At 37.1% G+C, this 72,089-nt stretch overlaps 1 protein-coding gene, 1 long non-coding RNA gene and 1 other non-coding gene across 4 annotated transcripts; 2 read left to right on the top strand and 1 right to left on the bottom strand.

The window, feature by feature from the left end:
• Window positions 1–27,338: 27,338 nt before the first annotated feature.
• Window positions 27,339–28,070, top strand: LOC145112425 (uncharacterized). Its single transcript, XM_079048589.1, has one exon. It carries the CDS (start codon window positions 27,339–27,341, stop codon window positions 28,068–28,070), a length of 732 nt encoding a protein of 243 aa, XP_078904715.1.
• A 6,999-nt stretch (window positions 28,071–35,069) lies between these two features.
• Window positions 35,070–35,176, top strand: LOC145118299 (small nucleolar RNA R71). The gene has a single exon (XR_013713257.1). It is a non-coding gene; the product is annotated as a small nucleolar RNA R71 (small nucleolar RNA).
• Window positions 35,177–36,804: 1,628 nt separating this feature from the next.
• On the bottom strand, window positions 36,805–50,916 carry LOC145116519 (uncharacterized). 2 transcript variants are annotated; one of them, XR_013712140.1, is made up of 3 exons: window positions 50,849–50,916; window positions 50,050–50,409; window positions 36,805–37,309 (listed from the first exon to the last, which is right to left on the bottom strand). It is a non-coding gene; the product is annotated as an uncharacterized LOC145116519 (long non-coding RNA). The 2 variants fall into 2 exon arrangements; XR_013712141.1 differs by having other exon boundaries at window positions 50,050–50,392.
• Between the last annotated feature and the right edge of the window lie 21,173 nt (window positions 50,917–72,089).

Here is a 72,089-nt window from a genome sequence, read left to right as displayed (position 1 = left end):
TTTAGATCAAATTCACAACAAATGAAACCTTTTGGACCAATGGTGCAACTCCAAAACATTTTAGACCAAACATCCAACTTATTATTTCAATACATAATTGTTTTTGAAAATAAGTTCATCTAACTAGTTTCTAGAGTCTCCTTTTATACTAGGGAGTATGTGGGAGCAAATCCACGTGTGTGTGTATATAACAACAACAGATTCCACATGCTATAAAGTGGATTTGAATTATGATATCAACTTTTGTAGGTTGATTAACTTTGTGACTTCCAAATTAAGGTTACAAACAAATCAAATATGTTTGTCTTTCTAATGTTCCATAACGAATGTTGTCATGAAGATAATTGACGACAATTATTTAAATTATTTTCCAAATGTTATTTCACTAGTATGCCTTTGAATATAGTGTTATTGTTTGTTGTCAATCTTGTTGTCGAAAGGGGAATTAAGCGAGTAGTCACATATCAATCTCCTACTTTGACTTGAAAATTAGTCTTGCCTTGGGAAAATCAGTCTGGTTCTAAAAGCACGAGAAAGACTGGGAGAAGATTATCTTTATTTGCATAGAGGTAAACAAGTTACTTATGATGAGCCTATATATATATATATATATATGATGTTGATAAATCAATAAATGATTGTCAAAAGTTGATGTTGATTGATGATTCAAATATAAGTTCACAAAGGGAATTGATGGAAAATTATGAAGATATATCGAACATCAACAAGGATAATTCTGATAGAGCATTTTGATAAGGATATTTTGGGGTTTTATTATTCTCATTTTGCATAAACTTAAACTTTGCTCATCACTTCCATTATTATTTGACAAAATTGCAAATTTGGTCCCCGTGGTTTGTCAAAAATTGGAACCCTTGGTCTAAAAAGTTTTAGAGTTGCACTGGTAGTCCAAAATAAGAATTTTATTGCAGGTTTGGTCTAAAACTATTTGTAAAAATATTTCAATTGACCAGATTTACCCTTTTAATTTTTTTAACCTAAACCCCCGCCCAACTCTCTCTCATCCCATTGGTTACGTCTGCACTAGAAAAAACCCATCAAAAAATTAGATCTTCAAAATAAATGAACAAGTTCTTTACAAAACAAAGTTGTTACAACACTACATCCCTCCCACTCTAATGATACTTATTCCTTTCTATCAAAGTTGTTATAACAGCACAAAAAGAGTTCCCAAATGTTTCATCTATAGCTGAACAAAAAGAGTTTCCTAGTGTTGCAATTCCTCATTTTTTGTCTCTATAACTGAACAAAAAGAGTTTTCCTAGTGTTTCAATTCTTCAAGTTGTTCATTCTTTTGTATCAATTTGGTATGTAAATGTTTCATCTGTTCTTGAAGGTCTATACATTCAACATCTCATATAGCATGTAATACAATTTCAAGTTGTGTAATCTCGCTTTCTTACAAATTAAACATGGTCTGGTGTTTTTGGAATTAATTAATGTTAAATCCTCCGATAGTCTCCTAGAAGTGCATCTTTCGTTCAACAGTTGTTTGTAGGATGACAAGCTTTTGTTCAACTTTCGTTAAGTGGCTACAAGTTCAACAGCGGCTTCAAATGATTTCACAACACGAACCCCCCACGAAAACCCTTGATTTCTCATCCGATATATCATTTTGTTGGCTGAATCTGTTTGATTCAACTTACAAAACTCCTTGATCACTGCATTTAGGGGAAGAGGGAGAAATAATAAGAAATCGTTGTTCATCTCACCCAACAGCCCCCTAAATGCTCCATTAATCAACCTTAGGGTTCCAATTCAAAGCCTAACCTTGTCATTGTTGGCACCAACACTTGCGGCAGAGCAATGCATCCCAATCCCTAAATCGTGTAGATGTGAAGTATTTCTTCTTGGTAGTGGTGTCAGAGACGTGGGAATCATTGGTGGTGGGGTAACTATTGAGAGTAGAGATGAAAATTTAATTTCTAGGTTTCCTATATCTAATTTGATGTTCTTGAGCCATTTGTTGATGAAGAACTCTTTCTCCTTTCTTTTTGTTCGGCGTGTTCATGATTGTTGGTAGTTTACACACCCACACACACAGAGAGTGAGAGAGAAAGAGATAGGGTGGGTGGGGTTAGGTGGTATTTTATTTTAGATTTTCTTTAATTGGTATAAATAAAACAAAATTAAAAAAATTAAAAGGGCAAATCCGTCATTTGAAATATTTTCAAACAGTTTTGAAGCAAACCTGCAATAATATTCTTATTTTAGACCGCCCGAAGAAACTCCATAACTTTTTGGACCAAATTACCAAGTTTTGACAAATCATAGGGACCATATTTACAATTTTGTCATTATTATTTCCTAGAACTATTTAAGATAAAACTGTAAAATTTGTCGTTGTGGTTCAGCAACAACCGTGGATAGGGTACAAAAAGTTTCTGACTTGAATGGAATGTCCAAAATCAAGAATTTTCCGTGATTTTGGTCCTAAAAAAGTTAAAATGTCTATTTTTCCCTTTTAGTTTTTTTTTTGTCTTTTCTTATTTTTACTTTGATACTTTTTAAGAATAATTAAAAAAAAAAAAAAAAAAAAAAAAAAAAAAAAACACCCCCTAAGCCCATTGTTCTTCCCCTTTGACTTTCTCTCTATCCTCTCTTTCTCTCTCCAATACACAACCTGCAACTCAAGAACAATTTCAGAAAATAAAATGTCTTGTATTTTTCGTTAGAATCCAGGCTCTCTGGCGAACACCAGAACTTCGATGACCACCGGAACTCCAACATCACCTCTGTAACCGTCTCCTCTCTCTTTCATCTGCAAAATCTTACTTCAACCTGAATCATCTACTGCGATCACTCTTGTGTCCCTCTCTCCTCACTCTCAATTTCTACATCAACATTTTCCTAATTCAACACTCGTATATACTGATGAACCATATATTCATCTGAGGATGAATCAAGAAATTGACACCTACAAATGATGAACACAAGACTCATGCATCTCTCTATCTCTCTCTAAATTTTAGGGATGAATAACACACATACACAGATACACACACTAACACTATACAATCAATTTGTAGGATTGGATCTTAAATTTACAAGCCTTATATTTGCAATATCCTTGGTAGTCAAGCCCATAATTTACAAGACTCGTGTTGAATCGATTCAAATCGATTCATCTGGGTTCAGCTGGACCTCTAACCTATGATTGAAGGGTCAGGTTTCCATGTCTCTCCTATATTCTTCTTAACCAAGACACCCATCTGGATTAATTAGATGAAACGATTCATGTGACATCCCCATTTTCACGGCCAGAAAAGACCGATTTTGTTTATGCTTTATAAAAATCAGAGTACCTCTTTTAATAAAAATGTTGCGGAATTTGTTCCCAGAAAACATGATAAATACGTTATCAAAGCATTTCCGAAGAAATGTATTTTTATTCCTTTTAAAACCTTGGGATGTCATCGTCAATACAGAAACATAAGCATAAACAGAACTTACATTCATTTACACTAGTGATCTACATCTCTTTTAAATCTCTCAGTGTAAAGTAGCTTCCTATCGACACATGTGATACACATAAGCTTGAGTGGGTCAGGTTGCGGAACCTGGTGAGTACATAGGGTTTTCAACCCACAATAATATAATTATTATGTTTAAACATCAAACAATCAACCCAATTACCCATCCCCATTATCTTCCTCACTCTTAAGGGTTTACCCTAAGAGTCATCTATCCTGCATTCATTCATTCTGAAGTCCCTTGCTTCCAGGGTTTATAAGACAGGCACTAAGTCCATAGTTGTCAATGCTTATTCGTAAAGCACTAAATCCATAGCTGCTAAAGTTCATTCATCGGGTACTAAATCCATAGCTACCAGTGTTCATCTAATAGGTACTAAGTCCATAGCTACCCACGTTTATATATCAGGTACTAAGTCCATAGCTACCAACGTTTATCTATCAGGTACTAAGTCCATAGCTACCAACGTTTATCTTTTAGGTACTAAGTCCATAGCTACCAGCGTTTATTCAATAGGCACTAAGTCCATAGTTGCCGATGTTATTTATTAGGCACTAAGTCTATAGATGCTAATGTTTACTCATATCATCTTTTATCTCTCATCATTCATCTACCCATGTCATACCCAACATATTTATAGATATAAAATACGTATACAGTTTAAATAATTTAAAACATGTATAAAAACGTTCATCCAGCATAGACAGCAAGTATTCAGACAATGTGCACACATAGCACGTAGTTTATGTAACATACTTCATATCTATGTGTAAGATGAAAGTAACTATGCACTCACCTGATAAGGTGGTGACTCGGTACTCGGACAACGCTTCGTTACTCTTAAAACAATTTTCCCTTGACAAAACGTAGTATCATTACCACTAGAGTTTAGTCTAAGGTTCGACGAGACTAATTAATAGTCTAGCTATTATTACTATTATATAAGCGTTAAACAATACTCTTCACCCACTATGTACAGACAGGGGCAGACATGGAACACCGGAGGGCAAGATCATTTTGGCATAAAGCACTTCTAAAATCCAGCAACCCAAGCGGCCCTCCAAACCAGATTCCCCGTACCGCGAGTGGTTAAAAAGATATTATAACGACACTTATATAACTCGTAATAATAGCCCAAATATTTATTATAAGGTCCTAATAACATTACTATATTTAAATAAAAACTATATTTAAAATAGCGTAGGCATATCTTACCTACGAAGGGGTTTGGGTAGAAGTCGGGCTCTGCAGGGGCAGAACTTCCGAGCCGAAAGCTCTTCTTCTCGGAGCCGTCGAGCGCTCCGGGGCTTTCTTCTAGCGCTATGGGAGTTTTGGGAGGTTTAGAGAGAGTGTAGAGAGAAGAAAGAATGGGAAAGGTGTGAAGAAAATGAGGGTGGAAGATCTTCTATTTATAGGGTGAAATATGGCTGAACTTGGTGCCACATGTCACCATCTGGTGGCAAGATTTGGGGAGAAAGCAATGGCCAAGATTGTGCCACGTCACCCATTTTCGTACAGCACATTTCCGACTTCTAAAATCCGTAACTTTCGCATACGAGCTCCATTTTTGACGTTCTTTATATCCACGCGTAGGTAAAAATAAGATCTACAACTTTCATTTTGACTCCGCCGGCTAATTCTCGACTGATCTTAAATTTAACAGTAGGAGGAGATTATACTGTTAAATGACCGCGAAAAATTCGTAACTCCTTCATACAGACTCCGCTTTTGTCTGTATTTTTATCGTTGAGTTCCTATTAATGAGATCTTCAACTCTCATTTAGGTTGCGTAGGCCAAAAACCGCTCGATCTAAAATTCGAGTTTCGGGTCGTGCACTACTATGCCAAATCTTAGAAAATTCATAACTTCCTCATACGAAGTCAGATTTGGGCATTCTTTTTATGGACGCTCTCGGTTTAACATATTCTACGACTTTTGTTTATATTAATTAGGCCAAAAAGTCCTCTATCGTAAATTCACTATTTACGTTTCTCGGTGCCGTGCCGGTTTTGCCGTAAAACTTCGACGGGCCATAACTTCTTCGTTATAACTCGGATTTCGGCGTTCTTTATATGTATGGAACCCTTGTAACATATACAAACATTTGGTTAAGATTACTCCTTCTAAATAATCTTTCATCAAAAACTCTCTTTTGATGCTTATTGTCTCTAAATTGACTAGCCCGAATCTGCGGGCATTACAATTATCTCCCCCTTAGGATGATTACGTCCCGGAATCATCAACGGAACAGGGCTTGTATAATGACTCCATACGTTATCTCTTCATCCTAGGTAATAACTGTAACTTCTATGTCGCTTCGAACGAGTATCTAACTCTTGGACTCCTTGACTGCAGGCGGTGCTTGATCTTGCACCTGTTGCCTATCTCACGCTAGACTCCAAATTATGACCTTCAAGTCACGGTCTCGATCCTTACTGGATACTCCTTATTCTTCTTAACAAATTTAAGATAAGTTATTTTGACTTCCACAATAGACCGATGGGTCACGTTCTAATGACCTCTCATCGTATGTTGCAACGCTTAGACTCAGGTCTTTTAGAGTCAAATTCCAGAACTGACTACTCCTTCCTTCATGTTCTAATGTGATATAATCACATTCTAGTATGTAGTATTGCTAGCTTTCAACTCCTTTAACAATTAGCGCGATACCTCTATTGATTGCTTCGATTATTATTCACTTCAATCTTCTGGATTAAGTCAGATGCTACATCGAACTTAGTTCTCTGATCCATGTAACATACTCGTCTTATTCGGACTCGATTTGATATGACCACTAGGGTCAGAATAACAACAATCTTCTTAGTCATTACCGAAACAATGGTAACGACATACTTGAATAAAACGAAATCAATTATTAGCTTCTTGGTAACCTTGTGACTTTCCCTGATCCAAGTGCGAGTCCTGTGCTTCCGGTAGTATAGGCCTCTAATACCATTCACACCTACTCATACTCGTCCCAAGTATTGTCTCACGGTTTTCCACGTCACCATACAAGAAAATCACACAACAGCTTAACACATCAGATAGCAAAATGAAGGTTTTATATTATTCCTTGAAACGATTACATAGGTGTTCAAGATCACCCTAGACTATGCCTCTAATAGGCTACACCATACGATACTATCTATATGGCTACTACATACCTTGATGAAGTACTCATCCTTGATTCCTCGCTTTGTGTTCTGCTTCTTCGAGGATTATGTGGAATGCTCTTGGCCTTGGTGGTGTGTTTGGCCTCGCTGCCTTGTTTTTCTTTGGGCAGTTTCTAGACATGTGCCCCTTGACTCCGCATCTGTAGCATACCTTATCATTTTGTGTACAATCGTTGGAATAGTGTTCGATCCTTCCATATCTGCAGCATGTTACTTCTCCATCGCATTTCCTGAAGTGCTTCTTCTTACACTTTTCACACCACTTGGCTCCATACTTTTGGTCTTCCAGGTTAGACTTCGAGAATTTTCCCCTCTTATCAGGTCTTGAGGATCCTTCAAACTTCCTCTTCTCGCCAAATTCAACTTTCTCCAGACCCTTTTCCTTTATTTGGGTCTCAACATTCCTGGCTGCTCTAACGGCTGTTTTCAAAGTAGTTGCCATTTTTACTATTGGGCCAAAGTCTGTGGGCAGCCCGTTAGCAAACCTATCTATCTTGGAGAGTTCAGTGGGCACCAAGTAGGGAAATAGCTTCATCCTCTCGGTGGGCAGCCCGTTAGCAAACCTATCTTTGAAATTGGATTAGTATGAACATTGCCACATATAAAAACAAGTTTATAAGGTCAAAAACAGCTTAGGGTAATGTTCCTAGTCCAATTCCAGCCAAAACAGTCGAATATATGCTGTCTGGGGGTCCAACTCGTCGAGTGCATGAACCAACTCGGCGAGTTGGGTGCATTTTGCCATGGACTCGTCGAGTCCCTTCATGGACTCGGCGAGTCTGCTGTTCAGACAGCAACAAAATTCGATTTTTCAGCCATTTTTGCAAGTATAACAAGAAAACAAGCCTAGGGTTTGATACCACTGATGGGTTTTGAGCATTCTAACACTCCTAAGTGTACATGCAACCCTAAATACCTTGGATCTATGTTTTCTCTATTATACATTCAATTATGAACTTTCCAAGGTATTACCCTATCTAGCATACAATACTTGATACTTGGGTAATCAAATGGATAGAATACATACCTTTGTTTGATGTAGCTTGTCTCCATGAAGCTTGAGTGCCTAGTGCCCCAAGTGTGACGCCTCAAATGGTTCACACAATACCAAATGCACATGGAATGACTTGAGAGAAATGGAACACTCCTTGAAATCGTCTAGCCCTCATATTCACACACTAGTGCACGATTTCTTGAGCCATGGGATTCTTTTATATGGTGGCTATTAGGGTTACACCATGTAACTCATAACTTTACCCATTCCTTATGCTCCATGGATTTTAACCTCCATGGAGTATCCATGGGTCACCCCATGGACTTAGTCCAACATAAGGAATCTTGGATCACAAGCCCACATATATAAGAATGAATGATTTACACAATCAACCCATATATTTAATTAGTCTCCTTTTGATCACTTAATTAATTCCAAATTAATTCTTGATCAATACTAATTAAATAACCTTATTAATATATTAGAACTTATAATATATTAACCAACCTTAAGTGTTATTTCTCTCATTATAGTCTATCCAAATGCATGATGCCATGCAACCCAAATGGACCATGCCGGTTCGGGTCAAGTCTTACCAATTATAGTTATGGACTTAGACATTAATCCAACAGTCTCCCACTTGGATAAGTCTAAAACTATTATTGCGTATGACTTCAGAAACCGATCAGCAATCGTAGCTCTCAAAAGCTTCTGTCGAACTCTGACCTTGTCGATGAACTCTGACCTTTGTCAATGACTTGTCCATTAGATAAGGGATCATATATTCCTCCATTCTAGATATCATATGGACTGAGACATGGATTAAAATCATTCTCTATGTCCATTTGTTGTTTCCCGATTTCTGATTTATGACGACTGACTGATTGAACAAATCAAATCAGTCCTGGCTTGGCCAAGCACTCACATGTGTCATCACTAAATCATCGAGGGGCCCACAGATATCGCTTTTATCCCGAAGGTAAAAAGGAATGGATAAACTTCGACTCATATGGCTTGTTCTACTACTTGTTGAAGCATACACAAAGGCACGTTTTATAACATCGAGTTACCGAATGCGTTTTCGTGCAATCAATGTACAACCAACTCATAGTAACAACTCATATCTCTAGGTTTGAAGAATGTAAGATATTATCGTCTCATGATCACTCGTGATAAAATCCATGAAGTGATTCAAATGAGCGTGGGTTGAATCCAATACTCAGAACTTATGAGCACTCATGAGTGTTGTAGCACCACTTTGTCCACCAACTTGGACCTCTACAAGCCAGCTCATGATAGTCTTGATTCATATCTACTTCCAACATATGACCGACGGTGGATGGTTTGAATAACTTAATCATTCAGGAAGAGCGACTTAGTTATTTTGGAAGTCAAAACATGCAAAGAGAAACACAAGAATAAATGAATCAAAATATGGTATCAAACCCTATGAATATAAATAAACACTTTTATTTATCACCATACTGATTACTGATTATTCATTGTTTCGGTTTTATCAACTTTATACTTGAATTAAAAACACTAGTTGTCCCATGCTCCAAGCATGTACACTATGTTTTTCTAAACAATAGCTTTGCCATATACCAAGTATGCACTCTATGTTTGTCTATGATCCTTACTTTGTGAAATAAACCAATTGAACATAATTTCAATGATTCTAATTTCACACTCCCAAATCCTTATCGAAAAATGTGAGAACTTCAAATTCCTATCATTTATCGAAATCTGTTTAGATTTTAAACTTATATGCACTGACCCTCCTGTAATGAATATGTACAAAGTCACAACGACTTGTCAACAATCATTATAAGGTATTCCAATGGAGTTCAACTCCATGGAAACTAAGTCTCATATTCAAAGTACATTGCTTTGAACATGCTTCTTGCATTAAGTTTTCTAATCTTACACAGATAACTTCCACCTATGGAGACAACTCCATATTCTCATTTTAACTATCACTTCTGAACAAGAGATGCCTCTTTTCAGAATATGTCAATATGGTCCTTCCAAAATTAGCATTATACTTCCAACTGTCCCTGAGCAACCAATCTTTGGTAAACCTCAGATTGTCCTCGACAATTGCTTAATCATTTTAGTCATATCCAATTCTAGACCTTTTCCCTTCTTAATGCCTCTGGGCATTTGGAAAATTTAGAAAGGACAAATATTATAGCACATGCAATCGATCCTGTACCCAAAGCAAATGGGACACGATTCATGATGTCTCACATAAAGACATGATTCTAGACCAGTCTTTTGCTACAATATTTTTATTTGCCATGTTTTCAAAATTTGACTATGAAGAGGGATGCCGTAATCATAATCGAATTTTGAGAACGCAATATATAGAATTTCCTTAAGTTGAACCAATCCAACATGAAATTCATATATATATTCTTGACTAAAGATGATTAAGGTCTCAATCTAAGCCTTTAGAACTAAAATGAAGTATATCCTCTCCCTTAATTATAGCAAAACAACTTTTTCAATCCCTGCAGCCTCACGAATTGAAACTTTTGTTTTCTATAATTAACATTGCTAACTTGCAACACTAACAATAATTATCATGCTCCCACTAACATGATGATTATTAGCATAACACTTATGCTCCCACTAGCTTTGACATGTACTCAGAAATCAGCTGGACTTCTAGAAATCAATACTTTATTGACTTTCTTACCAGAGTTCAGATTTCTGATACGAGATGCTTTGATAAAACTTTATCAAAATCATACACCTTTCCTTAGATAGCATGCATGTGTGTCTAAACAATTTCAGAACTATGAAAAGGGATGCCGTAATCATAGTCTCAATTGTTTAGACCTTTTGTCATCTGCTTCAAATCTACTTGATGGAAGTGTTTCCTCACCATAATTTTCATGAATCGGAGAGAAACCTTATGACCCTTATATTTTATGGTGTATGTGTTCTTATCCATGTGAATCTGTCAAAACCATAATCACAAGACACGGTTAATGACAAATCCAAACTCATATGGACTGAACTCAATCTGAATTTCTTGCCACCTGGCAGCTCAAGGGCCTGCCATTGCTTCAAAGTTGTTATGCAACCAATTGAGAACTTCCAGAACTCCTATGCAAAGACAACTTTAACTGGAATGGGCACAGAATATGTCAACACGATAGGTTATAAACCTCAAGTCGTGTGCTAGTGAAGAACCTCATGTTTTATTCTTGATTAGTTCTTGAGACTTTCAAGACTTTTAAGACTCCCACTGTCCTCTTGACATATAAGACTCACTTGCCAAATATTCAAGAGATAGTTTGGATTCTTTATCAAGACAAACACTTTACACAATTGGCCTTAGTTGGTCTTTGTTTTATCCAAAACATCACAACTTACCAATTTCAAATGTACAAGAGTAGGAAAGTTTTACTCTTACATTTGACAAGTGTTTTTAAACCTTTATTTAAGATATGTCACTCAACTTATAGTCTTGGAGTATGACTCTAAGAATTGTTTTGGAATGAAATATGACTCATCTTCTTGATTTAACCACTTCAACAATTCATAGCTCCGCTTCTTAGCTATCAGAATGCACTTAGAGGATGAATTGCGATAAGGTCTCTTAATCGTTAAGATGATCATATGATATGATACTAAAGTACTCTCCCATCTTTTCAGATTTGAGAAACTTTTATCCTTCTGCCTAATTTGATTCTTCTTATTCGCTCTGCCATACATTGGAACCTTTTCCAATGTCTAAGAATTACACTTAAGCTTGTAAGTATAACCATATTTACTGAGCTTTTAGTAAATTATGACGAATAGTCTTATCGATCTTTTGTGGTGGATTTGACCCGTGCACAAGAATGTGTACTCGATCCCTTAGTCCTTCACTTGACTCACATATACATGTGAACAAGGAACTAGTCTTAATTTTCCAAAGATGAAAAAATTCTCATTCATCATGCTATACAACTTGCATGATTCCAAGTTTCGGTCCAATTGAAACTTGGGTGATGAGGATCTTTCCTTATTTGGTAAATTTAGACATTACCACAAATGAAAGAATCAATTTCATATTTCCACTCTTGCTATTAATGGAATCATATAAGCAACATTTTTTTTCCCTCAAATGCCATTGTAAGGATATTTTAAAATAAATAAAATCAACATTTTTCCTTTTATTTTAAAAACTTTGCGGAAAAACTATCCTTACAATGCAAAAGAGCATGAAAACTTTGTTGTTATCTATTCCTAAGAAATATATCATAACTCCTAAGAAGTAGCTCAAGAATCCGATCTTCAAACTATGCGATAGAAATCCATCTACGCGATCAGATTCAGCATATTATTTCTTTAAGTTTCTTCACTTTTCTTTGATTCTTACAAACATCAACATGTGACCTAGTCACATCATGTATCAAGAATCTCAGTATAGAAACTTAGCAGAGTTAGATAGTGGATTTTACCTGAAGTAGGGTCAAACTTATTGACTTTAACATCCTTAGGTAAAATTGGCAGCTTCGCAACTAATGCCCCTTCCTTTGGCAATATAAACATATGGACCCTTTGGTAATGGTACCGGTACTATCACAGACTTAGCTTTTCTCTTTACCATTTGGTCAACCGAGTTGACTATGGCCGATCCCTTTCCATTGGGAAGAGAGAGCTTTACTGGATATCCAGTGTCTTCATTATCAATGTCCATAAAGTTTTAGGAAGTTGATCTTAGCAAATAGATAAGATCATTAAGGGTCTTGTCATAGTCTGTTTCATAGGAGTCCCAAAGGAACTCACTATGTGACTTAGAAAGTGATTGAACCACCAACTTTCTCAAGACTTTGACACCCAACTCTCCCGGCTTGTCAATATGTGACTTCATCTCCGAGATGTGATCACACCTAGACCTTGCCTTGCCAATAGGGCTTGAGTGACCTTGAACTTTGTGGGTTAGGGAGAATAATTGGAGGAGGAGGAGGAAGTGAAGTTCCAAGAGATTTGGGAAGATCATAGATGTCTGAGCTAGACATCTTTTGGGAGATATTCAAGATAGTTGATTCAAAGTCCTTAATATAACACCCAATATGAAATATTAAGGCTAGGACCCAACAAACTATTTCATAACTTGGAAGAGGGATGTCGTAATCCAAGCTATAAAATATTTGAAGGTAGGTAAATGTCGATTTAGCAATTTCCACCATGAAAAATGAAATATAATTAAGTTTTAATTGGATTTGAAACTCCTAGATCTTTTGAGATTCATTGAACTGTTCAATGGCATGTTTCAATCTCGGGTGTGCCCTTCAGGTTTTGTGACTAGGATGCCGAGGATCACAAAACAAGGTGTGAAGTAACCATGCAAATATACTTGGTACCCTTAATATTTACCCCTCAATCGATGTGCCGGTTAACCACACGAGCTCCACCGATACTATGATAAATATTAAGTTAGCCTTTGCCTACTTTGTTAAATCCATGTTAGTGTGCCGGTTAACCACACACGCTCCACTAACGGTTTATACAAAGTGCAAAGTGTAATTTCATGGATTAGCACCTTATTCACATTTTCCTAAGTAACTAAGATTGGGAATTTATAAGTGTTTAGTTACTTAGTATTTATCATTAATACTTTTAATGAAGGGAGAATTATAGTCCTTGTCCTACCTGTTCGGCTAACGACCCTCCACCAGTCAAGGAAGCGGTTGGTGAGAGTGGACACCCATTAAGCTGCCATTTTATAGGCAACAACCTTATACCCCCCTTATAGACCGGCTTCGTGAATGAGGCCTACTAATGGTAAGACTGACTTGCTCTTATACATATATATATATATATATATATATATATATATATTATTAACTTATAATATTATAAAGTATAAGGGTTGAATTTTAACTTTTAAAATTCTAAGGGCTTAACTTGGAATTAAAGTATTCATGAGAGAAACTTTACAAATTCCAAAACTTGAGGGCAAGTTTTGAAAATATTCAAAACCATTTAATTCCATAACTTATGTGTTTAAAGTAGTTTTAATTAAAAAACTCTTCAAGTTCCATAACTTGAGGACAAGTTATGGAAGACTTTAAACTATTAAAGAATGTAACTCTTCTTTAGTTTTGTAACTTATGGAACTAATTAAGGTTACACATTTATTACTTAATGAAGTGACTCTTGAACCTCCATAACTTGAGGACAAGTTATGGAGACATAAAACCATTTAATGAGGACAAGACTCTTCATTTTGTAACCTTTGCCAACTTTTATGAGTTTTAAGAAACTTTAATGTGACTTTTCATGTAACTTGAGGACAAGTTACACAAACACATTTTAGAATCATCTCTTAGATTAAAATGGATTGAAAACAACAATTTCTATTAATCTAAGCAACTCATATGAACTAGATAATTGGAATCAAACTTTTTCATGTAATTAGCATAACACTTAAACTAATACAAAACATGAATCTATTGACAATTATCTTTGAAATTGGATTAGTATGAACATTACCACATATAAAAACAAGTTTATAAGGTCAAAACAGCTTAGGGTAATGTTCCTAGTCCAGTTCCAGCCAAAACAGTCGAATATATGCTGTCTGGGGGTCCAACTCGTCGAGTGCATGAACCAACTCGGCGAGTTGGATGCATTTTGCCATGGACTCGTCGAGTCCCTTCATGGACTCGGCGAGTCTGCTGTTCAGACAGCAACAAAATTCGATTTTTCAGCCATTTTTGCAAGTATAACAAGAAAACAAGCCTAGGCTTTGATACCACTGATAGGTTTTGAGCATTCTAACACTCCTAAGCGTACATGCAACCCTAAATACCTTGGATCTATGTTTTCTCCATTATACATGCAATTATGAACTTTCCAAGGTATTACCCTATCTAGCATACAATACTTGATACTTGGGTAATCAAATGGATAGAATACATACCTTTGTTTGATGTAGCTTGTCTCCATGAAGCTTGAGTGCCTAGTGCCCCAAGTGTGACACCTAAAATGGTTCACACAACACCAAATGCACATGGAATGACTTGAGAGAAATGGAACACTCCTTGAAATCGTCTAGCCCTCATATTCACACACTAGTGCACGATTTCTTGAGCCATGGGATTCTTTTATATGGTGGCTATTAGGGTTACACCATGTAACTCATAACTTTACCCATTCCTTATGCTTTATGGATTTTAACCTCCATGGAGTATCCATGGGTCACCCCATGGACTTAGTCCAACATAAGGAATCTTGGATCACAAGCCCACATATATAAGAATTAATGATTTACACAATCAACTCAATATTTAATTAGTCTCCTTTTGATCACTTAATTAATTCCAAATTAATTCTTGATCAATACTAATTAAATAACCTTATTAATATATTAGAACTTATAATATATTAACCAACCTTAAGTGTTATTTCTCTCATTATAGTCTATCCAAATGCATGATGTCATGCAACCTAAATGGACCATGCCGGGTCGGGTCAAGTCTTACCAATTATAGTTATGGACTTAGACATTAATCCAACAAACACTCCGGTCTTTAGTTTTCTGACTGCAAAGACGGTCTTTTGCTTGTCGCTACAGTCACAGCTCTCAAACACCATCTCCATTTCGGAGATCCAGTCCATAATCTCAACCGGCTTCGGGATTCCGGAAAGACTTGGTGGCTTGGCACCCAATAAGTTCTTATACATTCTCCCATCCTTGTCATTTCCCCTCTCTGGGCCATTCACCCTTGCCCCTTGGGTTCTAGCTTGACTCACAGTACGGGTGTAGTTTCCTTCCTCCGATTGCTCGGGGATCAGCTCAGGTTGCTCAATGGGCATGGTAGGTTCGTCCCTATTTTCTTGAAACATTTGTCTCATCTCTTCTCTTTGCTCAGCCAACATAACCCACATCATGGCTTGTACTCCAACCATTGTGATTAGCTCGGGTGTGCCTACCACAACATGTATTTGCTCAATCACTGGGGGTTGTTGATTCCTATTCCTATTTGCGTTCCCGACTCCGCTTCGGGTTCTTGCCATTTGATCTATAGACGTTTGGTTTGTAATGACGAGAATTAAGATAGGAAAGATTTTATTTATGATTGACGTGTAAATCTCCCTATCACTCCGAAAAGTTATATGTCAGTTCTAATACCGTAATCAAACGTTTAGAAATCTGAACACATAAAGTTTCCAGATCCGGTCGGCAACAGACCATAGATCCGATCATATAATGCATATTATAAATCACTTAGCACATAAAAGCATGTTAGGCATTTTCCTAAATAAGCTAGTGCTTGTGTCTATTCAGGTGTATTACCTATATTTTATTAGACACACTCCTCACGATCATTGCTTAGCATTCTAAGTTTAAGCCTAGAAATAAATCCATATTCCTAGTTCGCTTAAACTAATGCTCTGATACCAACTGTGACATCCCCATTTTCACGGCCAAAAAAGACCGATTTTGTTTATGCTTTATAAAAATCAGAGTACCTCTTTTAATAAAAATATTGCGGAATTTGTTTCCAGAAAACATGATAAATACGTTATCAAAGCATTTTCGAAGAAATGTATTTTTATTCCTTTTAAAACCTTGGGATGTCATCGTCAATACATAAACATAAGCATAAACAGAACTTACATTCATTTACACTAGTGATCTACATCTCTTTTAAATCTCTCGGTGTAAAGTAGCTTCGTATCGACACCTGTGATACACATAAGCTTGAGTGGGTCAGGTTGGGAAACCTGGTGAGTACATAGCGTTTTCAACCCACAATAATATAATTATTATGTTTAAACATCAAACAATCAACCCAATTACCCATCCCCATTATCTTCCTCACTCTTAAGGGTCTACCCTAAGAGTCATCTATCCTGCATTCATTCATTCCGAAGTCCCTTGCTTCCAGGGTTTATAAGACAGACACTAAGTCCATAGCTGCCAATGCTCATTTGTAAAGCACTAAATCCATAGCTGCTAAAGTTCATTCATCGGGTACTAAATCCATAGCTACCAGTGTTCATCTAATAGGTACTAAGTCCATAGCTACCCACGTTTATCTATCAGGTACTAAGTCCATAGCTACCAACGTTTATCTATCAGGTACTAAGTCTATAGCTACCAGTGTTCATCTAATAGGTACTAAGTCCATAGCTACCAGCGTTTATTCAATAGGCACTAAGTCCATAGCTGTCGATGTTATTTATTAGGCACTAAGTCTATAGCTGCCAATGTTTACTCACATCATCTTTTATCTCTCATCATTCATCTACCCATGTCATACCCAACATATTTATAGATATAAAATACGTATACAGTTTAAATAATTTAAAACATGTATAAAAACGTTCATCCAGCATAGACAGCAAGTATTCAGACAATGTGCACACATAGCACGTAGTTTATGTAAAATACTTCATATCTATGTATAAGATGAAAGTAACTATGCACTCACCTGATAAGGTGGTGACTCGGTACTCGGACAACGCTTCGTTACTCTTAAAACAATTTTCCCTTGACAAAACGTAGTATCATTACCAGAGTTTAGTCTAAGGTTCGACGATACTAATTAATAGTCTAGCTATTATTACTATTATATAAGCGTTAAACAATACTCTTCACCCACTATGTACAGACAGGGGCCAGACATGGAACACCGGAGGGCAGGATCATTCTGGCATAAAGCACTTCTGAAATCTAGCAACCCAAGCGGCCCTCCAAACCAGATTCCCCGTACCGCGAGTGGTTAAAAAGATATTATAACGACACTTATATAACTCGTAATAATAGCCCAAATATTTATTATAAGGTCCTAATAACATTACTATATTTAAATAAAAACTATATTTAAAATAGCGTAGGCATATTTTACCTACGAGGGGGTTTGGGTAGAAGCCGGGCTCTGCAGGGGCAGAACTTCCGAGCCGAAAGCTCTTCTTCTTGGAGCCGTCGAGCGCTCCGGGGCTTTCTTCTAGCGTTATGGGAGTTTTGGGAGGTTTAGAGAGAGTGTAGAGAGAAGAAAGAATGGGAAAGGTGTGAAGAAAATGAGGGTGGGAGATGTTTTATTTATAGGGTGAAATATGGCTGAACTTGGTGCCACATGTCACCATCTGATGGCAAGACTTGGGGAGAAAGCAATGGCCAAGATTGTGCCACGTCACCCATTTTCGTACAACACATTTCCGACTTCTAAAATCCGTAACATTCGCATACGAGCTCCGTTTTTGACGTTCTTTATATCCACGCGTAGGTAAAAATAAGATCTACAACTTTCATTTTGACTCCGTCGGCTAATTCTTGACTGATCTTAACGTTAACAGTAGGAGGAGATTATACTGTTAAATGACCGCGAAAAATTCGTAACTCCTTCATACAGACTCCGTTTTTGTCTGTATTTTTATCGTTGAGTTCCTATTAATGAGATCTTCAACTCTCATTTAGGTCGCGTAGGCCAAAAACCGCTCGATCTAAAATTCGAGTTTCGGGTCGTGCACTGCTATGCCAAATCTTAGAAAATTCATAACTTCCTCATACACAGTCAGATTTGGGCATTCTTTTTATGGACGCTCTCGGTTTAACATATTCTACGACTTTCGTTTAGATTAATAAGGCCACAAAGTCCTCTATCGTAAATTCATTATTTACGTCTCCTGGTGCCGTGCCGGTTTTGCCGTAAAACTTCGACGAGCCATAACTTCTTCGTTATAACTCGGATTTCGACGTTCTTTATATGCATGAAACCCTTGTAACATATACTACCGTTTGGTTAAGATTACTCCTTCTAAATAATCTTTCATCAAAACTCATTTTTTATGCTTATTGTGTCTAAATTGACTAGCCCGAATCTGCGAGCGTTACAATTCAGAATCTAGTCCATCCATAATACATTCATAGGTTGAATCGATTTGAGCATGAGACGAGCTGGTTTATTTGGGTTCAGAATCGCCCTCAGATTCAAATCGAAAAAATGGAATAAAGCCAACACCCACAGTCGTGGATTGAATCGATTTGATCATGAGATGAATAGTTCGATGGCTTTTTTCCGGATGACAAACCCTACTTTCCAACCATTGCAAAACAACGCCCAAACGGAGACAGAACGAATAGGGCATGATCCAAGTTTAGATTCTGGGGAGTTGTAGCAGTTGAGGGCTTATTGGGGATGAACTGCGAACCAGACGTGGGTGCGATGTGGGCCGACGATAATGCCAATGACCATGGTTTTAGGGGTTCATGGTGGTGTCATTGGGTTGTGGGAGGAGTGTATGAAGGGGGAGAAAGACATTGAGTCGTGATCTTCTTGGTCATCAACAATGGGAGGATAGAGAGAGAGAGAGAGAGAGAGAGAGAGAGAGAGAGAGAGAGAGAGAGAGAGAGAGAGAGAGAGTGTGTGTGTGTGTACATGTGGAGCGATAGGTGGGCCAAGATATTTTTTTTAATTATTATTTACAAATTAAAAAAATAAAGAAAAAAAATTAAAAGGGAAAAACAATCCATTCAAGTGTTCCATGGACCAAAACCATAAAAATTTCAAAACCACGAAAATTTCTTGATTTTGGACATTCCATACAAGTTGGAAACTTTTTGGACCCTATCCACACTTTTTGGAAAACCACAAGGACCAATTTTATATTTTTGTCACTATTTAAATATATATTGCATCAATTTACTACAAACCCACAACACATACCAAACAATTTTCTATTGTACAATATCAAAGAAGATATAAAAAGTTAACATACGGAAAAACATGAGGAAGAGGGATTTTAGATTAGAAACACAACATCTACCAAAAAAGGAAGCGGTTTATTATGCTAAAGATTATAAATGGCAGATCAGGTGTACGAGAGATGATAAGAATAAAGTTTTTCAAGTTTGTAAGTTACTGGACAATCACATTTTCTCAAGTATACAGTTGTGGCCCCATCATTACCAAACCAACAAAAAAGTATTTGGCCATTTTGTTAGATTTAACGTTCATATCACAAAGAAAAAAATTAAATTGTGATGTTTATATGTGAACCAATAAGGTCACACACATAAGATCATAAAGTAAATAAATAAGTAATAATATTTATAGTGTATAATATTTATTACTTGCTGAGTATTAACAAGTTATAGTTAAGCCTACTTCGTTATTTATTAAGAGGAAAAATAAAAAACAATTATTTATTTATTTAATAAAATGGTTTTAGTTGGGGGAAATTGAGTAATATAACCACTTTGTATTTTATATTTTAAAAAATAACCAATTTAATTTTTTTTGAAAATCAATGCGTCCAGAATGGACCATTCTAGAGTAAGGTTCACCTTGGTCCGACCCTCCACATTTCGAATCAGGTTCTCGAATGATGACACTACATAATCTATTCCGGAATGCATAGTGGAATTCCATCACATTTCAGACTTGCAAAGAAGAAATGTGAACTAACTCTGATGAGTTGAAGGTTTTGTGGGTAAGTTCATGACTCATATGTTTGTATTTGTTTAATTTTCTAATTCTAATTATTAGTGTAAAAACTTGAATCTGAAATACAAAAAACATGTCTGGAATGTTATCTTGATTATTAGTAGGTACCTTAATTAGGTTGTTTTGTAGTATTACTAAAAAACCAAAGTATAAGAAAAATAGTTACGTTGATAATAACATGTGAAAATTCTATCATGGAATACACATATGTATTCTGGAACATGCCTGGAATATGACGATCAACTCCGGAGTACGAATAACTAGTCTGGAATGTTTAGGTCATTATGTTCCGGAGCACCATTTACAGTTTGCATTTATCATGAAAGTAATTTTTTGTTTTTTTGAAGCATGATAACATTTTTATCCTTCTCTCACAATTTCTTTCAAATTTGCCATTGTTGCGGATATTCTTGCTAAAATTAGGAACTGACCGCCATGTGAGGCTATGTTCCTACAAACTTGTTTTAGTAGGTGTTTAGATATTCCTATAAGGATAGCAAGAGATTATTTGCTTTTACATTACTTATTTTCCAAAAAGTTGTGACAAACCCTCGAAGCCCACTACATGAAATGGTTTTTGAGATCAAGGAGTACGAGTTGATGTTTGGGTAAAGGGAATTATGCATTGTCACCGGCTTCCAGTTTGGTGCGTTTTGCAGCCTTAGATTTTGTTCATGCCTTCACGTTTGGTGTCACAGATATCCATAGGGGTGTAGAATTTTGGATCCGTTGTACTCTCAGCTAGAGATGATATTTGATAAGCTTTATAGGTGTATTCATCCTATCATAAATATAAAAAAAACCTCAAAAATTGATGTACATTCTAAACAGGTTTTTATACGCTTTTAAAGTAAAACACATGATTATCCTTTTAACATTTTTTTTATAATATCCTGATACATGATTCTTTCATATATGGATTATGGAGAGTTTTCCGGTCAGCATTTTGATTGGTATCCGACTAGCGAATGTGATTCCTCCGATTGTTGGATGGTCCAAGATTAAGAAGTTAAAAAAGAAGGAACGTGAAACATTTCTTGATGTTGAGCAGGTGTGATTATTTATATAAATTTCTCATTTTCACCCCTATTTATAATTACGTTAAAAACTGATGTGCAATTATGTTAGGAGGATAAAAAGCTTATAGATAATATGTAACTGACAATAAATGAGAGTGGTGTGGCATGCTAGTCTTTTAGCTCCGAATGGATTGAACGTGATGCTTTACCTACTGCACGATCATATAGCACCATTTCTCACACCATCACCTTGCACGTAACCTAATTATGAGCCTCCACAAAAAACAGGCACGATGGGATGCTGGCAATGGTTCATATGCATCGACCTACCACCACCACCACAAACTAGACCAATAATAGATAAGGACCAAATCATAATGGATTTACAAAAGTAGTTTTAAGAATGTCAGAGGAAGTTGTTGGCTTACACCCAGCAGAATTGGATAGTTATATATACGGTTAAATTCACACTCTATATGAAAACCAAGATGTTTTACTATTATTTGTTCACCAGTTTCTCATGTATATACCGGAGATGGAGTTTTACATGTGCATATATGCGGACATTGACTTGAATGTGATGTCATTTATATATGCGTGTGATCCTTACACATTGGACATTCAGTTAGGTTGCTTAATTTATTGTATATTTGTGTTGATTGACATCAAATCATGTTGTAGATTTCCTTGTTGATAGAGTGAAGGCCAAATGATGTTCAATGGACATTTATATAGATAGCTTTCATCATAAATGTTTAGGAGTGACACTACATGAATGATGGATCCATTTACCTAACTTGGTCTGAGTTTGATTCGGTATACGTGTGTTTTAATTTCATTACATAAATAATAGTCACTTATAAGAAAATATTATATGATGATTAGTTAATTCCAACCTTTTTTACAGTTATACATCCCTATTAATGTACCACATGGCTCACTACTTTTTGGGAGTTTTAGATTTTCAGACATTCACATTAACTATATACGATGGTTATTGGGACAAAAACTATTTTTCAAATTTGCATCTTGGTATATAGTTATGCAAGCTTGTATCCATAAAATCCTAGCGTGTATCAACTATTGGTATTAGGGTACCAAACTCACTGATGTAATCCCCCTCGAGAGTTTCACACTCACCCTTGTGAAGGGCATAAATGTGCCACAATATTTGGCGATAAAGTGGATTATGGAGTGTTCTTATGTTGGTTCCTAGAGAAGTTGATCGGTGGAAAATATATAAGGTTAAAGGTTTGCAACAAGACCTAAGTCAAGTCATATCGAAGGCAATTTGGGGAAATTTTATGGGGTACAAATAAAAAGTAGGGATCCATTTTCACATTGTATTATTATATAAGCATATTTAAGTTTACGTAATTATTACTTTTTGCAATAGATTTAAAGGTTTTCATACAGTTCCATATTTACATGTTTTTGAAATATAGTTTTTTTAAACCATATAAAATTTAACGACCACTTAACCATAATTAAACAAAAAAAATGAACACACTACAAAAGACCAACCATTAAATTTTTAAATATAAAAAACTACTCCGAAATTCCATTGAAGAATGTTGCTCTGGGATTCCAGACTTAACTCTGGAACACATTGTTCCGGACAATGCGGTCGTTTAACCAAAACAAAAAAGTGATTATTTTTGTGAAAAAATGGCATTTATATTGGTTAGATTAATTATTTATTAATTAGATTCAGTACTTAAGAGTTAATAATAAGAGTTTTGTGCTTAATTTATTAGACAATGAAGGCTTTTACATATCAACTGAGTATGAGACAATAAACTGTCAAAACCATACCGATTCTTTTTTTAGCAAACTCTAGTTGGAAAAGGGAAGGAAGGAGGTGGTGTTCATTTGGTAGTCAAGGAGATGTTCCTGCTCCATGTGGATCAACCATTAGAGAGCATTCATCTTGATAATTTATCGCTAATCTAAGTTACAATTCTAAACATCGTAAGGGTTGATTAATTGTTTATTTCTATTGTTATAAATGGATCCATGACTTTAAGATTAAGTGGAATATTTTTAGTTTGTTAACTTTTGTTTGTACTTTTATGTATGTATTTGTACATCACTCCCCGACAATGTTATCAAAGTCTATTTAAAACTAAAAAAAATCATAAAATTATGTTGGCCTTCATGTAACACCCAAAATTTTAAAATAAAGTACACCTTAATTTTAATTTATAAATTAACTCAGTGTATATTTATGCTAACAAGTTGAATACAAAAAGTTATAAAAAAGAATCGTATACAATACAATATATTCTCTTCCTTACCCAAGAAGATTTTCATAAGTTGATTAATCATCAAAGTCATGACTTATATTCATAAATTAATATGTCTTTTACTTTTTAGAAATTGTATTATTTATTTATATTTATTTTATTTCATTTCCAAAAAAAATCACTAAAATGGTAAAAACTTATAGGCACGTTTTGAGAATGTTACAATTAAGTTTCGTGCAAGTGTTTTTAATAATGTTCATTTCTCATCACAAGCTTTAGAGTTTAAAATCATATACTTACTAGTTTACACTGACATTAAATCCTTTTGTAAAACAATTTCGATGTTTGTTAGTGATTTTTAATTAACAAAATAATTACGGATTCCATACATTAAATAACTTGAAAGAACTAACATAAATTAAAGCAGCTAACATGAACCAAATTAAAATTCAAAGGTTTAGTTAAAACAAAATTAGATATTGCTAGATTAAAACACGAATCCAACGTCAAATCATATGATTAACTACATAAAAATGGAGTTCAAACTACAAAATTGGACGTGTTAATTCAACTTACAAAATAATAAACTAGAAATAATATAACCCAAACTCGTATTATAATAATTCAATTGTTGAAAAATCATGATCATAATTTGTGATTGTACAATAGTTTCTTAAATGTTTTTAGGTTGATCTAACTCATTAAAGAACTTATCGAATAATAAATCATATTCATCTAGCACTTGATTTCAAGGTTTTTCACAAATTACAAAATTATCAAATAAAACAAGTTCTTTAATCGGAACTAATTCACTACATAGTTACTGCTCTCAATAATCATGTTAGAATTGCATTAATATTCAAATAAATATATCAACCACAAGTCATTTTCTTGAAAAACTAACAATTTTACCAATTAATTTCATAATGTCAATTAAGATATATTATAAAGTGGATAGCATTACTTCCTACTTTAGTCAAATAGATGGTCGATTACGTAACAAAACAATCAACATAGCAAATTCAATCATCAAAGACTTCAATATCAAATCCAAAGTGATTCACATTATTATAAATTGAATGTAAACACCAATGATTTAGTTGTTTAAGATGTCTAAACCACTGGAAACTACAAAATAATTCACTACAAATTAAAACTTACAATCAGGAAATTAAAGATTGTTTTGATGTGAAAAAATCTAGAAAGCCTTCGATTTTTCGTTCTCCTTATTTCTCTTTATTGTTTCTTGTGTAAGAAGAATCCTTTCTCTAATATGTGATAAAATATAATCGATCCACTCGTCCTTTTATTCTCCAAATCATTATTCCCCCTCATGGTCACTTGGACTTTTTTTAATTCAATGGTGGACTATCAAAATATCCTAATTTATTATACCATACTATACTAAAAGACATGCTATTAGGCTGATTTAAACAACCAACACGGGCTACCATATTTCACCCTCTAAAACCAGTTGTATGGGTTGATTTTGTTGATTATGGACAAATATATTGTTTCTGTCCACGATGTCAAAATCTACACTAAACATGGTATGAACCGATATCCATATTTTAGATTTAACATCAATGAGTTAGAAAGACATCTGCAAAATTTCAACTCAATCAGACCATGTTTTCCCTTCAATCCAACCACTTGATTAAGATTGTGCAATGTTGTCAAAAATCCAAAAATTTTCTTTATATCACTTTATTAGTGTGCTTGATCACATATGTTTCTATGATATTTCAAACATGGTTTCAAGCATTTCTTTGTTACTTTTGGATTAGGTGTCTAAGACAATAACTAAATTGATATATACTTGAATTAAAAGCAAAGTCGTTTTTGGGTTGCCCTCAAAACTAGTAACTGACATAATGACTTTTGGAGAGAGAGGTTGATTTATTGGTTTATTATATGATTAATAAATAGCAATAAATAATTTATTAATATATTATGAGATTAATATATTAATTAGAAATAGTATTATTTAATTAATTAGAAATTAATTGGAATTAATTTTGGGATTAATTGGATTAATTGGATTAATTAAAGGGCAATGACCTAAGCTGTAATTGTTCAATAGTTGACAAGAGAAGGATTCTGGAATGTTCCTAGGGTTGGCCGAATTTTTCTTGGTCATCTAGGGTTTCTAGAATAATCAATATGGATAATTAGGAAACTAGATAATTCATGATTTAAAATAATATTATTTTATTTCAAATTTGGGTTCTAGGGTTTTTCTATCAGCTATAAATAGGACCCTTAGCCTATGATTTTCGGCCACTCATATTCCTAGAAGGATAGCCGAAAATCTCATCCCCTCTCCTCTCTCTCCTCTCAAGTCTTCTATTGTTAGGGTTTGGGTACAATCCATAGAGGCATTGGATTTATGGTGATAGCTTTCCAAGAGATCAGAAGAAAGGAATTACTTTGATTATTTGCTATAATAATCAAAAGGTATGTAAACCCTAAATCCCTTGTGATTTCGATTATAGTGGGGCCTCCTTAGGTTTCTTGATGTTCAATTGTTTATTTCTCTTGGTAGAGAAAACTTAGATCCAAATAGGTTGCATTTGAACTTATGGGTTAAGTTTTTTTGCCACATGTTTTTATTTATTACCTATAAAACCTATCAGCGGTATCAGAACCAAAATTTTCAATTAATCTTGCATAATTTTGAATAGATCAAAATTAGGGTTTATAGAAATTAAACCGTAGGGGATGAAATTTCGAAAAATGGCTAGGGTTTTGAAACGCTAGCCTCTACCCCTTAAAATTTCAAAAATTGCTAGGGTAAGATAGGGTTTGTTTAGTTTCCTTAATTATTGTTTCTAAAAGCCTTAAATTTTTAATAATTAAAATTGGATAATCCATACCCTAATTTTCGAAATTAGATGGGGTTATGGATTAGGATCAAATTTGAAATATTTGATTAATTGTTTAATAGTAATAATTATTTAATCCATAAATGATTTAAATTAATTTAGTTAATAGTTAATCAGGAGATAAAGATTAAATCATAATTGGTTTAAATTTAATTGAATTAAAAATTTTAATTCAGATAATTAAAAGTTTAAACCTTGTATTTTGAAATATTTTAAAATACACCTTATATATATATATATATATATATATATATATATATATATATATATATATATATATATATATATATATATATATATTATTATTAAAAGTTAATTACTATATGTATAAGAAAAGTCAGTCAAATCATTAGTCGATCTCATTCACGAAACCATGCTATAAAGAGGGTATAAGGTAGCGGCCTATAAAATGGTCGTTGAATGGGTGTCCACTCTCACCCACCATTCTCTTATGTGGTGGAGGGTCGTTAGCCGAACGGGTTTGATAGGACATAATCTCATTAAAAGTATAATGATATAAAAGTACTAGAACATTCTTTAAGAATCTCACTTTAGTTATTTTAGGAAAAATGTGAAAAGTATGCTAATCCATGAAAACGCACATCATACTTTAATATGTCGTTAGTGGAGCGTGTGTGGTTAACCGGCACACTAGTAGGGACTTTAAAGAGATATGATGGGCATCTCAAAAATTATCATTGTTAATGGAGCGCATATGGTTAATCAGGACATTAATTGGAGATGATAAATGACATCGAGGTTGCCAAGCGTGTTTGCATGGTTATTCACATCTTGCTTGTGATCCTCAGCATCCCAGTCAAAAATAGAAGAGCATAACCTGACATTAAACATGTTACTAATAAGATTCAATGAATCTCAAAAGATCTAGGAATTTCATAGATTGAAATTGGTGAATTGTTTTACCCACCTTCATAAATTCGCATTAAGATTACGACATCCCTCTTATTAGTCGTGAATTGTTATATTGGATCCTAGCCTTGAATATTTATTATGGGTTAAAATTAAGGAATTTATATCAACTAACTAAAACTTTTCTTCTCATATAGATGTCTACCTCAAATGGTGATGCTTTTGCTGCTCAAACCTCAACCAACAATAACAACTTCACTCTACTATCAAACCTATCCAAAGAGAAATTAGCTGGTCCAAACTACATGGACTGGATGCGAAATCTCAAAATGACTCTTCGATATGAGGGCAAAGAATATTTCTTCGAAAAACCTCTTCTTGAAATCAATGATTCAACTGCTACTCCTAAAGAGCTTTCCACTTATATAAAACACTCTGACGACGCAACGAAGGTCGCTTGCATCATGGTTGCAACCATGGTACCTAAGTTGCAAAAGTCCTACGAGGACTACTGGCCATACGAGATGTGCTTGGATCTTGCGGAAAAGTTTCACAAGAAATCATGTCAAGAAAGGTATGAGGTTTTCAAAGCGTTGATGACATACAATTTGAAGGAAGGAGACTCTGTGTGCTCCCATGTGCAGAGAATGCAGGGATATGTGGAGCCTTTGGAAAAGCTCAATGTGTCTTTTGACGAAGATTTGGCCATAAACATGGTCTTGAACTTTTTGCCTCCCAGTTATGATCAGTTTATCCTAACATATCATTTGAACAACACAGAGACCACATTGACCCAACGCCACAACTTGTTGCAAACTATTGAGTTGGGAATGAAGAAGAATCAGACCCCTTCTGCGACAAGTGCTCCTATCCTTTCTATTGGGAAAAATATAGGAAATAAGAGGAAGGATAATCCTCAATCGAACTAGAAGGGAAAGGCCCATGCTAGATCGTCTAGCAGTGGGTCAAAGGGAAAGCCCAATTCGGATATTCCTGCTATTAGTGACCCCAAAGAAGCCACTTACTACTATTGCAAAGAAAAGGGCCATTGGAAAAGAAGTTTCCCTAAATACTTGCAAGATATCAAGGATGGCAAGGCCAAGCCATCGTCGGCAGGTATATACACTATTCAAGTCAATAACTCACAACTTACTCGTACTTGGGTCCTTGATACAGGATGTGGTTTTCACATTTATTCTTATTTGTTGGGGCTAAGAGAAATTCGGGAGGTGGAGCGTGGAAAAAGAAATCGGATCATGAGTAATAGGAAATCTTCACCTGTTACCAAGATTGGAACTTATGGTCTTGTGCTCGGTGGTGATGTTTGATTAGATTTGGTTAATTGTTGCTATTTGTCAGAAATGACACGAAACATTATTTCTTTTCATGCATTGTAAAGACAAGGTTATCTGCATTCATTTGATGATGTGAATGGTTCGATTTTAGTTTATAAAAATGGTATTTTTTATGTTTAAAGCTTTACCTTGTAATGATGTGTATGAAACTATGATTTGTGTTGATAGCTTAGGTAATAGTGGATTTCACACTGATTCGTCTAGTGGTGTAGACAAAGCATGCTTGTAGCAGTGTATTCTTGAACACATTAACAAGAAACGCATCACCCAACTCCAAAAGGGTGGAGTGTTGGAATCATTTGACTTAAGGTCAGATGATGACTGTGAGTCTTGTATTTTGGGTAAGATGACAAAATCACCTCTCACTGAGTCTTGTGAAAGAGGTGAAGGATTGTCGGATCTCATACACACAAATGTGTGTGGACCCTTCAGATCTACCACAATAGATGCCAATCGATTCTACGTGACGTTTACGGATTAATATAGTAGATATGGATATATCAACTTAATCAAACATAAATCATAAACCTGTGAAAAGTTCAAAGAGTTTAAACACGAGGTCGAGAATCAATTAGGCAGGAAGATAAAGATGCTCCGATCAGATATAGGTGGAGAGTATCTTAGTATCGAGTTCTGATATGCACAAAAGTACCTATTAGTTTTAAATTTATAACCTAACAAACTTTTAGTAACTATGCACCTATAGGCAGTGTATCTAGTTAGATTATAGTGTAGCTCAGGTAACTCGATGTCGATCACAGGAAACAAAATTCAATTAATTAGATTAACTACTTCTAATTAAACTAATGAACAAACAATGATTTCGGGGGGTTTAACTGATTTTTAAAGATCAGAACAACTTAATATCACCTAGCAAGCAACGAAAACAAAGTAACTTCAAGAATTAAAAGAATACTTCTGCCTAGATCTGATTTCATTTTCTCCTATGGTTGATTTCTTATGGATAGATTATATTGGTTACCAATTATCTAACTACTATGATCAAATATCTAGGCCTACCAATTTATGAATGACAAAGCAATGATCATGCACAAGTTGAACACCAAATTGATAATAGCACAAGTTGACTATGAATGATACGAGTTACTCTCCTATGATCAATTCAAGCAACCAAACACAAATTAATACTATTTATACTCTCTAACACAATTAAAATTACTAGCTTTAATTACTTAAACTAAGATTTGATTATTCCTAGTTATAATTATCTAATGATCATAAACAATTATAGGATATATTCATGCAATTAATATGATCAATTAACACACAAAATCTGATTTATAAGCAATATAAACTAGAACTAAAACATGTTAGGGTTTATATATATATATATATATATATATATATATATATATATATATATATATATATATATATATATATATATATATATATATATATATATATATCAAACACAAGTAAAACGAAATATAATTATCTAGTAATTGAAATCAACTCATAAGTATCAAGTTCATCTTCACCAAACAGAAGTAAAAGGTGTTTAGCCTCTCATTATAGAAGAAAAACACAATAGATCTAAGTAAAATATGCTTGACATAAGTTTAATAAGCAAACCAACTAGATAAATGATGAATATCTTCTAAATCTTCTTCAATCCTTGAGCGCCACTTGAATTTCGACTTTCTTCTGGGTTTCTAAGGGTTATTAATCACAATTAACCTCAGAAAACCAAATGCATGCTTATGAGTTCGACCTAATGTTCGAGATTTTATATTTATGGAAATTTGACCACCACGTCGTGGTTAACCGCCACCACGACATGGTCCTCGTGTTCTTCCCATGTCTGCCAAGTCAGCATATGGATCGCGATTCTTCCATTTTCCACATCGTGGTTATGTCACCACGATGTCGTCTTCAGAAAACTTTTCTTCTTCTTTTGTTTTTACTCCTGTTTCCTACTTCCAGCTCCTCGTATGCTTCTTTTTTGTCCCGAGCAAGTCTTCGCTGCTACAAAACATAATTTAAGCCGAATAAATATCTTTCATTCCATATTAAGTATAATTATAGCTAAAAGTATTAGAAATATGCATTAAATATGTAGTTAATTATGCACACATCAAAATACCCCACACTTGGCTTTTGCTTGCCCCCAACCAAAACTGATTTTATTATCATCATATCAAGACTTTAGCTACCAACATCGCACAAGACAATCCATTTTGAGCCTCTCCATTACTACAAGGCTACAATTCATGTATTTGTGTCTATATTTTCCTAACAAGCTCCCCAATCCTAAATACTCACAATCTTCATAAACACTTGCCTACTTCTTTTGAACAACGCTCATTTTATGCATCCCTCCTAATCCATCCCCATAAAACTTTCTTAACCTCAAGGTGTTGTTGGTTAAGCCCCCAAGTATACATATGGAAAAATAACCTACAAATAAAAAGATTACAATAATAAATACTTGACAAATTTCCGCCTTATTCTTGAGTCTTTGATAATTTGAAGCTTTTCTTCATGATATTTCTTGATCTTCATAGCTTTGTAGAACTCTTTTTCCTTCAACTTTTGCAACTTTTTTTTTCTTTTTTCTCACTTTTTTCACTCAAAACTAAAAATCCTAAAAACATATGCTTAAGCAAGGGAACTTAACTCCAACCCTTATTGGTTACAGGTATTAGTCTAAGGTGCAATGACTACATAAGCTCTCCTAGATACATTTCTAGTACATGATGCTAAGCATATTGCGGCCCTCAAACTAAGCAATGTCGTGGTTTTGTTCCATGATTTCACTAGGATAGGGAAGCCACAAAAACACTATTACATATATTGGCTCAAATAAACATTGAAACTCGCATCAGATCGTCCCACACAACACTAGCAACCTAGATCTCAACATAACAATTTTTTTTAACTAGGTTCAATTTTAGATTATTATTTCAAATCTTTTTAATAATTTTTTTAAATCCTAGTCATTTTTCAATTTTAATCAGAATTTTTTGTTTTCCTAGATTCAGCCCCCTACCCCACACTTAAATGATGCAATGTCCCCATTGCATACTAAAACAATAGAAGAACATATAAATTAAAAAGGAAGAATTGGAACAGTCTCCCATTGGGTAGTAGTGGCGATATCGAATTCTAAAATTTGTGTGGTAAGGCTTGGACTTCTCATGTGAATGCAAATGTACCAGATCGAAATAAATCAAAGAACCAATCTTCAAATAAAGTGATGAACCGCTGCCACGTCGTGGGAAAGCAACACCATGACATGGTGTAAAGCTGGAAGTCGAATGGTTGAGCAAAATAAGATCGCCACGACATGGTCTAATGATGTCATGTCATGGTGTAGTCAGATGCAGTCACGATATAAAAATTTGCCACGACGTGTTGATGATGTCCACGTCATGGTGACTTCTCAGAAAGCCTTTTAAGAATAAAAGTAATACATCAAATCTTCGTAGTGTTAAGGACCATTCCCAATCTTATTTTTTTTAGTAACATATCCTTTAAAATGCTTTTTCCCCTCAGCATGTGGGAACCCCACACTTATCTAAGAACATGGTCTTCAATTATATCTTCAAAAAGTTTACGGCTTCTTTATCCATTAAGCTCCTCACCGTTTCACTCACCTCTATTCTAAAACTACAAAATAAAATCAGAAGACTAGAGAAACACTTGATCATTTGGTTAGACTAAAAATTAAAAACTAAAACCAAAAAAACTAAAAATGAAAAAGAAATAAAAAAAATGCAAACTCTAAAAATCAGGTTGTCTCCCGAAAAACGCTTCTTTTGTTGAGGAGTCGTGAGCCGGACTCCTTCCCACTCTACGTTGTTGCGGTTAGGAGTGAGATCTCCCTTTGCTCCTTCCATTTGCGTTTATAAACTTGAACCCTTCTCTTGTAAGCCTTCTCTGAATTATCCTTCTTCTTCTTATTGGTGTTGTCTTCATATTTGCGCTTTACCCTTTTTCCTTGCTTCTTTGCCTTATTCACCTTCTTATCATCTTCCTTAGGATCTTCCTTATCTACCTCCATCTTGACCATAGTGGGCTCCTTCAATTCTCCACCCATCTCTTCATCAATTATTTCTACTTCTTCATACAAGTCCTCATCTATTTCATCAACCTCTTCTTCCTCTTAAACGTAGGGATGTCAAAAACCCCCGTGGGACCCTGCTCCCGCAGGACCCCGATACCGTACGGGACTAAATTTAAAAAAAAAACGGGAGCGGGAGCGGGGGCGGGGGGGCATAATTAAACCCCGTTTATTTTCGGGACCGGGGTCGGGAGTCGGTATTTCCGTCCCGTACTCCCGCGGGTGACCCGGTTGTACATTTATGTAAAAAATATATATTTAATATAAAATACATATACAAAATAGATTGTCTAATTTTAGGTTTAGTGTAGGTTTCACTTTCCCGTTTCCAATTAATGGATGTTGAAGATGTAGCGAATTGATCATATATTTTTGGACATGTAAGTATTTTATATTCGTAATGTTGGATTTGTCGTATTTTATATTTGTAAGATTGTTGGAATTGTCGTTTTGTAATGTTGGATTCATAATTTTTTAGTTTCTAAAAGATTAGGTTTTAAGCTTTTAAAGTTATTGAAAATAGTTTTCTTTAGCCTAAAACAAAGCAGTTTTTTAGCAAAAAAAATCGAATTTTAAGCCTATAAATCGGGGGAACGGGGGCGGGACCGGGGGTGATGGAGGTTACCGGGGGCGGGACCGAGGGCTATGTAAAAGGGGGATCCGGGGGCGGGACCGGGGGCGGGGGAAACAACTGATTTTGGGAGCGGGGGCGGGGGCAGCTATTTCCGCTCCCGTTTGGTCCCGTTGACATCCCTACTTAAACCTTAGGTGTAGTAAATGCAATCGCCTCAAATTTCATAGGAATCGAGGCTCTTGGTTTCAAACGTTTCACGTTTTCAACATCGAGCTCCTCCCAAACCTTAAGCTCTTCTTCCATCATCTTCTTAACTGCAACTAGCTCATCACAATCTTCTTCCATAACATCCACCTTTGACACTTCATCTCTTGGCTCTTCATGATTCACCTTAGGACTCATCTTGAAAGTAATAGCATCATCTTCCACACAAAGTGTGAGCTTTGAGTCGTGGATGTCAACTAGTGTTCCTGCGGTACTCAAAAATGGTCTTCCTAAAATAATTGGAAGTTCTTCATCCTCTGTCATGTCGTGAACCACAAAGTCGACCGGAAAAACAAATTTCCCCACTTTCACTAGTAAGTCTTCAATGATTCCTCTAGGATATGTGTTCGAGTGATCCACCATTTGAATGGCCATCCTTGTATCTTAGAGCTTTGGTAATCCGAGATTTTGGTAGAAAGAGTATGGCATGAGGTTATAGCATGCCCCCAAATCGGCTAAAGCATTAATGGAAGTAGAATTTCCAAATTCACAAGGCAATAAGAGTTGGTCTGGATCTCCCATCTTGATTGGTAATCCCTTGATAATTTTGGCTGAACACAACTCATTAAGAACTATTTTCGAGGCCTTTTTCCAACTCCTTTCTATTACTCATCACATCTTTGCAAATTTTGGAAGTTTCACCATTGATTTGAGGAATGGGGCGTTAATCGAGAGTGAGAGCACTTGTTCTATAAATTTCCTTAGTTCGGGCTCCAGAGAATGTTTGATGGCTCAAGATGGGAATGGAAAAGGTGGCTGAAATGAATTAAGAAGAGAAAAAATTTGTTTTGCTCGAGACCACGACGTGGTGAAGCATCAGAGAACACTTCACTTTTTGCTCTTTTTTCCTTGGGCTTCTCTTGTTCCAAACACAACTTGGGTTGTATTGTAGCTACTTCATGGGTCATTATTGGATCAGAATGAACCTCTTCTCCAGTGTAGATCGCCATGACGTGAGGTTGTGACTTTGGGTATTGATTTTTAGGTGGTAATCTTTCATTGACAGGTGTAGTCAATTGCCCAAGTTGAGTCTCTATATTTTTGATGGAAGCTTGGTGATTTCTCATATTGGCATTAGTAGTATCATGCCTCTTGTCAGATGCTTCGACAAATCTATGAAGTACCGACTCGAAATCCATCTTCTTTTCTGGTGGTGGTTGCTCTTTTTGATAGAAACCTCTACCAGTTTGTCTATACTTCTCATCCTTTTGTTTCTTGTATTCTTCATATGGAAACCACTCCTTCTTGGGCTTCCTCCAATCTCCATCATACTTGTCACCACTCGAGTAGAAAACTTGTGCCTTCTTGTTCCCATTTCCATCCAACTCATAATCCTTGGTCAAATGTGGACCACTACGATTACCCAACTCCAAGGGCATGAATGGATTGACCTAACTTTGTCATTCTCCTATCCATATAATCTAATTTAGATATGAATGAAACCAAGTTCTCTTTCCCTCTATCTCCTTTTCTTCTAGTAACATCATCTTGAGGGTTGTGGTACTCACGTGAGTGCTTTGGAAATTCTTCAATTAATTCTTTTATAGTTGCCAGCTCCCTGTTCGACATTAGCCCTTGTGAGTCAAGAAGTTGTCTAGTAGTTACATGGACTCCATCATAGAAGATGGAAACTTCTTATTGAACATTCAAATCATGTTGAGGGTAATTTCTAAGCAAGCCCTTGTATCTCTCCTAAGCTTTATATAGGGACTCTCATACCTCTTGTTGAAAGTTAGCAATCTTCTTTTTGAGCTTTGAAATCGTCGAAGGTGGACTAAATTGCTCAATGAAAGCGTCACGAAGAGTTGCACATGTAGTGATGGATCCAGGTGCAAGAGACTTCAACCACACTTTTGCTTCACCGGTAAAAGTCACTGGAAGCATCCTCAGTAAAACGGATTCTCTTGGCATGCTAGGTACATGGAAGTAGTTTGCAATGTGTTTGACCTCATCCATGTTCTTGAAAAGCATCTTCATACTCTTTCCTAGCGAAAGGTATGTACATGAGGATAGATAGAATGTGTCCCTTGAGCTCGAAGCTTCTCTCGGCTGGAATCTCGGGTGGAACTAGACCTGGCCCAAGTTCTTCACATATCCTCTTCTTGTAGTCGCCCATCGTCATTCTCGTAATGTCCGCCATCTCTGTTTCTTCGATTTTTTAACTCTGAATCGTCTGAACTTCCTTCAGTAGAGGATTTTGGCTCGTATCCTACTTCCTTCTTACTTGGAGTCTTCTCAAAACGATCAAATTTATCATCTTTTAAAGTATTGGTCGATTCGCCCTTCTTTTCTTCTTTCTTGTGGAAAGCGGATTTCGGATCTTCTAGTGGAGGAACAATTGGAGTTTTAGATCCTCGTGTCATAAATCAGTGAAACAAAACAAAAATAAAACAAAAACACGTAAAAGAAATAAAAATCAATAAACTAAAAATTAACTAAAGCGAGACTACGACGTGGTGAAGATAACCACGACGTGGTTGCGTCTCAGAAAGAAAAACGAAATTAACTAATTGCAGAAAAGTAACTTCTTGTGGTTTTTACCCACAAAAAGGATCGAATAACTAAAAGCAATTAACTAATAACCAAATAAGCTGTTCCCCGGCAACGGCGCCAAAAACTTTGATGTGCACAAAAGTACCTATTAGTTTTAAATTTCTAACCTAACAAACTCTTACTAACTATGCACCTATAGGCAGTGTACCTAGTTAGATTAAAGTGTAGCTCAGGTAAGTCGGGTGTCGATCACAGGGAACAAAAATCAATTGGTTAGATTAACTATTTCTAATTAAACTAACAAACAAACTATGATTTCGGGGGGGGGGGGGGTTACTGATTTTTCAAGATCATAACAACTTAATATCACCTAGAAAGCAAGCAAACAACAAAAACAAAGTAACTTCAAGAATTTGAAGAATACTTCTGCCTAGATCCGATTTCACTTTCTCCTATAGTTGATTTCTTATGGATAGATTATATTGATTACCAATTATCTATCTATTATGATCAAATATCTAGCCTACCAATTTATGAAGGAAAAATCAATGATCATGCACAAGTTAAACACCAAATTGATAATAACATAATTGGACTATGAATGATATGAGTTACTCTCATATGATCAATTCAAGCAACCAAGCAGAAATTAATACTAATTATTCTCTCTAATACAGTTAAAATTACTAGCTTTAATTACTTAAACTAAGATATGATTAATCCTAGCTCTAATTATCTAATGATCATGAATAATTAGAGGATAGATTCATGCAACTAATATGATCAATTAACACACAAAATCTGATTTATAAGCAATATAAACTAGAACTAAAACATGCTAGGGTTTATATATATCAAACACAAGTAAAATCAAATATAATCATCCAATAAATAAAATCAACTCATAAGTTTCAAGTTCATCTTCACCAAAAAAAAACATAAAACGTGTTTACCCTCTCATTGTAGCAAAAAAACACAATAGATCTAAGTAAAATAAGCTAGACATAAGTTTAATAAGCAAACCAACTAGATCAATGATGAACATCTTCTAAATCTTCTTCAATCCTTGAGCTCCAATTGAATTTTGACTTTCTTCTGGGTTTCTAAGGGTTATTAATCGCAATTAACCTCAGAAAACTGAATGCATGCCTCTGATTTCGACCTAATGTCCAGGATTTGATAATTCTGGAAATCTGACCACGACGATTTGGTCCTCGTCTTTTTCCCGTGTCTGCCAAGTCAGCACATGGATCACAATTCTTCCCTTTGCCACGTCGTAGTTATGTCACCACGACGTGGTTTTCAGACAACTTTTCTTCTTCTTTTGTTTTTACTCCCGTTTCCTGCTCCCAGCTCCTCGTATGCTTCCTTTTTGTCCCGAGTAAGTCGTCGCCACTACAAAACATAATTTAGACATAATAAGTATCTTTTGTTCTATATTAAGCATAATTGTAGCTAAAAGTATTAGAAATATGAATTAAATATGTAGTTAATTATGCACACATCATGTTCCATGACTATCTGAAGGAATGTGGAATAGTTTCACAATTGACTCCTCCTAGGACACTACAACTTAATGGTGTGGCCGAGAGGCTTAATCGGACCTTGTTAGACATTGTTTGTTCCATGATGAGTTGAGCTTCTTTTCCTATTTCTTTATGGCGGGTATGCCTTAGAGACAGCCACCCATATCCTTAATCTTGTGCCTACTAAGAACGTTTCCAAAAAAAAAACTCATGAAATGTAGACAAGGAAAGTTCCCTCGCTGGTCCACATCAAGGTTTGGGGCTGTAAAGATTTTGTTAGACGAGAGATGTGTGGCAAGCTAGAACCTAGAAGTGTGAGGTGTATTTTCATTGGTTACCCATATAAGTCTTTTGGATACTTGTTCTACAGACCTAATGAGAACGTGGTCTCTGTAGCTTGAAGGGGAGTCTTTCGCGAGAGAGATCTCATATTCAAAGAGGACAGTGGGAGTGCAATTGACCTTGAAGAAATTCAGGAGTCAACCAATGAAGGAACCTTAGATTACACTAGCTCTCAACCAGAGGATGAGACTCATGTTGAGCCCATTGACAATTCATTACCTCTTCGTCGATCTAGTAGAGTTAGCATGCCACCTACGTTCTATGGTTTGAATATAACGTCAGATGGTGACACGTTTATCAGTGATGGTATACTGGTAAATTTGGATGAGCCAACTAACTATAAGGAAGCGATGGCGAGCCCTGAGGGTGTCAAGTGGAAAGAGGCAATGGATAGCAAGATTCAGTCTATGTACGATAACCAATTTTGGAATTTGGTTGATCATGTACCAGGTCGAAAGAAATTTGGGTGCAAATGGATCTTCAAGAAGAAGACCGAAATGAATGGAAAGGTAAACACTTTCAAGGCACGACTAGTTTCGAAAGGGCTTTACTCAAACCCAAGGGATTGACTATTATGAGACCTTCTCACTAGTGGCCAAGATAAAGTCTATCAGGATAATGTTTTCCATAACTGCCTTGCATGATTATGAAATCTGGCAGATGGATGTAAAAATTGTTTTCCTCAATGGATTTGGCTAAGGATGTTTACATGAGCCATCCAGGGGGTTTTTTACGTGCAAAGTATCCTAATAGAGTGTGTAATCTTGAGAAATCCATTTATGGATTGAAACAAGCATCTTGCAGTTAGAATCTTTGCTTCCATGAGAAAGTCAAAGACTTTGGTTTCTCTAGGAGTGAGGATGAGTCATGTGTGTATGTCAATGCTAGTGGGTGTATGGTAACTTTCCTAGTATTGTATGTTGATGACATACTCTTTATGGGAAACGATATTCCGACCTTGCAAGAAGTAAAATGTTTTCTTGGGAAGTGTTTCTCCATGAAGGATATAGGGGAAGCAACCTATATTCTTAGGATAACGATTTTGAGGGATAAAAACAAAAGAATTATTGGTCTTAGTTATAGTACATACTTAAACAAGGTACCAAATCGGTTTAGTATGGAAAACTCCAAGAAAGGGGAACTACCCATAAATTGTCAAGTTGAGTACGACTCAAAGCACCAGTATAGATGAAGAGATAGCTGACATGAATCAAGTCCCATATGCTTCAGGTGTAGGTTTGATCATGTATGCTATGACATGTACTCACCCTGATGTGTCTTATGCTTTGAGCATGGTTAATCGCTTTCTGAGAAATCCTGGCAGAGCATATTGGACTGCAGTAAAGAACATTCTGAAGTATTTACAAAGGACAAAGGAAATGTTTCTTGTAGCACCCGCTTCCTCGTATGTATTTTATTTTAGTAATTTTGCATTTTTGGCCTGGGACTTGGCGAGTTGAAGGCCCAACTCGCCGAGTAGAAGCGGGATGAGACGCGGGATTTAAGTGATGGACTCGTCGAGTCGAGTCCCGGACTCGACGAGTAGACTCTGTCTGGACAAAACCCTAACTGAGGGTTTGCACCCTATTTAAACAACCTTATACAGCCTCCATCGTCCCTTATGCTCCCATAAACCCTCTATAGAAAACCTAGCCATTGTTGAAGCAATCTAAGTTATTTTGGTGGATTTTGGTGTTGGTGGTCTTAAGAAGGAAGGAGAAGAGCTTGAGGAAACAAGAGGAGACCAGAGGGGTTCGAGTTTGTGCTTCATTTTCAGTCCTCAGAAGGTATAAAGTTGCTAACTTGCTTGTTCATTTGCTAGATCCCATTTTGTGGAGATTTAGGGATTTTATAAGCCATTTTAGGTAGTCAACCATGAATGCAAGCATGGTTGGGGACAAGGCTTCAGATCTAGGTCCTTTGAGGGGTCACAAGGCAGAAAGTGGGTGCTTTTCCACCCAAGGAAGACTCCATGCAACCCAAGAGCTTATTTTAGGACCTTTTGGACTCAAAGTCCCATGCATGCACGTAAAGTTTGTAACTTTACGTGCTAGAACGATTGTAGGAGCCTAGATCTATCTTTTGGTCATGAGTTGTACATCAGAAATCGAGGATTTAGGGTGTGGACGTGACCAACTCGGCGAGTCCATTCTTGGGACTCGACGAGTCCAAGGCTTTGAGTCCCATATCTGTTGAGGGTCAAAAGAACTCAGTTGGGTGTTAGTAGGGTTGTAGCAGGATAGAAAGAGTGACCCAACACATTGGACTTCATTTTAGACATGGAGTTCATGGGACTCGACGAGTGCTAGAACAGACTCGGCGAGTCCAAGGCAATCTCCCAACCGTTGAAGATGAACTCGACGAGTTGTTCATACAACTCGGCGAGTCGAGGACAGGACGTGTTCTTAGGATGAAGACGGGCTCGACGAGTGTTCATACCGCTCGGCGAGTCGGATGAAGGTTCATCTGAGGTTGTGTTAGAAGGAGAACTCGTCGAGTCATCGCTGAACTCGATGAGTAGGAACGTGGAGGAGGACAGTTGAAGAGGTAGGGACTCGACGAGTTGACGACCCAACTCGGCGAGTCTGGTCAATCGGAAGTTGACTTTGACTTTGACTTTGACTTGGACTTGGTCTGGGGTAAAATAGTCATTTTACCCTAAAGGGTAGATACCATATTCTGATTAAGTGTTTTGTGGGGAATATAGCCGGAGGATTTCCGGAGCAGCAGCAGTCAGAGATTCCCCCGCACAGATTATCAGCAGCTACTCGTTTGAGGTGAGTTTCCTTCTAGTAGGAACGGGTCTAAGGCACCAAGGCCGGCCCGTATAGATGATACGTTAGTATTGGAGTGTGGGCAGAGCCCGTATCTCATAGTTGAGCTTGATTATGATATATGCTTGTACGATAGAATTGTTTATACTCGTTGTCTGTGTGATACTTGTATGTTATGGTTTAGTAGCTGAGTGTGGGCGAGGCCCGTATCTTAGAGATAGTGGAGTGTGGGCGAGGCCCGTATCTCCCAGATAGTGGAGTGTGGGCGAGGCCCGTATCTCCCAGCTAGCGGCGTGTGGGCGAGGCCCGTATCTCCATGAGTGTGGGCGAGGCCCGTATCTCCTAGCTGTTCATTATATGTGTATGGTATGTGGTATTATGGGGGAGCTCACTAAGCTTTGTGCTTACGGTTTTCAGTTTTGTTTCAGGTACCTCTTCTTCGAAGGGGAAGGAGCCGGCGCGGTAGCTGCACATCATACACACACCCCAGATTCCGCACTATGAGTTTCCTTGGGATTATGCTCTGACATTATCTCTATTTACGATTTGGATTTTCAGACACTATTTTATGAGATGTTATGATTTTACAATGTTTTTCCTCCGAATGTTTTAATTAAAGTAATTTATAAAAATGAAATTTTTGGGCGTGAAAATTGGGCTGTTACATTTCTAGTCCTTGGTAGTAGTGATTTGTTGAGAGTGATTGGATATATTGATGCTAACTTTCAAACAGATCGAGAAACCTTATGTTCTCAGTCGGGCTGGGTGTTTTTGTTAAAAGGTGGAGCGGTTACTTGGAAGAGTTCCAAACAGGAAACGGTTGCTTATTCTACTTGTGAATTCGAGTACATCGCAGCGAGTGAGGCATCAAAGGAAGCGGCTTGGTTGAAGAACTTTATCGGTGATCTCGGAGTAGTCTCGACCATTCAAGAGCAAGTAGAACTTTTCTGTGATAATGAAGGTGCAGTTGCTTTGATCAAAGACCCCAAGGATCATGGTAGATCCAAGCATATCGACAGAAAGTACCATTACGTTAGACATAGGGTTGAAGAAGGTCATCTCCTAGTGACTAGGGTATCCTCAGAAGATATTCCTGCAGATCCTTTCACAAAGGCTCTGAGTAGAATTAAGCATAACTAGCATGTTAGGAGCATTGGCTTAAGAGATGTTATTAGTTTATTAGTTATTTGATAGTTTGAAACTTGTAACAAAATTAATGTAATTGACTTTGGTGATAAGATAATGGAGATTATTTATGAGTATGGTTACTGCCTTTTTCAATTGTTTATTCTTGTGTTCGCTATGCATGTTTTACTTCCTGAATGATTTGATTATTCAAAACTCCATACCCGTTCATACTTTTGGAAGTAAGTAGTGAATCAAGACTATCAGGAATTGAATTGTAGATTATTTATAGGAGTTAGACATTGCAATAAGATTTGTTACAATGTTCATGGGTACTTAGAAAATGGGGATTTTGAGTATTGGATAAACCCAGCCGCAGAGAATTACTTCATGTATTATATCACGACTAATTTTGAGATGATAATATCTTATGTTCTTAAAACAGAGATATATTAATTGTAATTTACAAGTCGGTTGTGCATTGGTGTTACGAAAATGCATCAGTAACTTGATGTTATAAAACGTAGTGTCATGCATGATTTGGTGAGTAAAAGATACAAGCATATGAGTCAAAGTTTATTCGTTCCTTTTTACATAATGGGAAAAGCGATATTTATGGGCCCTCAGTGATTTGGTGTTGATATTACAGTGTTGGGCCCAACCAGGACTGAATTGATGTGTTCAATTAGTAAGTCTTATGAGGTCATCACAAATCAGGAAATAGGGAAACGTTATTTTGGACAAGAGATTGATTATAATCCATGGATCATGTCTATATGACATCTTGAATAACGGAGGAATATTTGATCACTTATCTTAGGGCCGATGTCTGATCAGATCAGAGTCGGACAGTTGCTTTTGAAATCACGCTTTGTTATTTAATTTAGAAGATATAATTGCAATTGTAGTTACAGACTTATCCAAGTGAGAGACTATTGGATTAGGTGTCTAATCCAATAACTAAATTGGTATATACTTGAATTAAAAGCAAAGTGCTTTTTGGGTTGCCCTCAAAACTAGTAATTGACATAATGACTTTTGGAGAGAGAGGTTACTTTATTGGTTTATTATATGATTAATAAATAGCAATAAATAACTTATTTTTATGAGATTAATATATTAATTAGAAATAGCATTATTTAATTAATAATTAATCAGAAATTAATTGAAATTAATTTTGAGATTAATTAAAAGTGCAAGGACCTAAGCTATAATTGTTCAACAAGAGAAGGATTATGGAATATTCCTAGGGTTGGCTGAATTTTGCTTGTTCATCTAGGGTTTCTAGAATAGTCCATTTGGATAATATGGATAATTAGGAAACTATATAATTTCGGATTTGAAATAATATTATTTTATTCAAAATAGGGTTTCGAGGGTTTTCCTATCAGCTATAAATAGGACCCTTAGCCTATGATTTTTTTCCACTCAAATTCCTAGAAGGATAGCCGAAAATATCATCCCCTCTCCTCTCTCCTCTCAAGTCTTCTATTGCTAGGGTTTGGGTATAAACCATTAGAGGCATTGGATTTCTGGTGCTAGCTTTCCAAGAGATCGGAAGAAAGGAATTACTTTGATTATTTTCTATCATAATCAAAAGGTATGTAAACCCTAAATCCCTTGTAATTTCGATTATAGTAGGGGCTCCTTAGGGTTCTTCATGTTCAGTTTTTTATTGCTCTCAATAGAGAAAACTTAGATCCAAATATGTTGCATGCGAAGTTAAGGGTTAAGTTTTCCCCCCACATTTTTTAATTATAACCTATAAAACCTATCAATGAATTCATTGGTGATCATAAATATTGTTAGTGTTAGCATATATATATATATATATATATATATATATATATATATATATATATATATATATATATGTTAGTCTGTGTTTATTATAAGACAACTTGTTTTGGGCTCCTTTTGTCTTTAGCCCATTAGGGTTAGGGTTAGCTTATCTTGCCTTTATCTTCCACATCTTGTTGGTCTTTGCTTTTATGCTTTCATCAAGAACCTAGTAAATTCTCTATTTCATTAATCATATGGCTCTATTATCATGGTATCATAGCAGAGGTTTGATACGTTGTTAGAAGGTTTTGTAGCAGTCATCTGCGACGCAAATCGTTTGTTGCTGATGTTCGTTTGCTTGTTAGTGTTCATTTACTATTGCTGTTAGTTTGTTGTTGTTCGAATTCTAGGGTTTTCTATTCGATTCCTTGCTACTTGATTGGTTGCTTCCGCTGGTTTGTTGTTCTTGTTCTATGATTGCTTGTTCAATATTATGGTTATTTATCTATTGCCATCATGACTAGAAAAGACGATTCCCTTCAGTCAATCAGTACTTGATTAGATGGAAATAATTACACTTAGTGGAGCTATGTTATGAGGAACTTCCTTTGTGGGAAGAATATGGGGCGCTATGTCACTGGGACTAAAGCTAAACCTTCAGTGCCTCAAGAGGCAAATTTCGATTTGTTGGTTGATGCTTGGGAGACTGATAAATCCAAGGTCATTACTTGGATTAAAAATTCAGTTACACAGTCTATTGGTATGTAGTTGGCAAAATATGACACAGCAAAGGAAGTTTGGAATCATTTGGAGAGACTGTATACTCAGTCCAACTTTGCTAAACAGTATCAGCTAGAATATGAACTTTGTGCCCTTCAGCAAAATGATATGAGTATTCAAGATTTATATGCTACTATATTTGATTTGTGGGATCATTTGGCTCTTACTGAATCTAAAGAGTTAAAAGACTTTGAGCCTTATATCGTTAGGAGGGAAGAAAAACGTTTGGTTCAGCTTTTGATCGCGTTGCGTTCTGATTTTGAAGGCCTACGTGGAACGATTTTTAATTGTTCCCATCTTCCCTCAGTGGATTATGTTGTTCATGAGCTGATTGCTGAAGAGACTTGTATCAAGTCCCACACGCATAAAGGGTCTAAGGCAATCTCCACTCCTACTTCCACTCATGTTGTACTTGCTGTTTCCACTAATCAGTCTCGTCAAACTCCAAGGATTGCTTATGATGAATGTGCCTTCTACAAACAAAAAAATCATTGGAAAGCTCAGTGTCCATTATTAGTTAACAATGGTAAATCTGGTCAAACTCAATCGGGAAAGTAGTATAGGTCTGGAAAGTAGAAGTTTCAGCCACGTTCTTTTGGTGCTTCTCCACGGACACCTCGCCCTCCACAGTTCGATGTTGCTGCTCCATCAGTTGACACTGAGTCAGTTGGCAACATGCGACCTTCTACATTTGATCCCAAGGTTTTTGAGAGTTTCAAACAGTATTTGGCCTCCAATCTTATTGTTATGTCTGCATCTATGTCTTATGCTAGCCCTACTTCATCCGGTACCTCAGGTATACTTCATCTTTGTAGATTTTAGATTCTGGTGCAACCCATCACATGTATCCTTATCAGTGTTGTAAAACTCGCCGAGTTAGCCGATTACTCCTCCGAGTACTCGTTACTCGGCCCCTTACCGAGCCGAGTTACAGAATCCCGAGTACTCCCTGATCAGCCCCTTACTGAACTGAGTAGTGTTGTAAAATGCGGTCAACTCGGTGATTAATATGTATAATATACTTAATGATTTATTATTTAACACACACATGTGATTATTACTACATATATATGTCTTAAATTTTAAGTAATTATTCACGAAGTGAGACCATTATGTGTTTTTTAGCTTTTGTGTATTCATATGTATCTAATTTTGTTATATATTTCAATCAACTTATGATTTTGACATATATAATTTCCCTAAAAATATTTCTACATGAATTACCGAATCCGAGTACTCCCCGAGTACTCCTGAGTACTCCCGGGTACTCGCTACTCGGTAGTCGGCCGAACAAGTACCGAGTAACGAGTTCTACAACCTTGATCCTTATTTTTCATCGTTTACTTCTATGTCATGCATGTCATCTATCTCTGTTATGTCTTCTAGTGATATATCTATGAAAGTCGATGGTGTTGGGTGTTTTTCTATTCCTCATATTTCTCTCCATGATGTTTATTACATTCCCAAACTCACTTTGAATCTTGTTTTGGTCAGCCAGTTGCGTAATTCTGGTAATTGGGTGCTATTTTCTTATTTCATCTTTGTTATACAGGACCAACACACTCAGAAGGTGATTGGTATTAGTCGTAGGGTGGGAGAACTTTATGTCTTGGAGGTTCTCAAAATGTCTGTTGTTGCTGCCTCCAATATTGATTTGTCTTCTTTTCGTTTGAGTCCTTTTTCGTCTCAGTTTTATCTTTGGCATTCTCATTTGGGACATGTTTATGTATCACATTTTAGTTTTCTAGCTTCTAGTGGTGTTTTGGGTGATTTGAACACTTGTGATATTTCTAATTGTAGTGGTTGTAAATTGGCAAAATTCATTGTTTTACCTTTCAGTAAAAGTATGTCTTGCTCTATTGCTCTTTATGATATTATTCATTCTGATGTGTGGGGTCCTACACCAGTATCCACAAAGGGTGGGTCGACTTATTATGTATATTTTATAGATGACTATACTTGTTATACCTTGGTTTATCTTATGAAACACATATCTGATTTCCTTGTCATTTACAACAATTCTAGAGCTCTTGTTAAAACTCAACATTCAGATGTGATAAAGTGCTTCAAGTGTGACTTAGGGGTGAATATACCTCTAATGAGTTTACTTAGTTGGTTGCTTCTGATGGTACCATACACCAGTCATCGTGTACTGATACTCCTCAAAAAAACGGTGTGGAAGAACGGAAACACTGTCATATTGTTAAGACAACCCGTTCATTGCTCTTGTCTACCCAGGTTCCTAGTGCCTTTTGGGGAGAAGCTGTCTTAACTGTTGTTTATGTGATTAATCGTATCCCTACTGCATTGAATTCAGGAATGTCTCCTTTTAAGAAGTTATATGGTCACTACCAGACTACTCTGCTCTACGAGTTTTTGGATGTACTTGTTTTGTTCTTCGTCCTCATGTTGAGAGGAACAAGTTGGGACCAAAATCTGATATTTGTGTATTCTTGGGGTATGGTGTTGGACAGAAAGGATATTGTTGCTATGATCTGGTGAGTCATAAGTTATATGTTTACAGGCATGTCACCTTTTTGGAACATATTCCTTTCTATTCGACTCCTGCTACAACCCACGATGTAACGAATTCTGATCTTCTATATATTGATCCTTTTGATGGGGGATACAGAGGTTCGAGATTCATCTATGCAGCCTGATCCTACAGCTCAGGACATGCCCCCGTCTTCAAAGAGTTCCTCGACTTCTCCTTAGTCCGCGCCTTCAACTGTTGAAGATCCACCTCCATCACCCCTCAGGATGTCTACTTGTCCTATTAAGTCAACCAAGCTTCTAGATTTTGCCTACTCTACATACTCAGGATTATTTGCTTCATTTATAGCGAGCATCCACCATCTGTCTGAACCTGTATCGTATAGAGAAGTTGTATTGGATCCTCTTTGGCAGAATGCTTTGGCTGAGGAACTCACTTCTCTTCATCAAACTCATACATGGGATTTGGTTTCCCTTCCTCCTGGGAAACATACGATTGGTTGTCGTTGGGTGTAAAAGATTAAAAAAAATTGATGGATTTGTTGAGTGGTACAAGTCCAACCTTGTAGCAAAAGGGTATTCACAACAATACAGTTTTAACTATGAGGAAACCTTTTCTCCAGTGGCAAAGATGACGACATTATGTACTCTGATTTCAGTTGCATCTGTTCGACAGTTGAAGATCTTTCAAATGAACATCAAGAATTCCTTTTTGAATGGTGACCTCCATGAACAGCTTTATATGTCTCCTCCCCCATGAATTCAGCACTAGTTGGGTGAGGTTTGTCGGCTTCGCAAAGCTTTATATGGTCTCAAGAAACCACCTCGTGCTTGGTTTGAGAAATTTTCCACAGTGATTACCTCTCTTGGATTTTTTTAGAGTAATCATGATTCGGCTTTGTTTACTCGATGCTCAAATGCAGGACAGATTCTTTTCTCCTTATATGTGGATGACATGATTATTACTTGCGAGAACCATGGTGATATTAAGTCTTTGAAGCATGATCTAGCTCGTCGATTTGCGATGACGGATTTGGGCTTTCTGCTTTATATCTTGGGTATTGAGGTAGCTCAGTCTAAGAAAGGGTATCTTCTTTCTTAGACTATATATATATATATATATATATATATATATATATATATATATATATATCAGACTTGTTTACATGGGCAGGCCTCTCTGACAATCGGACTGTAGATACTCCTCTTGAAACCAATGCACGGTACTCTCCTACATATGGTGTTCCCTTATCTGATCTGAATCTTTACCAGACTATTGTTGGAAGTTTGGTTTATCTCATAGTTACTCCTCCAGACATTGCTCATGTTGTTTATGTTTCCAGTCAGTTTGTTCCTGCTCATACTTTTGTTTATTGGGGCGTTGTACTCCGTATTCTGATATATCTTCGTGGCACTCAGTTTCAGACCCTCTTGTTTCCCTCGACATCATCTCTTGAGTTGCATGCCTATAGTGATGCCGATTGGGATGGTTATCGTCGTGATCGCAAATCCACCATCGGATTTTGCGTGTTTCTTGGAGAGTCTCTCATTTCTTGGAAGAGCAAGAAACAAGACATTGTTTCTAGATCTTCCATAGAGGCTGAGTATCGTGATATAGCTGTGACTACACGTGAGATTATCTGGTTACGGGCTTCTTGCAGATATGGGGGTTCACATTTCTTCACCTACTTCCCTACATTGTGATCAAAAGAGTGTGATACATATTGCGAAACATTCTGTTTTCCATGAGCGGACAAAGCACATTGAGATTGATTTTCACTTCACCCGTCATCACTTACAGCTCGGGACGATATCGCTTCTGTTTGTTCCATCCACCTTGCAGTTTCATGATATTTTTACGAAGGCTTTGTCAGCGTCTCGATTTCAGTTCTTGTGTGACCAACTCTCAATGCTTATTAATGTGACATTGTGAGTTTGAGGGGGATGTTAGCTTATATATATATATATATATATATATATATATATATATATATATGTGTGTGTGTGTGTGTGTGTGTGTTAGCCCATTTGTTTTGGGATTCTTTTTTTCTTTTGCCCATTAGGGTTAGGGTTGGCTTAGCTTGCCTTTATATTCCTCATCTTGTTTTTCTTTTCTTTTATGCTTTCATCAAGAACCTTGTAAATTCTCTCTTTCATTAATCATATGGCTCTATTATTAGTTAGGACATGAAAACTTGATTTAACATGTAGAATAATAAAAACACAATCGACATGATGATTTGGATGTTAAAAGACAATCTCGATCATGGTGAGGAGTTACAAAAAGTATGGTATGGATCTTGTATAAATAATTAACTCAACTCACAACTCTCAAATGTTATATTTCTTAAGCACATCTTATAAATGATATGGCACTCATTATATATATGGATGCATACAAGACTCTATCTCAAGTCATAACCTAAAACCCACATGTCTAATTGGGTCTTCCAAGTCTTCTCTTGTCATCCTCCATGAAGAACTTTGTATCCCAACATTTCCCCCCTTAAAATTCGAGATGGATGGCAAGAATCTAAAATCTTAAACAACTACTAGTGAATAAGAAATTCGAACGAGATATCGTAGTGACAAGTAATGACGAAGACTTCCGCAAACTCCAATCTTCGGTAGTTGATAAGTGTCGATGGGCGAGGACGGGGGGCGGTGGCAAGATTAACCCCCATTTTAATTTCGGGGGCGAGGGCGGGGTGGGCAGTCTCGTCCCAAAACCCCATGGGCCCCCTTTAATAAATTATACATATATTAATTATATTAATTATATAAATATAATAACCAATAACATGACTTTGAACTTCCAAAATTCAACAAAAAAATATTTTTAAGTTGTTAGTATAATGTTTTTAAGATGCCACAACTTTTTTTTGTTTTTAACATGTAAAATTTTGCAATAAATAATTATTTGTTACCTAAAAAATAGTTTATTTTAGCACAAACAACAATTTCTTTTAGCAAAAAAAATGCAGCCAAAAATCAATCGGGAGCGGGGGAACGGGGATGGTGGCGGGGGTAATAAGGGGGATTCGGGGGCTGGGGCAGGGGTAGGAAAGCTGGACATTTCGGGGCGGGGCAGGGCGGGGGAACGGAGAAATTTCGGGGGCGGGGGCGGGGGCGGGGGATGCACTCCTCGTCCTGTTTGTCTCCATTGACATCCTTAAAAATGTGTTGTTTAGTTGAATTATTCTTGCAAAAATATCAAATCTGATCATCCCGACATCAGCCCCAAAAATGTCAATTTTTCTGATTTTGTGCCACAATTGCTAAACTTTTGAAAGTATAGGGACTAAGAGTGTACCTTCATTGTTTCTTCCCCATTTATGTGTTTCCGCTCGTCGATGGAGAATATGAAGCAACCGAGGTATCAGGTACGAAACAATCACACGAGTTCGGTACCAATCTTTGATGAAAAAGTTAATTTTGAACCCGAAGTATTGAAATCCCGAATCAGGTTTGTGTCACAGCCCGAAGAAAACAAATCCATCTGCCCGAAGTGACGAAATAAATTACCCAAAGCATTTATTCTTGAAGCCGGAATTTGATAGTTCTTGAATCCCGAAGCACAAGATAAACACGAAGCAAATATGATCCAATTTTGACTTTCAAGTTCTTGTAAAGCTTCCTTTTTACCATCATGAACGCTATCCAATTAGAAGCACTTGCAATGAAAATTGAATCCAAAACATCATGAAGCATTAAAAAGCTCCAGAACACATCCGAATATCAAAGCACCAATTTTAACAGTTCATGTTACTTTCAATTTCATTAAATTTTCCTTTGACAATCTCTTCTGAATAGTCACCAAAAAAATCTACTTGACTTCAAAACGATTTGGAACTCCATCTTTGACTTTGACCCTTGAATTCTACATGAATCAATTACGAAGCATTCTGATATCTCCCTTTGAATGCTCAATCGAATGGAATCAGAGTCAAAGCAGAGTTTAATCAAATCGATTTTGACAATGAAGAAAATTGATTGAAATCAGTGAAGATATCCAGATTGCGATTAAGAGGAACTGATAAACTAAGATTATATCATGAAACAACAAAAGATTTTGAAAATAGAATGTGATTTGATTGAGAAATACGACTCACAGAATTAATCGAACAAAAATCGATCCTCAGACGATACAAATGAACAGGAACGAATTGCTGCTGTTAAAAAAAAAATGAACAGGAACGAATGATATACATCGGACAAGCATACAAAATTGGGCTAAGATGAATAGTAAACATATCAACAAGCATAGAAAATTGGGCCAAGATGAATAGTAAACATATCAATGTTATTGGATCGGGCTTTCGTATGAACAGTAACAGAGCGAACATGACTGATCAATAATTGGATCAAAATTTGGGATAAATCAACAAAAAAAGATTTGCATCAACAAGATTGATCGGGATTCGAGTAAATTGCAAATAAGAACATCACTCCATAAAATTGATAGACATACCAAAATCGTTCAAATTGTATAGAATTTGTCAAGTCCTGACCGTTAATAAAATAATAGTTTGAATCTTCATGGTTAGACTCTGATACTACTTCTTAAAAAATGAAAGCTATCGATCATAGTGAGGAGTTACAAAAAATATGATATGGATTTAGTCTGAATGATTAACTCAACTCACAACTCTCAAAGATTACATCCTGTAAACACAGTCTACAAATGATTTGAGACTAATATAATATAGGATGCATCATGCATACAAGACTCACTAGCTAAACACACACACACACACACACACACACACACACACACATATATATATATATATATATATATATATATATATATATATATATATATATATATATATATATATATATATAATTAGGTCTTCCAAGTCTTTTTTTTTGACATCCTCCATGAAGAACTTTGCATCCCAACAAATATTATTCATTTGTATTAACTTGTATAGACATAACTTAAATGATTAAAGTTGTCAACAGTAAGTTATGTAATAATGATATGACACTGACTATATATAAGATGCATACAAGACTCGCTCTCAAGTCATAAGCTAAAAATTCACATGTCTAATTGGGTCTTCCAATTCTTCTTATGTCATCTTCCAGCAAGAACTTTACATCCCAGCAAATATTATTATCCATTATATAAACATGCATAAACATAACTTAAATGAGTAAAATTGTCCAAAATGAATTATGTAATGTTTGAAAATATAACAATAATATCAATTATGCAAATAATAAATAAATCTCTTACATTTTATATATCTCCATTTATTTATTTATTTTAATGTATATTTATTTTATTATTTTAAATTGTCCCTTTAGTCCCTTCCAATACTATTTTGTTTCTATTTGTAACATCCCAAAAATACAACCTAAAAATTTCATTTTCAAAGTTACTAAACTCATATCCCACTACATCATAAGTTTCAAAAGCAGTGTGAACATATGATGATCATAGTATTTAAACAAAACAAAACATAGAAAAGTATTATCAGAGCATAAGTCCAGAAATCTCTACTGCGGAAAATCATAGCGTGATGCGATGCGATCATGCCGACCCTTTTCCCCTCGAGCTGGAAGTACCTGAAACACAAACCGAAATTGTAGGCACAAAGCTTAGTGAGTTTCCCCCACCATACCACATACACAATAAACATACTGCCAAGCATATCCGGGTGCTATCCTACCCCCCTTCAGTCTATTTCAACCGGATACTGGCGAGATAATCTGAGTGCTCGACCTGCCCTTCAGTCTATTTAACCCGGATAATGCCGAGCATATCTGGGTGCTCGACCTACCCCTTCGGTCTATTTCAACTGGATACCGGGTCTATTTCACCCCTACCACTACCACATAATATCACACATAATTCACAAAATCATCAAACAATACATGCACAAAGGATAACTATCACAAACACAATCATCATGCCATATAATAACTAGTGGGCCGGCCTTGGTGCCATTGACCCACGAATTCTACAAAAGGAGACTCACCTCAAACTGTGGGTGTCAAATCGTACTCCACGGACGACTCGTGAATTCCTCTCCCTATCGCACAACATAAATTTCTAATTAGCCATTAGATTACATTATGACTCCAAGATCCGAACCCTAAGTCAGGTATTAAGGCAAAAGATTCCCTAATCCTTGCCTTATTGGGCCTCTTCCTCCCAAGGCCTAATTTCAAAACAACCCAAAGTGTCCAGGCTCAAACGAATAAACTCTAAGGCCCAATAAGGCCCAAATACCATTCATCATAACCCTAGGCCTATGGGCCTTAATCCACAGGTGGGCTTAAGGCCCAACAAATCAAGGTCCAACATACAAGAGCCCAAAAGTCACTTTCGTCCACTGCATGCGTACGTGCGACGTACTCTGCATGTACCCCCAACGTACGCTGGTCTTGACGAGATTCGGGTGGTTGACCCAATATACGCAACGTACTAGGGAGTACGCCCAGCGTACTGGCCAGCCAACCCAAAAACCTTCTTGTGACTTAATCCATTAAGCCTAACGTCCAAAACATAGATCCAAGTCCTTAAAAACGTCCTAAGCCATAAAGTTATAAACTTTATGCTTTTGCATGCATGGATGGGGGACTAAGACATAAATTAAGTCTATAAACACACTTAGTTAATATCTAGCACTTGCATGGTTGAGGCTAAACCATCAAGGTGTGATTTTTATGGTTCCTAACACTTCCAAGAGCCTAAAAGGACTGCTCATATGGACTGAAACTCCTTTAACTCAAAGAACCTCAACTATGGGACCAAAATATAACATTAATCACCCCAAAACTAGATCTAAGCATGCAATGGCCAAGGTTTAAGCTTTATACCTTAAATAGGTTAGAAATGATGCCAAACTTCTGGGTCTACAAGCTCTCTTCACGTCCTTGCTTCTTCTCCAAACACCTTCTTCATCAAAACCACCAAATAACACCAAAAATGCACAAGGTAAGCTCAAAATGCATGCAAGAGGTTTAGGGTTCGGTTCTAACACTCTAAGGGCAATGGAGTCTGAGAGAATGAAGGTTATGAGGGACATAACTTCTTTAAATAGGGTGCAAACCCTAAAATTTTGGGTTTGCTTCTGGCCAAACTACGCCCAGCGTACGTAGGGACTTTCCTGCTTCGTGCCTCACCATGTGTACGTCGTGCGTACACTATGTACGCTCAGCGTATGACCCTAACCCTTAAAATACATATATATATATATATATATATATATATATATATATATATACATACATACATACATATATTTGAATAAGCTACATAAGAAAATACCTGATGATTCGGGCGTTACAAATCTCCCCCACTTGAATTAGACTTTGTCCTCGAAGTCTGTTGCTTCCAGGAATAACTCTGGGCAATGCTACCCCATATCATCCTATGGCTCCCACGTCCATTCCAAGCGCTTACGGAGCTGCCACTGCACCTTCACTAGCTCGACCCTTTTATTCCTCAAATCCTTCGTCTTCCTGTCGAGAATTGTTACTGGTCTTTCAATGTAGTTCAAGCGTTTATCCACTTGAATGTCTTCCAAAGGAATCGTCGCAGAATCATCAACTAGACACTTCCGTAGCTGCGAGACATGAAAAGTGTTGTGGATCTGCCTGAGCTCCTCCGGAAGATCTAGTCAGTATGCCACCTTGCCCACCCGGGCTATAATCCTGAAGGGTGCGATATACCTGGGACCCAGCTTGCCCCGCTTCCTGAAGCGAACGACACCCTTGCAAGATGGCACTTTTAGGAGGACCATATCCCTAACCTGGAACTCTAGGTCTGATCGGTGCTTATTGGCGTAGCTCTTCTGCCGACTCTGAGCCGTTTGGAGTCTGCTCCGGACCTACTGGATCAACTAGGTCGTCTTGAGCGCCACCTTGGTACTCCCTATAACTCGCTGACCAACCTCACCCCAGCATACCGGGGTCCTGCACTTTCTCCCATAAAGCATCTCAAAAGGAGGTTGTTCAATGCTGGCGTGGTAGCTATTGTTATAAGAAAACTCTGCCAAAGGGAGGTATGTATCACAGCTACCACCGAAATCCAGAACGCACACCCGCAACATATCCTCCAATGTCTAGATGGTCCGCTTGCTCTGACCATCCGTCTGCGGGTGGAAGGCTGTGATGAAGTGCAGATGAGTACCCAGATCGTCATGAAATTTCTTCTAGAATCTGGAATTGAATGGCACGTCTCTGTCGGAAATCACAGAAACCAGCACCCTATGTCGAGCCACAACCTCCCTGATGTAGATATTGCCAACTTCTCGGCAGAAATACTCTCCTGGATCGGTATGAAATAGGCGCTCTTGGTTAATCGATCCATGATGACCCATATCGCATCGACTCATCGTGCCGTCCGTGGCAACTTCGTAATGAAGTCTATGGTAATCTTTTCCCATTTCCACACGGGGGTGTCTAACGGCTGCATCTTGCTGTGAGGCCTCTAGTGCTCGGCCTTGACCTTCCTATAGGTCAAGCACCTCTCGACATATCAGGCTGCATCCCGCTTCATGCAGGGCCACCAGTAATCAGGACGAAGATCTCTATACATCTTCGTCGTCCCGGTATGGATGGAAAATCTGGATTTGTGCGCCTCCTCCATCACGATATACGCGCACCGCCCAAGTATGGAACCTACGCTCTCTGATGGAGTGTCAATAAACCTCAGCTATATGCGCTCACTCTTCCGGTGCTCCTCCTTCATAGTCTCCAACTGTGCCACCCGAATCTGCTCCAAAAGCGGAGTCACCACTGTTATCCTCAAATAGATATCCCTGATCGGGGCCGCGACTGCCTTGCGGCTAAGAGCATCGGCCACTACGTTGGCCTTCCCTGGGTGGTAAAGGATCTCGCAATCATAGTCCTTCACCACATCCAACCACCGTCGTTGCCTCATGTTCAGATTTGGATGATCCATCAAGTACCTCATACTCTTGTGATCTGTGTAAATAGCACAACGGACCCAATAGAGGTAGTGCCTCCAAATCTTGAGGGAAAAAACCACTGCCCCAACTTTAAATCATGTGTCAGGTAGTTCGCCTCGTGAGGCTTCAGCTGCCTCGAGGCGTAAGCGATGACGTGCCCCTTCTACATCAAGACCGCACCTAAGCCCGAGATAGATGCGTCATAATAAACTACAAAATCCTCAACACCCTCTGGCAGGGTCACAATCAGAGCCTCGCACAACTTCTACCTCAAAGTCTCAAACGTTGGCTGCTACTCAGGCCCCCAATGGAAAATGGTAGTCTTCTTCGTCAATCGGGTCAGGGGTACCACTATTTTGGAGAAATCCTGAATAAATCTCTGATAGTATCTAGCTAACCCAAGGAAGCTCCGAATCTCAGATGGAGACCTCGAAACCTCCCATCTCAGCACGGCCTCCACTTTGGCCGGATCAACCAAAATATTGTTCTAGTTGACAAGGTGCCCCAGAAACTGCACCTCGCGCAACCAGAACTCGCACTTGGAGAACTTTGTGTATAGCTCTCCTTCCTCAGGGTATCCAACACCTCTCGCAAGTGCTCCACATGTTGCTCTTGGGTCTTGGAATAGACCAGGATATCATCAATAAATACTATCACAGACCGATCCAGCATCGATCTGCACACACTGTTCATGAGGTCAATGAACATGGCTGGAGCATTGGTGAGCCCAAAATGCATCACCACGAACTCGTAATGACCATAACGAGTTCGAAAGGCTGTCTTCTGCACATCATCCTACCTGACCCTCATCTGGTGATATCTCGAGCGCATATCAATCTTGGAAAACCATGACGCCCCCCTGAAGCTGATCAAATAAATCATGGATCCTAGGGAGTGGATAACGGTTCTTCACCATTAGCTTGTTCAACTCCCGATAGTCAATGCACATTCGGTGCGACCCATCCTTCTTCTTCACAAACAAGATTGGTGCACCCCAAGGTGAACTACTCGGCTGGATAAATCCCTTGTCTAACAGCTCCTGCAACTGTGTAGACAACTCATGCATCTCTGGTGGAGCTAGTCGATATGGTGCCTTCGCTATTGGAGCCGCACCGGGAACCAGATCGATTCAAAACTCCACTTGCCTCTCCGGAGGCACTCCGGGTAAATCCTCAGGAAACACATCTGGGTACTCTCGAGTAACTGGCATCTCATCAACCGTCGCCCTATCCCGCTCCCGAGTATCCATAACGTAAGCAACAAACCCAGAGCAACCCTGATGGAGATAGCGCTTGGCCCTAGTGGATGAACATAAAACGGGGCCGCGCTGAGCTCCCTTTCCCTGGACCACCAACTCTCCCCACTTGGGGTCTGCACCCGCACTAGCTGGTGCTCGCAATCAATCAGTGCCCCATTAGGGCTCAACCAATCCATCCCTACTATGACCTTGTTCATGCGTAGAGGAATGGGAGCCAAGTCAAAAGAGTAACACTCACCGTACATCCTCAAAACATAATCTCGATGGACCCTCGATGCTCGGACGGACCGCTCATCTGCAATCTCAACCTATAACGGGTAGTCTAACATGCTCAGAGATCCGGTAAACTTCTTGCTGAGAGCAAGAGATACGAATGATCGGGTGGCCCCCGAATCGAACAACACCAAAACAGGAATATCGTTCACAAGGAAAGACCCTAAAACAAAACACATAAAATATAAATATCGAAATCAACATAAAATAAGAGTTCAGGGAAAGAAACATACCCGTCACCACATCTGGTGCGGCCCGTGCCTCCTTGACGGTCAAATGAAAGGCCCGGCTCCTCACCACTGGGGCTTCCACTTTGCCCTGACGACCATCTGTGATCTGCAGGGTCGCTGGAGCTGGTGCCATCACTGGTGCTCCTGATGCTAGACTATGACAGTGGACCTTCTTGTGGCACCTCTGATTGTAATGAAAGCAAATCAGTTCCGATGTCTGATTGCTGGTAGTAGGGGCAGTACAATCCTTGCTAAAGTGCCCGGTCTTGCTGCACTTGTAGCAGGCTAAGCCCCCTGCTCTACAAACTCCCTCATTCGACCTGCCACATTTTCCATAAACTAAACACACACACACACACACACATATATATATATATATATATATATATATATATATATATATATATATATATCTAATTAGGTATTCCAAGTCTTTTTTTGTCATCCTCCATGAAGAACTTTGCATCCCAACAATTATTATTCATTTGTATTAACTTGTATAGACATAACTTAAATGAGTAAAGTTGTCAACAGTAAGTTATGTAATAATGATATGACACCGACTATATATAAGATGTATACAAGACTCATTCTGAAGTCATAAGCTAAAAATTCACATGTCTAATTGGGTCTTCCAATTCTTCTTATGTCATCTTCCATTAAGAACTTTACATCCCAACAAATATTATTTTGTATAAACTTGCATAAACATAACTTAAATGAGTAAAATTTTCCGCAATGAATTATGTAATGTTTGAAAATATACCAATAATATCAATTATGCAAATAATAAATAAATATCCTTACATTTTATATATCTCCGTTTATTTTTTTATTTTAACGTACATTTATTTTATTATTTTAAATTGTCCCTTTAGTCCCCTCCAAGACTATTTTGTTTCCATTAAAGTCACTTATGTATTTTATTAATTTAACATATATTTATTTTATTAATTTAAATAATAAATAAATCTCCTTACATTTTATATCACTCAATTTATTTATTAATTTTACTTATTTATCAATTATATGTTAATTAAATCCTATAATTGCCCTAATTATTTTTACTACTAGTATTATTATCATTTTAACTAGAATAATGGCAACGGGACATTACACCTCTTTTTGAGTACTAGTGCCTACATCATGTTTCTTATTGGTTGACTCTTGAACTCTTTCAAGATCAATTTGGCTCCCACTGACCTCCTTCAATATCATCTCCCTTTTAACGATGACTGCCCTTTGAGCTACAAAAGTTTTGTTCTTAAAAGGTTTTTAGAATTTCTATCCAAATGATCTAGTAGGATTTGCAATACTTCTTTATTCTAGTTTACCTAGAATTTCACAATGAACGAAAGCCTCATAATCCTAGACGTTTAAATATGGAAGTGATGGAAAAATTTACACTTCATATTTTAGAGAATGTTTTATGAAACCTTATTTGTTAATATAATGTTTAGGACTTTTATCAGTTTCCAATGTATAGCCCCCAGAAGTCGATTGGAAGCATAATGCAACTCATCATGGATCGAACCATATTTAGAAATTTTTGGTTTTTTTTCAGCAACATCATTGTGTTGCAGTGTCCTGGTGGAGTTAATTGTGAGATAGTCCCACAATGTCTCAGATGATTTCTAAATTCTTGACTAAGATACTCATCATCCCTATTCGATCTAAGAATCTTAATCTTTTTACTTAGATGATTCTCCACTTCGTCTTGGAATATACTAAACATCTCGAAGGTTTCAGAATTTATGTTTAATCAGATAATCATATATATATATATATATATATATATATATATATATATATATATATATATATATATATATATATATATATATATATATAACCTACTAAAATAATTAGTGAAGGCAATGTATTATTTGACCGTGTCTCGTTGTCGATCTCCCACAATGTCTCAGATTATTGCTAAATTCTTGACTAAGATACTCATCATCCCTATTGGATGTAAGAATCTTAATCTTTTTACTTAGATGATTCTCTACTTCGTCTTGGAATATACTAAACACCTCAAAGGTTTCAGAATTTATGTTTAATCAGATAATCATAAATATATATATATATATATATATATATATATATATATATATATATATATATACACACACACACACACATATATGTATATATATATATATATATATATATATATATATATACCTACTAAAATAATTAGTGAAGGCAATGAAGTATTTGACCGTGTCTCGTTGTCGATATGATATTTATCAGTATGTACTAGTCCAATATATCTTTTCCCTTTCTCATAGTTTCATGTGAATGGTGTTATTATCATGTTTCTAAATAAATAAGACTCGCATTCATCATAAGACTTTTGGCTAATTGATTCCAAAATTTTATCAACCCAGAGTTTTGGCTATGCGCGTCTAGTTTATATGATCAAGACGATAATACCATAAATGTTGTTATAATTTATAAACAATGGTTACTTGGATGGTGTTGAAAAGATACACAATTATGTTTTTCTTCAAGGACCGATTTTACCACTCATCGAGGAGTACATCCACGAAGAAGAGTTTGCACATGGGAAATTAGTTCCAACGGATGAAGCAGATGAGGAGGACATCATTCTAGAATTTAATGATTAGATAAACTCCAAGCTCATAGAGGCTTCATAATTAGCGACAAAACTAATTGTATTTTCAATTTCTAGGTTTATGTCAGTGTTCTTATATCCTTTTTTATATATTGCATTTTACTACCAAATATAATAAATGTATTTATTTTGTAACCTCTGGATCCTTAATGAATGAAATTTAAAGTGTAACGTTTCAAATTCTAGAATAAATTTTTTCATTTATAAAATAGAATAAACACCATTTTAATAAAATTACATTAAGTCAAACCATTTGATCAAAACGCATAATTCAAAATCAGAGTTATAAGGAAAACAATGCGGAATCTCGAGTCATAAAACTGTTGATGTGCGTGTGTACAGTCTCGCCTTCGCAATCCGATAAGCACCTGAAAAACATTTAAATCAAAAAATATAAGCCAAATCTTAGAATTACCCCACACAACAATACATATACAATACAGGCACACTGGACCCACATTATAAAACTAGATTACCCCTGGGCCCATAGTCATCAGACTTAATTGCCCCCGATCCCACAATCATAAGTCTTCCCACAATCATAAGACTGGATTGCCCCCTCCAAGCCCACAACACACGACGGGATTCCCACCGGGCCCAAAGCCACAAAGACTGGATTTCCCCCGAGCCCACAGTCACAAAGACTGGATTGCCTTTGAGCCCACAATCACTAAAACTGGATTGCTCCAGGGTATGTTGGCCTACAACACAAAGTAGTACCGCCTCAACCCAACCATACTATGTTGACATATTCACAAAACAATAACAAGCAAGCACAGGTAATTGTAGCAGATCTACCGGTCTAACAGATTACTACAACATAACAACATCCTACACACAAGGAGACATACTGCAATACATAGTATAGTGAGAAAACTCACCTCGCAATCTAGCAGATAACAACACAACTCTTGCAATTCCAAAAACTGGTACTACAGGTCACCTAATCAACAATTAGGGACAAATTCTTAAACTTCAGCCCAAAACCCTATCAAAAAGTCAATGGTCAAAGTCAAAGTGAAAAGTCAATAGTCTCCCAGCCGGCCGCCATGTCGTGACCGAGCTTTTATCACGTTATGGTAGCCTTTGTAAGTGGTAAAAGGAGAGGGGAGGATCAAAGTGGTGAAAGGGAGGCAAGGGTTTCTCTCAAAAGGCTTTATATGTGACGGAGGATGTAAAAATACCCCAAAACACGGAACCACCCTTTAAATACATAGAAAACCCTAAAATTCATGGGCTTCTGCTGCCCAGTTCTCACCTCGTAATAGCCTGCTTGTCACCTCGTGATAGGATCCTCACGTCGTGAGGATAGGCTCCCCACCTCGTGACAATGTGCTTTTACCCAACTCCATTCCAACTTCAAATAGCCACAACTTCTTCGTTTCAACTCCGTTTTCGGTGATATTTATATGCACCGAAAGGTATTGACGAGCCCCATAACCCTATCGAATTACTTTTGACCTAATACATGTCGAACTAAAACCATAATCCATCCAAGAAGCCCAGAATATTACTTTTCCCATTTTACCCTTTTTCTTCAAAGCACAATTCGAAGGCTTTAATCACTTAACCAACATTATCAACATCTGATAGGGTCTAAAATCTATTCCCTTGAAGCCCAAAACCTTTTCTTGAACCATTTAAGGTTCGCTATCCTAAAATTAGAAACATTCCAAAACTAGGTGTTACAATTCCTCTCACTTAAACTAGATTTCGTCCTCGAAAACCGACTTGGTTAGAATTTTCTGGAAATTATACTAACACCATCCATATGAGACGCATATTCCATTTAGGCTTCATGACATGACACTCTATTGGTCACGACGTGGCATCTGATCAGGGGTAAACCCTTATTTTCGAACTTAGGCCCTTTATAAAGGAAGTGAGGGCTAGGGTTTTCTTCCCCCTCAGCCTCCATCACATCTTTAACCCTTGAAGCAAACCCTAATCCTATATATTCTATTTTTTAGCTCATTTTGGTGTTCTTGGGGGCTTTTAAATGAAGAAAAAGGCTTTTTTGGTGCAGAGAGCATCGTGGGAAGCTTAGAGACTTCATTTAAGCATCTCCTAGACCTTTGTGAGTAATTAAGTTCCAATATTTATGCATTAGGCTTCTAGATCTATTTTTTGTCCCCTTTCTCCATATTTGGGAAAGTTTGGATGGACGGATTCCATAAAGTTGGCAATTTTATGGATCCTTGATGTCCCTTGAGGAATATATGCTTTGGATCTGAAGTTTGGTTGAGTTTTGAATCCATGCATGTGATTTTGGTTTCATTTTCATCATTTTGACCTAACATGAGCTCAAGACATACATTGGACATGCATGTCTATAAAGCATTGATTTTTAGAATGTCTTTGGAGTACGAAGGCCCTCTGGAAAGTTAGATTGGATGGCTTAAAGGATTAGGGGCTTAATGCACTAAGATGCCCCAGTGCAGTTTTCACGACGTGGCCATATGGATGTCATGATGTGACGATGGGAGCTCCTCAACTATTTTGGACAGACTCTGTCACGATGTGGTGGAACGAACATCACCACGTGACAATAGTATTAATCGTGACTGTTAACGTTACCATGAACGGTCATATTAAATGTAACGGAAGTATAAACGAGACGTTATCTCGTCAGAACCTTGGCCAAGGCCCGGCCTTAGCCCAAGTAATCCAACACCATGGCAATAGTTCGCTTCCCTCCACGAGGGACGAATATTCCCCGTGATCTTCTCATTCACTCACGACCAATCGGACGTGACAAGAAGCTTTAGTGACGCCCAAAACTGACATCACCAGGCAGTTAGTTAACGTGGGCATAATTCTCCCAGTTAGAGGGGGCCATATACAACACTCATTGGGCGAGGTCCCCACGATCCGTTAGTAACAGGTATAAAAGGATCTCTTCCGCCTCAAGGAAGGGATCCATCTTCTCTCACTGAATTTACCCTAATTCTCTCTCTCAGAAAACTAACTTGATCGTCGGAGTGACGTCCCGGGAGAGCACCCGGTTGTCCTCTAACGGTTCTTCTATGATTGTGTTATCAGGAAAGCTCCCAAGGCAGATCCGCCACCAAGAGTCAAAACCCCATGTAGAGCATGTCACAACATTTGGCGCCATCCCGACGTATCCTTAGAGTGATACAGCCATTAAACGATATTGATTCTTTGCAAAACGACAATCTAAACCCAACAACACCTGTGTCTACAGTAGAAGATCTGCTTCGAATACCGGTGGCGATAACCAACGAACACCACTGCGAGTATAGAACGCAGACTCAAATCTAGGCGCTCACGGCGCAGATCTCACTGATTACGGGGTCCGTACTCCAGAGCAGTTTCTGGCAACCGTCATCGGATGGTTCATCGCCTTAGACAGCGATATCGCATCCCGATCTGCTGCAGAAACTTCCACATGACGGCATGGAAGTACTATTTGGATTTGGTGTATAAGCCCATAACTATAACTGGTATGTACTTGACCCTATTGTAAGATTGTCTAAGGAGTTAGGCATAGCAACAGGTTTGCTACACCATTCATGAGTGCTCTTGAAATAAGATTTGAGTATTGGATTCAACCCGCGCTCACTTGAATCACTTATCACGAGTGATTGTGAGACTATAATATCATATAATCTTCAAACCAAGATATATGAGTTGTTGACTACAAGTTGGTTGTGCATTGATGGCATGAAAACGCATCAATAACTTAATGTTATAAAACGTGTCATTGTGCATGATTTGATGAGTACTTAGTAAAGGCATACAATGTCGAAGTTTATCTGTTCCTTTTATCCTAAGAGGATTAAAAGCGATATCTTGGGTCCCTTGATGATTCTGCTTTGACCTATGTGCCGGGCTCGGTCAGAACTAAATTGATGTGTTCAGTTATGTTCTATGTCAAACGGATCAGAAATCGGGAAACGAACTAAATTGATGTGTTCAGTTATGTCCTAGCCTTAATATTTCATTTTGGGTGTAATATTAAGGATTATCATCTAATATAAACTTTGTTCTTCTTCTTTTACAGATGTCTATCCCAAACAATGCTTCCAACCCAATCCCTTTAGGCTCTTTCTCCCTAATGAATCTGTGTGGGAGGGTCATTTTCGATGGCTCAAATTTCAATGACAAGATTCGAAACATCGGGATGGCTATTCGCTATGAGGACAAAGAATATCTCCTTGATAAAGAGCTCAAAGAGATTGATGTCACCACTGCTACTCCTGAACAAATCACTGAACACACTACTCATGAGAGGGATGCAACAAAGGTGTCATATCTAATGATTGCAACCATGACTGCTGAGCTGCAGAAGTCCTATGAGGACTACTATCTTTATGAAATGTATCATGATTTGATGGAAAGATACCATCAAAGTGCTCGGCAGGAGAGGTATGAGATCATTGCCTCCATGATCACAACCAAAATGAAGGATGGTGAACTCATCACGGCCTACTTGCAGAAAATGCAGAGATTCGTGGACCGCTTGCTAAAATTAAATGTCAATTTTGATGAAGAGTTGGCCATAGATATTATTCTACACTCTTTACCTTCTTTTTATGATCATTTTCGTATGACCTATCATATGAACAAGGAGGAGGTCACTCTTAGCAAGCTTCAAGGCCTTCTTAGGACCGCAGAAATGAACCTGAAAGGCAAGTCGGTTGTGTCTACTCCTACTACTACTTCTGCCCCTGTTCTGGCAATCGAGCATGGGAAGGGAAAGAAGAGGAAAGCTCCTTACAAGAGCCGCAAGGGAAAATCTCTTGATGGATCCTCTTCAAGTGGGACCAAAGCTGGTTCTGTTAATCCCTTTTCCAATCCGAAGGAAGCAGAGTGCTTCCACTGTCATGATAAAAGGGCACTGGAAATGAAGCTGCCCCAAGTACTTGCAAGACATTAAGGATGGGAAGATCAAACCCTCATTTGCAAGTATTTACACTATTTAATCTAATAACTCATCACATGCTAATTCTTGGGTCCTTGATACATGTTGAGGTATTCACATTTGTTCTGATTTGCAGGGACTAAAAAGAAGTAGGGATGTGGAGCACTGAAAGATAAACTTAATCATGGGAAATAGGAAAGTGCCGCCTGTGACCAAGATTGGAGATTATTCTTTATTGCTTAGTAATTGTTTAAATTTAGATTTGAATAATTGTTGTTACTCGGCTGATATGGCGAGAAATATTATTTCATTTCACAATTTGTATAAACAAGGTTTTACCTTTTCGTTTAATAATGAAAATGGTGGTATTTATGCTTATTGTAAGGGTGTATTTTATTTTGAAGCATTAACTTGCAATGGTATATATGAAACTATGATGATTGTAGATAACTTAGGAAATAATGTGTTGAATATTGATTCTTCCAATGAATTGGATAAGACATGCTTGTGGCATTATCGTCTTGGACATGTCAACAAGAAGCGCATATCCCAACTCCAAAAGGATGGAGTTTTGGAGTCTTTCGAATTGAAGTCGGATGACACTTGCGAATCTTGTTTACTTGGAAAGATGACCAAGTCACCCTTCACTGGTACTTGTGAAAGGCGTGAAGGTCTGTTGGATCTCATACATATTGATGTGTGTGGATCATTCGGAACCGCCACAAGGGATGCTAACCGCTTCTATGTGACTTTTATTAATGATTATAGTAGATATAGGTATATTTACTGAATCAAGCACAAGTCAGAAACCTTTGAAAAGTTCAAAGAGTTTAAGCAAGAAGTGGAGAATCAATTGGGCAGGAAGATAAAGATGTTGCGATCCGATCGTGGAGGAGAGTATCTTAGTATCGAGTTCCTTAACTATCTTAAGGAATATGGAATTGTTTCACAATTGACGCCACCTAGGACACCACAGCTTAATGGTGTGGCTGAGAGGCGCAATAGAACCTTGCTAGACATGGTTCGTTCCATGATGAGTCGAGCTTCGTTACCTATCTCATTCTGGGGGTATGCCTTAGAGACTGCCGCCCATATCCTTAATCTAGTCCCTACCAAAAAGGTTTCCATAACACCTCATGAGATGTGGACAGGGAAAGTTCCCACTTTAGACCATATCAAAGTTTGGGGTTGCGAGGATTTTGTGAGAAAAGAAACTCACAACAAGCTCGAACCTCGGAATGAGCGATGTATTTTCATCGGCTACCCACATAAATCCTTTGGATATCTCTTCTACAGATCGAGTGACAATGTTGTCTTCGTTGAGAGGAGAGGAGTCTTTCGAGAGAGATAATTCATAGGCCAAGGAAACAGTGGGAGGCAAATTGACCTTGAAGAGCTTCAAGAGTCAAGCGGTGAAGGAACCTCAAACACTAGCAATCAACCTGAGGAGGAAACTCCAGTTGATCCAATTGACGAGTCCTTACCTATGATGCGTTCCAGTAGAGTTAGAAACACACCTGAGTTTTATGGTTTCCATATTACTACTGAAGGTGATACATTTATCAGTGATAGCACACTGGTAAATTTGGATGAACCTAACAGTAAAAGGAAGCCATGGCAGGCCCCGAGTCTGCAAAATGGAAAGAGGCTATGGACAGCGAGATTCAGTCCATGTATGACAATCAAGTTTGGAACTTGGTTGATAATGTACCGGGTCGTAAGATAGTCGGGTGAAAATGGATCTTCAAGAAGAAGACCGACATGGATGGGAAAGTACACACATACAAAGCGCGACTGGTTGCGAAGGGCTTTACTCAAACTCTGGGAGTTGATTATGATGAGACCTTCTCTCCAGTAGCGAAGATTAAATCTATAAGGGTTATGTTACCCATTGCTGCATTTCATGATTATGAAATATGGCAAATGGATGTCAAAACCGATTTCCTTAATGGAAAGTTAGCTGAAGATGTTTACATGAGTCAGCCAGAGGGTTTTGTCAATGCAAAGTACCCTAATAGAGTGTGTAAGCTTAAGAAATCCATATATGGATTGAAGCAAGCATCTCGCAGATGGAATCTTTGTTTCGATGAGAAAGTCAAAGAGTTTGGATTTTCGAGAAGCAAGGATGAGTCCTATGTATATGTCAAAGCTAGTGGGAGTATAGTGAGCTTTCTGGTATTATATGTAGATGACATACTTCTCATAGGAAATGACATCTCAACCTTGCAGGAGGTCAAGTCCTGGCTTGGGAAGTGTTTCACTATGAAGGACCTCGGAGAAGCTTCCTATATCCTAGGGATATGTATATTGAGAAACAAAAGTAAAAGACTAATAGGACTTAGTCAAAGCACCTACTTGGACAAGGTGTTGAAACGTTTCAGCATGGAGAACTCCAAGAAAGGTGACTTACCTATCCAAAGGAATACCAAATTGAGTAAGACTCAGAGTCCGAGTACAGAGGCTGAAATAGCAGAAATGAGTCATATACCATATGCTTCCATAGTTGGTTCGATCATGTATGCTATGACTTGTACTCGCACTGATGTGTCCTTTTCTTTGAGCATGGTCAGCAGATATCAAAGGAATCCTGGTAAAGCTCATTGGACTGCAATTAAGAACATTCTTAAGTACCTGTGGAGGACTAAGGACTGGATCCTTACCCTTGGTGGGAGTGATGACTTAAGAGTGATAGGGTATAGTGACGCCAGCTTTCAAACCGACAGAGATAATTTCCGCTCTCAATCGGGCTGGGTGTTTACCCTGAGTTGAGGAGAAGTGACATGGAAAAGTTCCAAGCAGGAGACTATAGCTGATCCAACCTGCGAATCAGAGTACATATCAGCAAGCGAAGCATCGAAGGAGGTGATATGGTTGAAAAACTTCATCGGAGACCTTGAAGTCATTCCATCCATAAAGGAGCCTATGGAGATTTTCTGCGATAATGAAGGAGCGGTTGCCTTAACCAAGGAACCGAGAGATCATGGTAGATCCAGGCATATCGACAGAAAGTACCACTTCATAAGACATCAAGTAGAAGAAGGGCACCTCGTGGTAAATGGGATATCGTCAAAGGACAACCCAACAGATCCTCTTACAAAGGGACTGACTAGGGTTAAGCACTTGCAGCATGCGAGGGGCATTGGGCTAAAGGACGATATTAGTTTTAGTAATTAGATAAATCGAAACTTGTAATAGCTAAATTGTAATTGACATTTGATGATTAAATAAAAGGAGTTTTATTTATAAGTAAAGTTACTGTCTTGTGCCAATTATTTACTATTGTTTCACTTTGCATGTTTTGACTTCCAGAATAATAAAAAATTATAATTATTATTATTATTATTCAAACCATCCACAGTAAATCATACGTCGGAAGTAAGTATGAAAGAAGATTGTCATGAGTTGGCTTGTAGATTGTATAAGGAGTTAGACATAGCAAAAGTTTGCTACACCATTAATGAGTGCTCTTGAAATAAGATTTGAGTATTGGATTCAACCCGCGCTCACCTGAATCACTTCATGGAATTTATCACGAGTGATTGTGAGACGATAATATCATATAATCTTCAATCCAAGATATATGAGTTGTTGACTACGAGTTGGTTGTGCATTGATGGCATGAAAACGCATCAGTAACTTGATGTTATAAAACTTGTCCTTGTGCATGATTTGATGAGTAGTTAGTACAAGCATATAATGTCGAAGTTTATCTGTTCCTTTTATCCTAAGAGGAGTAAAAGCGACATTGTGGGATCCTCGATGATTCTGTTTTGACTTATGTGTCGGGCCCGGTCAGAACTAAATTGATGTGATCAGTTATGTTCTATGTCAGATAAATCAAAAATCGGGAAACAAATTGCAGGACAATAAGTATGAATATGTTCCATGTGTTTGTCCTTATAGATATCTTGAGAACAGAGGAGTATATGATCCCTTATCTGAAGGACGCGTCACTGACTATGTCAGAGTTCGACAATGGCTTTTGAAAGCTTACGATTGCTAAGTCAGATCCTGAAGTGAATAAGCAGTAAAAGTTATTAGACTTATCCAAGTGGGAGACTGTTGGATTTGGTGTCTAAGCCCATAACTATAATTGGTATGTACTTGACCTGATTGTAGCATGGTCCTTTTGGGTTGTCTTCACCAGTGCAATTTGATAGGATGGATTTTGAGAATAAGGTTATTTATGGTTTATTAATATATTAAAAGTATAATATATTAATACGAAATTATTTAATTAGTATTGATCAAGAATTAATTTATTAATTTTGTGGTCAAAAGAGACTAATTAAATATATGGGGATTGATTATGTAAATCAATCACTCTTGTAGTGTGGGCTAATGATCCATGATAATGGGCTAAACTAATCCATGGATAGTCCATGGAGGTTAAACCCATGGAGCATGAGAATGTGGAAAGTCATGGGTTATTAGGGTTTACCAAGTGTAACCCTAGCATGTCCAACACTATAAATAGAGCCCTCCATAGACCAAAATCGGTTGCACCTTGCTATTGAGATAAGTAGCTTATTCTCTTAAACCATCCTCTTGCATATTGGTGTTTGTGAACCATTAGAGGCATCACACTTGAGGTGCTCAATCTTTCAAGGGTCAAGAACTAACAAGTCCTTCAAAAGGTATGTCATCTATCTATATGTTTTATTCAATTAGCAATTTGTATGCTAGTTAGGACAATGCTTTGGAAAAAAATGAAAATATGCATGTATAATAGAGAAAACATAGATCCAAAGCATTTAGGGTTGCATGTGCACCATAGGAGTGTTATAGTGCTTAAAACCCAACAGTACTTACTATCTCTAATTCTCGTAATAGAAACACAACTCATCAAGCAGAGGATGAGATAGAGGTACTCTCGAGAAATCTACTCAATATCAGTTTCTCGAGTAGAGACCCCAGACCATTGAACTGGGATCCTCAAAACCCACTCCTCATATTTGGATTCATTCGTCACACGAAAAGCCATCGAATATACATCGACAATGGTAGTTGCTCTGATATACTCTATGAGCATTGTTTTAGGCAACTACCAGATGGATGGAAGGAGGGGCTACGACCCCCAACCGGAGGACCATTAGTGGGGTTCACCGGTCACAGTCTGTGGCCATAAGGCACTATTAGGCTACCCTTGACGTTGGTCAGTCACGACGAAAGGGACTGAATCATAGGAACAATCGAATTCTCTGTGATCCGGTTTCCAGTAGAACACAATATCCTGCTTGGACGATCGGCGATTTCCTTGCTACACCTTGTGCCATCGATGATCCATGGCATAGTTAAATTCAGCACGTGCCAGGGATCAGCGGCGATCCTCGCCACAAACACCAGGGCACAACATTTCCACCAGATCATAGTCGTTCCCAAATTGGTGCGATAATATCTTATATTCTTCAAACCTAGAGATATGAGTTGTTGACTATGAGTTGGTATATACTTGACCCGACCCGACATGGTCCATTTGGGTTGCATGGCATCGGGACATTTGGATAGACCTTTTGTGAGAAGAGGATATTTGTGACATATTAATATATTATAAGTTCTAATATATTAATATGAAATCATATTATTTAATTAGTATTAATCAAGAATTAATTTAGTGATCAAAAGAGACTAATTAAATATATGGGGATTGATTGTCTAAATCATTCATTCTTATATATGTGGGCTTATGATCCATGATTCCTTATGTTGGGTTTAACCCATGTGGTGACCCATGGATACTCCATGGAGGTTAAAACCCATGGAGCATAAGGAATGGGTAAAGTCATGGGTTACATGGTGTAACCCTAATGTGCACACTATATAAAGACCCCATTGGTTGGTGAAATCGGCACTAGTGCATACACAAGAGGGCAAGCCGATATCTAGAGTGAAGTATATCTTCTTATGGTTATTCCAAGTTGTTTTGATGTTGTGTGAACCATTTGAGGTGTCACACTTGGGGCACTAGGCTCTTGAGCTCCATGGAATCAAGCTACAACAAAGAGGTATGTAATTCTACTATATATTATATTACATGTACTTTATATTATGCTAGTTAGAACAATACCTTGGAAAATTGATATTTGCATGTATAATAGAGAAAACATAGATCCAATGTATTTAGGGTTGCATGTACACCATAGGAGTGTTAGAATGCTCATAACCCATCAGTGGTATCAGATCCTAGGCTTGTTTTCTTTTATACTTGATGCAAATTGCTGAAAATCGAAGTTTATATGCTGTCTGGTCAGCTGACTCGACGAGTCCATGCCTAAATTCATCCAACTGGACGAGTTGGTTCATGCACTCGACAAGTTGGACCCCCTGACAACATATCTTTGAGTTTTAAGGCTGGAATTGGTCTAGAATCATTACCTTAAACTGTTTTTGAACTTATAAACTTGTTTTTTTTTAATGTGGTAATGATTATGATAAACCAATTTCAAAGTTATTATCAAAGTTTCAAGCTTTATATATGTTTATATGATTCTTGAAAATTGTTGATATGGATTGCTCATGGTTATGAGTTTTGGTAGATCATAGGAATTATGTGCAAATTGTTTATTAGTGTAATTCTTGATCTTAATGACATTGTATGGACTCCATAACTTGTCCTCAAGGTATGCATTACCAAGTTTTTTGTGTTACCTTATTTTATGAGTTAATTTAGATTAATGAAAAAATTATGTGTTAGTTGTTTTCAATCCAAATTGATCTAAAAGTAGTTCATAAAATGTGTTTTTGTAACTTGTCCTCAAGTTATATGAAAAGTCACATTTATGAATCTTAAAACTCATAAAAGTGCCATAGGTTACAAAATGAAGAGTCTTTTTCTCATAAATAGTTTTATGGACTTCATAACTTGTCCTCAAGTTATGGATGTTCAAGAGTCTCTTCATTAAAGTTTTTAAAACTTTAATTAAACTCATAAGTTATGAAAATCCAAGAGTTTTTGAATAGTTTCAATACTTGCCCTCAAGTTTTGGAATTTGTAAAGTTTTGCTTATGAATGCTTTAATTCCAAATTAAACCCTAGAATTTTAAAAGTTTAAAATTCAACCCTTATACTATTATTATAATTTTAATTATATAGATATGTATAAGATAAAGTCAATCTTACCGTTAGTAGGCCTCATTCA

Source organism: Lactuca virosa, chromosome 5, assembly GCF_052849685.1.
Source record: "Lactuca virosa cultivar CGN04683 chromosome 5, Lactuca_virosa_CGN04683_v6, whole genome shotgun sequence".
Taxonomy (NCBI): Eukaryota; Viridiplantae; Streptophyta; class Magnoliopsida; order Asterales; family Asteraceae; genus Lactuca; species Lactuca virosa.
This window is presented reverse-complemented; position numbering and strand designations above follow the sequence as displayed.

Excerpts from the sequence above, each read along its gene's own strand:
- LOC145112425 (XM_079048589.1), top strand. The coding sequence starts at position 27,339 with ATGTCTACCTCAAATGGTGATGCTTTTGCTGCTCAAACCTCAACCAAC.